The sequence below is a fragment of the Miscanthus floridulus genome, chromosome 1, assembly GCF_019320115.1.
Source record: "Miscanthus floridulus cultivar M001 chromosome 1, ASM1932011v1, whole genome shotgun sequence".
Lineage (NCBI taxonomy): Eukaryota > Viridiplantae > Streptophyta > Magnoliopsida > Poales > Poaceae > Miscanthus > Miscanthus floridulus.
In genome coordinates, this window is record NC_089580.1 from 180,603,439 (window position 1) to 180,674,106 (window position 70,668).

The 70,668-nt window shown below is 43.0% G+C and overlaps 4 protein-coding genes across 12 annotated transcripts; 2 read left to right on the forward strand and 2 right to left on the reverse strand.

Moving 5' to 3' along the window:
- The first annotated feature begins 7,169 nt into the window (after positions 1-7,169).
- LOC136550061 (protein root UVB sensitive 3-like) lies at positions 7,170-11,251 on the forward strand. Of its 4 annotated transcripts, none has more exons than XM_066541515.1 (15): positions 7,170-7,368; positions 7,471-7,528; positions 7,650-7,814; positions 7,949-7,987; positions 8,100-8,162; positions 8,510-8,566; positions 8,742-8,805; positions 9,034-9,117; positions 9,205-9,287; positions 9,376-9,505; positions 10,064-10,156; positions 10,325-10,463; positions 10,558-10,595; positions 10,673-10,860; positions 10,959-11,251. In XM_066541515.1, exons 1-15 carry the CDS (start codon positions 7,235-7,237, stop codon positions 11,055-11,057), a joined length of 1,434 nt encoding a protein of 477 aa, XP_066397612.1. In that variant the 5' UTR covers positions 7,170-7,234; the 3' UTR covers positions 11,058-11,251. The 4 variants fall into 4 exon arrangements, with proteins under 4 accessions (XP_066397612.1, XP_066397626.1, XP_066397619.1 ...); XM_066541529.1 differs by having other exon boundaries at positions 7,755-7,814; positions 10,959-11,245; XM_066541522.1 differs by lacking the exon at positions 7,949-7,987.
- LOC136550053 (uncharacterized) lies at positions 11,193-18,909 on the reverse strand. Of its 2 annotated transcripts, none has more exons than XM_066541507.1 (10): positions 18,703-18,909; positions 17,876-17,952; positions 16,025-16,970; positions 15,827-15,938; positions 15,108-15,171; positions 14,318-14,539; positions 13,929-14,053; positions 13,108-13,566; positions 12,519-13,018; positions 11,193-11,835 (listed from the first exon to the last, which is right to left on the reverse strand). In XM_066541507.1, exons 1-10 carry the CDS (start codon positions 18,838-18,840, stop codon positions 11,407-11,409), a joined length of 3,072 nt encoding a protein of 1,023 aa, XP_066397604.1. In that variant the 5' UTR covers positions 18,841-18,909; the 3' UTR covers positions 11,193-11,406. The 2 variants fall into 2 exon arrangements, with proteins under 2 accessions (XP_066397604.1, XP_066397594.1); XM_066541497.1 differs by having other exon boundaries at positions 16,025-16,976.
- A 15,993-nt stretch (positions 18,910-34,902) lies between these two features.
- On the forward strand, positions 34,903-38,984 carry LOC136550097 (protein root UVB sensitive 3-like). Of its 4 annotated transcripts, none has more exons than XM_066541569.1 (15): positions 34,903-35,101; positions 35,204-35,261; positions 35,383-35,547; positions 35,682-35,720; positions 35,833-35,895; positions 36,243-36,299; positions 36,475-36,538; positions 36,767-36,850; positions 36,938-37,020; positions 37,109-37,238; positions 37,797-37,889; positions 38,058-38,196; positions 38,291-38,328; positions 38,406-38,593; positions 38,692-38,984. In XM_066541569.1, the coding sequence occupies exons 1-15, from the start codon at positions 34,968-34,970 to the stop codon at positions 38,788-38,790; spliced, it is 1,434 nt and encodes a 477-aa protein (XP_066397666.1). In that variant the 5' UTR covers positions 34,903-34,967; the 3' UTR covers positions 38,791-38,984. The 4 variants fall into 4 exon arrangements, with proteins under 4 accessions (XP_066397666.1, XP_066397681.1, XP_066397674.1 ...); XM_066541584.1 differs by having other exon boundaries at positions 35,488-35,547; positions 38,692-38,977; XM_066541577.1 differs by lacking the exon at positions 35,682-35,720.
- LOC136550086 (uncharacterized) lies at positions 38,926-46,655 on the reverse strand. 2 transcript variants are annotated; one of them, XM_066541559.1, is made up of 10 exons: positions 46,434-46,655; positions 45,607-45,683; positions 43,756-44,701; positions 43,558-43,669; positions 42,841-42,904; positions 42,051-42,272; positions 41,662-41,786; positions 40,841-41,299; positions 40,252-40,751; positions 38,926-39,568 (listed from the first exon to the last, which is right to left on the reverse strand). In XM_066541559.1, exons 1-10 carry the CDS (start codon positions 46,569-46,571, stop codon positions 39,140-39,142), a joined length of 3,072 nt encoding a protein of 1,023 aa, XP_066397656.1. In that variant the 5' UTR covers positions 46,572-46,655; the 3' UTR covers positions 38,926-39,139. The 2 variants fall into 2 exon arrangements, with proteins under 2 accessions (XP_066397656.1, XP_066397647.1); XM_066541550.1 differs by having other exon boundaries at positions 43,756-44,707.
- Between the last annotated feature and the right edge of the window lie 24,013 nt (positions 46,656-70,668).

The window sequence follows — 70,668 nt, forward strand, 5'->3', positions numbered from 1 at the left end:
ACTTCCACAAAGTGCCTCAACTCGCTGCATCCATAGCATCCTCTCTTTCTTTGCTCATTTCTTTGATTAGTGAAAACGAGGTCTTGAATTTGGATGGGCACACCCTTGACATTGAGCCTTACGATCATCTTCTCTACCTTTTGATAAGTTTGATTGATTCTACATCAAGGTCGGAGGTGGAGGGGGAAGATTGATCATCATTACTTGATTCTTGTTCATCATCATCATCATCCTCATCTTCTTCTTCTTCACTTGAGGAGCTTGAGCTTGAGCTTGACTCAACTTTCTTGCCCTTCATCTTTTTTTTCTCGCTACAAGTGAGAGCTTTGCCTTTGCTTGATGAAGATGCTTCTCCTTGACCCATCTTACGTGACATTTTAAATGCCACTAGCTTGCCAATGACAATGCCCGGGGTTATGGTGCTCAAGTTCTCCATGTTGTGAAGGATGGTGATGATGCTTGCATATTTCTTTTGTGGTAGAACGGAGATGATCTTCCTCATGATGTCCACATCATCTAGCTTTAATAATCCTATTGAATGGAGCTCATTTATAATTAGATTCAATCGAGAATACATATCACGAACAAGCTCATCATCATTCATAGCAAAGGAATCATAATCTTGCTTAGCTAGACAATGTTTTTGCTTACAGACATTACTTGTGCTGTCATGGAGCTCTTGGAGTTTTAACCAAATTTCATGTGCTGTATTTAAAGTGAATACTTGGTTAAAAACATCCATACTAAGTGATTCAAACAAGCAATTTTTAGCTCTAGCATTGAAGTGCATTTCCTTTTCATCACTCTTTGTGGGTTTTTCGGGATTCTTGATGGGTTTCATCCCGTCACGAGTGACTCTCCATACACCTAAATCAACCGCCTCAAGGTGGCAAGCCATTATAGCCTTATAGTAGAGAAAGTTAGTGACATCAAATTATAGAGGCCTAGCGGTATCCATCCCAACCACTCTATAATAGCGTCGGCTCAACGATAGTTAAGCCAAAGGTCCAAATATGAGCCAACCGGCTCTGATACCAATTGAAGGAACCGTGATGCCTAAGAGGGGGGGGGGGGTAAATTAGGCAACTTAAAAATACTAACTCAAAACTATGGCCTCTTTTTCTAACCTTAGCAAAACCTATGCAAAAGATAAACTATCTAAATGTGCAACTACGGTTTTGCTAGTGTGTTGCTATCTCTACCGCAAAAGTAGTAAAGTAATCAATATAAATGCGAAAGCTAAAGAGCAAGGTAGAGATATGCAAACTCTCATCGACGACTCCGGTATTTTTACCGAGGTATCGAAAAGCGCGCAAGCTTCCCCCTAGTCCTCGTTGGAGCCCCTCGCAAGGGCCAAGCTCCCGGTCGGGTAACTCCGTGGATAGCCTCGGGCCTTCCCCATGCGCAAGTGGGTCTCCAATGTGCCTTCCGATAAGCCTCTCCCGGATGCTCCCCGCCGTCTTCATTATCAAGCTTCTGGCCAAAACGCCACGGGCCTTGTTCCCTCCGATACATGGTGGCGGCCACACCACAAACACGGTTGGTGTGATCTCGCAAGACTTCAAGCCCGTCCGATGTACAACACTTGTGCTCGCAAGCACGGGGTAGCAAGAGATATGCAAACCTCACTAAACACTAGGCATAAACCTAGAGCAAGCGCATAAATGGTGGTCTAATCAACCTAAGCACTTCGCAAAGCACTTATGCTAATCACCTAATAAAACACTAAGCACTGTGCATGTGAAGATCACTAAAATGGTGTATCAACACCATTGATATGTTTCTTAAGTTCCACACACCTCAAATGGCCGGTTGAGGGTTGTATTTATAAGCCCCACTGAGAAAGTAGCCGTTGAGGTCGAATTCCCGCGAAACTGCTACTGACCGGACATGTCCGGTCGTCCCGACCATTGAGCCGATAAAACACTGACCGAACGCTGGCTAGTGTCCGGTCACCTGCCACCGGACGCATCCGGTCGTAGATATGTCGCTCTAGAACCTTTCTGTACTCGATCGGACGCTGCGTTCCTACGTCTGGTTGGTTTCCGCTAGCGTCCAATCCTCGTGTCCGGTCGCTTGTCTGCCGAGCCACCGGTCCAGCGTCTGGTCGCATCTGCGAGCTCGTTTCTTCATGATCTTGCGTATGGCTTGGTTCATATCTTCATGCTTGGACTTTGCTTGATATCTTAGGTCTTTTCTTATGCTCCAAAGGTCTTGCTTAAGGTGTTGATCATCGGATCATCACGTTGCCTTTGTCCAAGTCACGTCTTGCACCCTGTTGGACTACAAAACAAACACTTGTATATTTATTAGTCTAATTTGGTTGTGTTGGTCATCAAATACCAAAATCCAAAGTAAATAGGCTTAGGGTCCATTTTCCTTACAACTTGCATGAAAATGAGAAGAAATCTCTAGCAGATGGTGCAGAATAAGTGGACTAGTTGGATAGTAAACACCAGAAAGAACAACAGTGGAGTCATAAAATAGTTCTAGGAACTCCAATATCTTTTCAGCTACATACCAATGCCTTGCAAACAATAATTGTGAGTCATAAGTGAAATTAATGAACATAGAAAAAAATATGTTTATATGGGACCAAGTATTTAAGCATAAGGTATGTAGCATTCCATCTAACATCCATATCTAAGCAAAACTTTCTAGATCTAACACCCTGAACAATACAGTAGTTATTGAACATAGCAATTCTTTGATTAGATGAATTTAAGAAGTTAATAGCAGTTCTAAAATCTTCTGTGTAAGATTTGAACCTCTTTAAACCAGATTTTACAATCAGATTAATGATATGACAAGCACAACGTTGATGCACAAGATTATACTTACGCTTAGAAGGATCTGAAGGCTTAGGTGAAGGATCAGGACCCAAATAACCAGCAAACATAGATGTCAAAGTATTCATAGCCTTAGCATTAGAAGAAGCATTGTCTAAAGTTAGAGAAAACCTTGTCAATCAGACCATACTCCTGAATCACACAAGCAATTCTTTCAGTAATATTTTCACCAGAATGTTTCACCTCAATCAACCTAAGACCAATAATATTTTTCTGTAACTCCCAGTCAGCACTCACATAATGAGCAACAACACTAATGTAGACCTCCTTAGCATTACCAGACCAAATGTCTAAAGTCAAAGCAACATAGGAAGCAGCAGATAAAACGGAATTCTTAAGCATATTACGACGTTCAGTAAACAGCTTACTAAGATCTCTAGTGGTGGTCTGTCTAGCTACCTTAATAAACCTAGGGTTATGAGCACGAACAATGTACTCCTCCCAGACCTCTGTCTTACCAATATCTAACAGCAAATCAAGCTTAGCAATCAAGCGACACAACTCAAATCTAGCAACATCAGGTTTATAGTCCTAGTTATGCACAGAACCATCAGAATTATAAACAAGCCTAGACTGAACCCTAGCAGCTTGATCAGTGTCGATGCGGGACCCACGGGATACACCGCAAGGAAGAGAGGAGATCTAGTTTGATTAGGATTCCTCCCATATAATCCTAGTAGTAATACTACCCTGTAATCCTACTAGGACTCTACATTATAAACCGACTAGGACTCTGGCCTCCTGACTATATAAAGGAGGACGGAGTTCCTAGATAGGATAACGCAACACAACACTTTACAATCAATCCAACGTAAAGGCTAACGCCGACTGGACGTAGGGCTATTACTCGATCACGGTTGATGGCCCAAACCAGGACAAATCGACTGTCTCTTGCGTTTACCGTCGAGTTCTACATACGCTGAAGCCTGAACAGACTGCCTCGGGTACCCCCGTGGTAGGCTATCGGTGGTGAAACATCGACAGCTGACGCGCCAAGTAGGGGCTTTCAGCGTAATTGCGATTAAGAGCTCGGCGAACCTAAATATCAACATCTTGTTCTCTCTGGGATCCTACGACTCGGAGTTTTCTGTTCCATGGTGGATAATCGGCTAGTCGGCGTCTCTGCTGGCGTCAAGACCAAAGCGGAGCCAAGTCCAGATTGGATCAGAAGTTGGATTTCTATCTCGGCGATTCACCTAGTCGGAACTGACGCTTAGGCCAACAGAAAGCTATTGCGGAGCCGAGGAGAATCGGTCGTACTGCCGTTGGTGGCGATGGAAAATTCATGCTGCTGCACATGTCTTGAACTGAGATCATCACCGTGCGGCTCCAATTTCCAACTCGTCTGTTGTTTGTCTTCTTAAGATCAATTTGCTGTACACGCGAATCGTGACGTCCAGACTAAATGAGCAACCAAGCAAGGGACTCGAAACGAGCAACCAAGACATCCAAGCTAATTGCGGAATCCTGCTTCGACTTGCAACGTGACTACGCGCACTCGTCTGAGTACGACTTCGCGCACCGTCCAACTGCATCAAGCCATCAAGCTGAAAGCAAGCTGTCCGACTGCATCAAACTGTCCGACTATTATTCGACTGCATCAAGCTAGAGACGAGCAGTCCGACTGCATCTAGCCATCGAGCCCAACTTCTCCACGCGGCCGTCAATCTAGGTCATGATTTAATATTTTTTCAAATATTCTTTAATCATCATATATTTCCGGATATTATCCATATGCCTCCGCAGCTCTACTACAGTTGCATCCCCGACTACTAAAGTCTTCTTTTAACGGTTGTTAATTTATCTGGGTTGTTGAGGCCTTAATCCGTGAAGCCTACTCGCTGAAAAGGTGCGAGAGGTGTTTAAACATAACAGACTACCTTCCTAGAGAAATTATATAGCCTAGTAAGAGCAAGATGCGAAAAAATTTAATATGCATTTTATAATGTCTTCTCTTAACGATTGTTAATTTATCCGGGTTGCTGAGGCCTTAATCCGTGAAGCCTACTCGTCAGAAAGGTGCGAGAGGTGTTTAAACGTAACAGGCTACCTACCTAGGGAAATTACATAGCCTAATAAGAGCAAGACGCGAAAAATTTTAATATACATTTTATAATACTAGGACATAGGGCCTGTTCGGTAGGACTGAAAAATACTGTTCCGGCTGATTGTTGTGAGAGAAAAATACTGTTCTGGCAGGACGTGAATAGTGATTTCGTGAGAGACACAACCAGCCAGCCAGATTGGAACCAGCCAGCCGAACGGCCTCATACTTTCAACTTGATATCTTGTATATCAATTATTACATAGTTTTGTATGATTACTTTACGGGGAACCATTTTCTGGACCACGTCATCAAATAAGGAGCTCACCCATCGCTGGCTGCCTTACTTGGCAAGATCCTATATATCCTCAGAAGAGATTTTTAGTTCTTTGAACAACTCAGATTCAAGACCCTCCAACTTTTTGTTCCAAATAGCAAGAGGCTCGGGGACTACACTCAGTGAGTTCACTTTTTCTTCAAAAAAGCGCACATCACTCTCAAAAAGCACACACCACCCGAAGATCTCAAGAAGCGCTATATGGTTTCACTCGAGAAAGCACTCGGGCGACGCTTGTTCCTGCTCGGCAAGACCTGGAGGAACAAGACAAGGCTTCCGGAGTTCAACCATGAAGTGCTCAGGGGCTTGTCGATGCGGGACCCACGGGATACACCGCAAGGAAGAGAGGAGATCTAGTTTGATTATGATTCCTCCCATGTAATCCTAGTAGTAATACTATCCTGTAATCATACTAGGGCTCTACATTGTAAACCGACTAGGACTCTAGCATCCTGACTATATAAAAGAGGACGGAGTTCCTAGACAGGATAATGTAACACAACACTTTACAATTAATCCAACGCAAAGGCTAACGCCGACTGGATGTAGGGCTATTACTCGATTAACAATCGAGGGTCTGAACCAGGATAAATCGACTATCTTGCGTTAACCGTCGAGTTCCGCATACGCTGAAGCCTGAACATACTGCCCCGAGTACCCCCGTGACAGGCTATCGGTGGTCAAACATCGACAATCAGTTTTTTGCCTACAAGATTTCTGGTGCCTCTTCAAGTGATCAGTGCCCACAGAAGATCTAGCAGACAATGTATGCTTACATATTTTATAGGTAGCTTTAATGCAAATCTGTCTATCATTCATAGTCTCATAGACCTCATCAAAATCAGCCCACACAGCAAATTTACGCTTATCAACAGAAGAGGTACCAACAACAAATGGAGATGAGCTGTTGGAGGCGACTGGGGTCCCAGTCGTCGTCACCCCTTCATCACCGCCGTCGCCGTTGCCGTCTAGATCAATCAGAGCAGAGCCGCTACCGACATCGTATCGAACAAAGCAACAACGTTCTCACGGGTGTCGTCGTCGTCCTCACCCTCGAGGGCCAGGCTTGGCGGCAAGACGACATCGTCTTCAGCCATGGCACCCTCGTCGTCGTCCTCTCCAGCCCCGTTCCTCAACGGTGCGCGGGGCCACCTTGGTCGCTCTATGCCACAGCTAGAGGACGACGCATCGGCTACCGACCTGCGCAAAGAGAAGAAGAAGGGTTATGGCTAGGTTAAGGTTAAGGTCAGGGTTCATACCTGCGCAACTGGAGCCCGGTGCTAGAGAAAGAGAAGACGAGAGCCACCCAGAGGAAGACGACACACCGATTAGCAACGACGGCAAGCGACAGAGAAGGGACAGACAGGGACACGAACTCACATAATCACCGAAATCTAGCGGGGAGAGAGAGAAGGAGAAGGGAGAGGCAGAGAGGGAGGGGATCAGGGTCAGGGAGGAGGAGAAGGGAGCGTCGTCGCCAGCGGCAGGTGGATCAGGGTCGGGGTCACTGGAGTCGGAGAGGACGAACGCCTGCAGAGGAGACCGCGATGCGCGAGGCGAGAGCGAGACGAGAGAGCGGCGCGACGGGTGGGGAAATGATTTAGGGTTTTAGGGTGAGGGGAGGGAGCGCCGCGGCCTCCCGCTTATATATGAGGGGAGGGGGGGTAGGCGGGGGCGCAAGGCCACGGCCGCAGGGAGCCGTTGGGGCCGGCTGGCCGGCTAGGCGACTGAGCTAGGGGATAACAGGCCGTTGCCGGGCCGACCGTTGAAGGACGGGCCGTGCCGGGCTGGCACGCCATGCCTGGGGTAAGGGCCAGGCCTGGCCTGCTACACCGGACCGTGTCAGCCCGGGCCCGTACACCACCAGGGCGGGCCGTGTTTATGTCGGGTCAAATTTGTGGGCTTCGAGTCGGGCACCGTGCCTCGGACTGTATGGACATCTTGGAGGCAGGCAACCTACCCCACCCGGTCCAGCGATCCCGGCGCCGGCAGCGCACGAGAGGAATGGACGCGTCGCACCCGGAGGGCGAGGCCGCGGCGCGGTGGGTGACGATCGAGGAGTGGAGCGGCTCGTCAGCCTCCGCGCTCTCCCGCACCGCCGTCCTCACCGCCTCCGCCTCCTCTCTCACCGCACACAGGTGGCCTCTCCCTCCCTCCCTCTGCTTCGTCCCGAGCTTCGCTCCCTTCCCCAGTCGTCTGACGTGCTCACGTGCTTGTGTTGCTCGCTTGGGCTACCGCAGGTTCGGCAGCCGGTGGGGGCAGATCGGCAGTCGCATGCTCGGCGCCTTCGTGCCTGAGGTGAGTGACTGGCACGCGCCGCCTCCCAAGCCCCACTCCAGCTGTATCAATCTACGCAACACCGTATACTACTGATAAGCACGTCGTAATTCGTTTAACTTCGTGTTGTCGTCGGCTGCAGCTGTATCTGTTCGAAATGAACTTCGCTGCTCAGTGCTCTTCTCCATTGTTTTTGCTTGGGCCGGTCACTGTGACTGATGAGCGAGCCTTTGTATTGCCGTGCCAGGGATTTCCTGGGAGCGTGACTCCGGATTATGTCCCGTTCCAGATGTGGGATACGTTGCAGGTAAGATTACCTGCACGACGTGAGCTGTCTCTGGAACCATGCTGTTGTATTCACACCTGATTACCATGGTAAAAACTAATGCTACCCTGTGCTTGGTTATCGACTGTCGGCCTGTGCGCTGTATCTTGCTCTAGGGGCTCTCCACATATATCCGTGCAATGTTGTCTACACAAGTAAAATTTTCTATTCTGTCTTTACAATCTCCTGACTCGCTCTGTATCTACACGCATATTGTTTGGTTTGTGCATTTGTAAATTTGCTGTCTTCTGGAATGAACTGCTCCAGGCTCTTCTAGGTGCAATTGGAGTGGGAGAACAGTCCGCAACTGTCATAGGTGCTACTTTTCAGGTAGATGTTGGGCAAATCCATTAAGCATTCAAATGTATGCACACTCATCTGATGGTAGGGCAGATTAGACAAACTTATTCAACACATAGTCCAATTGCATCTAATTTTTCTGATATATAGTATCCAACATGACAAGGATTATTTTTGATCTAATGCCATTTTGATATCTAGCAACCTTCCAAGGAATCATGTGTCGCTGTGGGTTACTCAGCACAAACTTGACTCTATAGATTATAAAATTCCAAATTCCCCTGGCCTTTGTGAAAGTTCTCTTCCTTTTGTTAGGCTAATGTTGTAATGTTGATTTTTTTTCCTTATTTTTCCCCTAACATATGCAATTCTGGCAGTGGTTTCTGAGGGACTTGACAGGAATGCTTGGAGGGATATTGTTCACCTTTTATCAGGTATTCAATTTTCTGATGTATTACGATAAACGCTGATCTTGTTACTGAAGCTTTGATCAGACGCCATTGCTCCTTCAAGGCATCCTTGTGAATATTCGTTCTGAACTTCTGATATACTTTGTCCAGCCAGCATATCAGACTCTGTATTCATTTTCTGTGCCTTCTTTCCCACCAGGGATCTAATCTTGATAGCAACGCTAAAATGTGGCGTCTAGTTGCAGACTTTATGAATGACCTTGGTAATGTTCAATTGAAACCACTAAATTCAGTTACTTTGCCCTTTTCATTTCACTCCCATGGCACAATTATTACATTCATGCCAAGTTAGATTGTTCTGTTTTTCTCTTAATTTAGTGTACTAATTGTTCTTGAAAGTTCAAGTTACATATAATCTGGAATATCAGGAGAACATCTCTCCCTTATTTGCTTAGTGTCAGTGAATCATTTACATTTTGTTACCTGTGCAGGAATGTTGATGGATCTCTTAAGCCCTCTGTTTCCTTCATCGTTGATAGTTATAATGTGCCTAGGCAGCCTATCTAGGTCATTCAGTAAGTTTCTTCATTCCAGAAGTCAGAACTCATGATGAGGAACTTTCTGAGTTTTTTGGGGGCTAATTTGTCATTTCTATCTTCTAGCTGGTGTTGCTAGTGGTGCAACTAGAGCAGCACTAACACAGCATTTTGCACTTGCAAAGAATGCAGCTGATATTTCTGCAAAGGTAACCTAGGATATTCTTCAGAAATTTGTAGATTCCTTTTGGTATTATTTTTTTTAATGAAGCAGCACAAGCATACTCAACTTTTCAGGAGGGCAGTCAGGAAACACTTGCTACAATGTTAGGGATGGGATTGGGGATGCTGTTAGCTCACATTACTAGAGGGCATGCCTTGAGTGTATGGACATCTTTTCTTTCTCTCACGGTGTTCCATATGTATGGTGAGTACTCTTTTATTCTTCCATATGTTTAAAACCGAAACAGATTTTGAACTTTTCCTACTTATTATCTCCTTGTCTGGCTTCTAAATTCTTGTGGCGCTGAAGCATAGCCTATTTGCTAACACAGTCTAAATCTGCCCCTACATGCAAAGGTCAGGAAAACAGACATTAGAAAGTCTTGCAGAAGCAAATGGAAAACAACCATACAATATTTTGTTTATTGCATGAATTATAGAGTGAATATGTTCGCTGGATTATTTCAATTAAAATGCAAGAAATTTCTCTTGGAGCTTGAATTTAGTTGGCATGTCGTGCTTTGGATTCTAGACCTTGACTCCTAAACACTTCCACTGGGCTGTGCTTTCATTAAATTAAATTTTAACTCCATATACAAAAAAAGAGAGTTCATCCCATGGTTATACCTGCGCCTATCCGACTATCCCATATTTCTGTGTGAATTTTTTTCCTTAGTATATCATGTTTCTTGATGCTTCAGGGATTTAGTTTTGAGAAGCATTTCTTGACATACTTCCACTTGTTTTGTTTTTGATGATCCAGCAAATTACAAGGCAGTGCAGTCACTTTCACTCACTACGCTAAACTACGAGAGAGCTTCCATCTTGCTACATTACTTCAAGGAATGTGGTGAAGGTGAGTGAGCTCCTTTCCTTGCGGTCATTATTGGTATTGTTTAGTACTTATCAAGCATGTGATGTATCTTTATGATTGTTGAATGATAATTTTTTGTGGCAATCTGTTAAAATATTCATGCAAAATGTTCCATGATTTTATTCCTTTTCTTGACTGCACTTTTCCTAGTTCTTGCACCGCAAAAGGTTTCTCAGCTGGAACATATTCTTCCTTTTTGGTCAACCTGGAGGAAATTAAACAAAATTAAACTGCCACATGAGCGTGTGCACTTAGGTGCTAAAGCCTCGATGCTTACACACAGTGACATGTGAGTTCTATGTTTTGGTAGGTTATATGTTCTTCAATAGTCAATATTTGGGGATCTAAGACAGATTTTTCACACAGTTCGTCACATTTGATAGGTTGGTGATTGCAAAAACAAGATCCCACTATGAAAACAGTAAGTTTATGCCTTGGTTAATGTAACACAGTATAGAACTTTGCTGACTCTTCTTTCTGCTTCCCGAATTTATCCAGCAAACTACCTTTTGCTGGATAAACAAGGCAGTGTTTACGTTTTCATCCACAAGCAGGCAACACCAGCTGATGTTTTAAGGTCCTTCGTACATGGGCTCGTGTTAGCAAGTTCGACACAGACCAGCAAATCCCAGCACTTAGAGGCCCGTCGATGGATGGACGAGATGTATACCAATTTTATCTCGAAGGTAAAGAGCATTGTGCATCTGAGATGTTCGAGTTCAGCATTTTTGTGAGCAAGCAGCTTTTCACACAAAGAAATCTTCGTTTTCGTTTCTTGTAACAGCTGCAGAGTGAAGGTTACTCAACAGAACGCCTTTTGTCGCATTCGATTCTTTGGAGGGCACACTGGCTTCACGGCCAGCATTATGAGAAGCTCAAGTAGGGGAACACAACAAGATTGCGTTTGCTTATTCAAGGGCAAAGTAGACAGGTATATCGCCCAAGTCACGATCAACTAGGGTGAGGGTGAGAACGTGTTAAATGTTGCTCGAGCATGACACGATGAAACAGAGATGTATGAGTTTCACCAAAACAACTAAATATCGTTAACCGTTCGAGAATGTAGCACGGACTTCACGATAGAAGTGCTGGCCTGTACGCTCAAGCTCAGCATGCTAATGGTTCACACTACGTACATCCTTACCGCGGTACCGCCTAACAGGAAATCCAAAGCAGCATTAATCACTACACACAGACCAGTCTAGTACCGTTTGTTGAAGCAATCCTAGAAATCAGTGTGCGGGGAACTCTTCACCACATACAACGCACCTACAGGAGATGCTCTCGTTATCGAGATGATCACCTGGCGATGCTGCCAACGGCCCTTTCGTAGGCATCGCCGCCCGACCTCCGATGGATGCACACACGCATCTCGCCTCACCATTCCCGTGACCTGCGCCTTTGTTCAAGTCAATTCGACCATTCACATTCGACTTTTTAATGGCGGTTTCTGCAGGAGAAGGCTCCGGAGATGCTTGACACTCTCTCATTCTCTGATGCATCTGTTTCTCGGGTGTCTGCTCCTGAAACTTGTCGGGCAAATGTGCAGACATAGGCCTGGAAATTTCAGTGCTGTCTGAAGGCCCACGGTACAGGTCTGAAAGCCACCTGATCTTTGGAAACTCTCGCTCCTCTGAATTTTCATCTTGTTCAATTTTCACCTGTACATACGAAAGGGCAATTCTGATTTAACGACGAAAACAAATGTATGATTGGGGGATTTCAGACCTCAACACTCAACAGAGCATACGCAAGCACAGAGCACCATTGAAAACTTGTATGCATAGACAGCACGCATCTCGGATACATCAAGAAATCATGTCAGCCCTGAATGTAAGTCGATGTATAGAAATGCAACCACTTAAAACACTTGCCAATTAATATAATACTAACATGAGACAAATAGAGGCCCTGTTCGCTTCTCTTATAATCCGTCTTTTTCAGCTTGTTTTTTTAGCCGGAACAGTGTTTTTCTCACAACAAATCAGCCGGAACAGTGTTTCGGCTTGTTTTTTCAGCGAAGCGAACGGAACCAGACAGTGGTTACCACAACAAATTTGAGTAAGAAGTACACAATACTATTAGCAACATTTTTTTTCTCGAACACGCAAGAGAGCTGCGTCCATTATTTTAAGAAGAGGAAACTATTAGCAACACATGTACTACATCCAATAAAAAATACTTTGACATATTTAATGCTTGTAGTGTTTAAGGCTTGACTAAATCTTGTCCTAAATGACAAGTTTTTTTGTGACTGGAGGACAAAATATTATAAGAATTCAATAAACAAAAAAAACTGGTGAAGTACAGGGTATTTGGTGAAAAACACAGGGTAAATGCGTACCTCATTGTCTGTGATTTTCATTTCATCTCCTTTCCCAGACTTTACCACTGCAGATGCAGCAGCTGCCAAAGAATATAGTGTGGGCTTATCTGTGGTCTCGTCGACAGCAGGCAGCCCAGGCTCTTTCTTCACTGCATGTAGTGGAGTAAATCCAAGTGGAACTCCCATTTTAACAGGCCTTGGGGCATTAAGAGAGAACCTAACGAAGGGCTTCTTTTGAGTTCCAGGGGTCGAAACACAAGTTGGTCCAGCAGGTGAAATTGCAGGAGGGAGTCCACGATGAGCTTCAGTAAAGCCTGGAGGTATATCTGTAGGAAATCCTGGAGGAATGTCCAAGATCAGACTGGAAGGCACATCAGCATAAGTCAGAGCAGCAGTACTGATCTGAAGCTGACAGTGAGCTTTTGTGAAGCCAGGAGGTACAAGAGAAAATTCAGGAGGTATGTCCAGAATGAGGTCTGGGCTAACCAAAGATCTGTCAGCAGGCTGACATGCGGAATCTGTAAAAAAAATGTAAAAGTCAGAAAAAGCTTAACAAGATAATGAACGTTGGTAAAAAAGAACTTAGCAACCAGTGGCATAGTGTGACCTTCTAAGATAGAAGTGCTATTTTTTGCAGAGTCATGACGGCAACATCCTTCAAGAAAAGAAGTAGCAGGAACTGAGCAACTGGATGCAGGGTTTGAATCAGGAGTTCCAAGCACTGCCATGCAGTCATTGACCCTATCAGAATCCTCGCCTCCTGTTAAATCCAATACCTTGGCAACACCCTCATAATTGTCCCTAACTGTCTCTCTATTTCCTGTGACATCAGTTGGATTGCCTCCATTTGCACCCAATGTCATGCCAATATCAGATTCAGCACTCTCTTTTTGTTTGCCTTTTGTCACATCCAATTTCATGCCTACCTCCTCATATTTATTACATGAGTCATTTGGTTGACTGGGATTGCTGATCTCCACATTTTTTATATGACTGTTTGGCTGGCATGTCTTCTTCCTGATACGCTTCCCAAAAACACCCCAAAAATATAATTTGCCATTTTTTCCTGTTATATGATAATAATAGTTCATAAGTTAGATGATAAATTTACACTTGCAGACCCCCAATTTTTCAAAGATATTAGCAACTCTTTAGTTTTTCCTAACATGTCCATGTAAACTCAATGTGCTCAAAGCTATCTGACTGTATAAGTCCACAATAGCAACAAAACCATCAAGTGAGTATTAAAAATTAAAAAAAAGGATTGGTAAAAGAGAACGTAAGCTTACAAAAAACACTAGTCTATGTCAATCACTGTGAAATTCGTAAAGCAGGTTATCCTTTTTTGTCGGGAAACAGATTATTCTTGTTAGAACAGTAAAAGGATGAGTAATAGAAACAAAACTTTGCACGGAAATGAGAACGTACTCTGATCTTGTGGTGTAAGCAACTTCGACGAAAACACTGCCAATTCAGTATCACCAATTTTGGTGAACAGGCCAAGGCCATGTGAACAAACTTTTTCAAGAAGCTGATCGAAACTCCAGTGCGGTCTGTAATAAGAAATTGTTAAGCTAACAAGAGAGTGCATGCATGGAGCAGAGATACTAATAAATAACAAGGGTTTAAATGTACACAAGCATCTGCATGATTTAAAGAACAGATGGAACGTTTTAACATTTATGTGATAGCAAGTTAGAGACATAGCAGTCAATACAAGTGTAATTGACATACATGCAACTTGGAAGTTACTTGACCAGAACCACTACAGGTGCTTCTTACAAATTTAAAAGCTACACCCATTAGAGTAAACGTACCTTTCGTGACTGCTCACAAACCATAGTCCAATATCCTCACTGTCGGGGGGTACCATCTTGAATTTTTTTGGCCACAGCTGGGAAAGAGGTACTGCCTCTAGATTTAAAATTTCAGGCATTTGGTTTGAAGCTTCATAAACTCCGACAGAAATTTCTAAAGGGAAATGGGCTTCAATTCCATCACAAGTATGTATCAGTCCTCCAGTAACATGAAAGTTGCCCCTAAAAGAAAAATGGAAGCCTGATGTTAGTGGTTAATTGAAAGGAAAGTACATGGATACTAAAATAGGAAAACTATTACAGACTACACAACATAGCATTAAAAAGTGGCACTTCCATATTACAGGAGAAGGCATCATTATATTGCTTGAACATTCTGTTTGCTTATTGCATAGATGATTTCTATGATGTACAAAATCAAGGCGTTAAGATTTAGTTTCACTGCCTAATAAAAAACAAGGTTCATGGTTTATAGCACAGTCAATCAGTAACGTTTTCGTTGAAAGGGATGGGCAGTTCATGTCATTAGCATATCAAATGTGGGAATATGTTAGTGTGATATCTATGAGATTTGGACTTGAGACCAAAATCAACTTCTGTTCAATTCGGTGGCAACAATATTCAGGGAACGGGCAAACTTTGGTGGTAGAGAAATAAAATCTGCCTGTTAGGGCGAAGCTGAGAAAAATCCTGTATATACTATCCATAAAATAGGACTGGTTATGCCCATACTGCGATACATGCATGCATACAAAAAGAAGAAAAAAATGCACTAGCCTATACTGCTTACTTCCAGCAGGCTTCTGATTGATAATGTTTCTTCTGCAGCTTCGTATGTAAGATTAATGGTGCACCTGTTTCCAGAATATACATGTTATGACGAGATTCTGTAAAGAAAAAATTAACACTAGGAAACGAAAATCATTCACTGTACTACTGTACATGCTCTATGCACTGAACTTAAATGGCCAAATACTTTCTGTTCTGTAAAATCTTCTTTTCTTATTAATACAATGGAAAAACAAGCAAGTACTATAACTCTGCATTCCATGAAGGCACAAGGAGAAAATTAAAATGAGCTATCAAACAAAAGGATAAGACTAAAAAAGAACTGTGGTGAAGGTACTTAAAAAGTATACTTATCGGATACACGCATGAATATTTCAGGCATAAAACACTAATTTGAAGGAAAACAAATGAACTAAAACAACCAATTAGCACTGTTATAACAAAACTGCAGCCTGAGTTGCAGTGTTGTCAGCTGGCTGAATGGCAGCAATATGTTTTTAGGTTTTACCTAAAATAGTAACCCACCTCGTTATAGTCACCATCACCCTCACCCCCCCCCCCCCCCCCCCTCACCCCATACACAAAAAAAAACCCTACCTACTAACATCCTATAAAGAAATTCACCAGAAAGGTCATGATTAAGTGAAAGGTAAACTTAGAATGCATGTATTTCACAAGAATTTTTCCGAGTTGCTATCACATATTAGGATCATCAAATACCTGAAGATCTGCCATGGCTAATTGATGCCCCTGAGTTTCTTTCTTGCGACGATGCACCATGTTGCAGAGAAGCAATGGACTGCGCACTGTGTTTTGAAGGAACCTTTTGGCACTGTAGCATGACCAAATTGCATTATTTTTGTTTAAAAAAACTGATCTAAGATTTGGGCTTGATCTAGTAGTAGTATTATAATATACCTCTGTGGAAGATTCACGGTGCACAGGTATTGGAGTCAGCAACACAGGCTTCACACTAGGTTCCTGTGTTATGGGAGCAGCAGTTCTTGTATCAGGATAAACCTCAACAGACCTTTCACTAAGCACAGATGTTGGGCTTAGCAATGTAGGCTCCACAATAGGAGCTTGCAAGACAGGAACTGTAGTACTTGTTGTAGTTAAATTGATGTCTCTACTGCACAACTTTCCACTCTCAGGTGTGCACACACTCTTAGAAGGTCCTGCCTTTGTAACAAGAGGATTGTCACTTGGATGTGGAGCACCAGTTTGCTTGGGACTAGGAAACATAGGATTTGTCACTACCTCTTTTGGCAAACTACCAGACATTTTTTCACTGTTCTGGCTTTGAGAATGCAAAATACTCAAACTGGAGCTCCTGGCAAGTGCTTGTGTACCGACCATTCTGTCTAGATTTCTAGGAGTAGCATCGGTATTCAAATTAGTACTCGGTTGTGAGGATTTGTAACTTGGTGATGCAAGGTTCTTTAAAGAAGAAATGCAGGGAGTGACAGAGCTACTTATGTGCCCCCCTGCACATGGGTCCCTATTTTCAGCTGTCTCAAGCCTCTTACAGGGTAAACACGAGTTATAGGATGACTCTGATGGCATAGGATTTTGAGCGAGAGATCTGGATCCCAGAAGAGATACTCTACGTGAACTTGGAGGCGGTGTGACACTTCGTCTGCAATGTCTTTTCTGTGACCCAGCTGACCCAACAGTTCTACCATATAGTTTCCGATGCTGTAAATAGGTAATGTCTTCTGCAGGAATCAGCTTCACTCTTGCATCAGGTTTTGAATATGTACCACCAGAACATCTAGCCATCTTGAGCTTATCTTGAGAGTCTGGTTCTACAATTCCCTTGGTTGTGGATGTTGCCTCATTACCGTGGTGCATTTGGTTATGTCTGGATCTAAAATAAAAAATAATGTTATCAATCGGCAAATCAAATATGGCCAGAATCAACATAAGAAACTGAGATTTGGCACAGAAATGCATTAATTTCACAGAATTCAGGTAACAATCTGCCAACAGTCTACACAGACAACAATATATGCATAATTATATGATGCAATGGTTCCCTGATTCAGTAATTATAGAGAAAATAGGAAGCATAAAAGATAGAACAAGTTAGTACACTGTATGTCAATACATCTTCCAAAATAAGGAGTCAGCTACAGCCGGAGTTTTAGAGAACACTTAACAAAAAGGAAAAAAATAGAAGCATGTAAGTGTAGTGCAACTGTTTTCTCAGAATCTCAGTATAAAAAAGCAATATCATCAAGCATATATCAATTTTGTATCTTATCATATACAGCCGTATTGAACCTTGAACATTTAAATATAGTCCATTCACAATTCCTAGTTTACTTTGGCCAAAACTGATATATGTTTGTTATTTAGGAGTAGTTCTATACAATATGTCAGTGTAACATTTATTCCACCACCACCAACACCCCAAAAAAAATTACGTTAATTGACATGATGAAAGAACAAACTTATATGAGGATTGTTATATGGGTTAATGGAGAACTGAAAATTCATTGGGTCGATCAATTTAAAGACAAAGTTGTAGGCAGTCGATATGTGCTAGCTATCCACAAAATTGTTGAAAGTTTTGCCACCAAAAAGGGCAGAGATGTTAAGAAAGCAGTATAACAGTCCTGCTAACAAGAGCAAAAACAAATCACATTGATCAACAGGATATCTTCAAGAAATTTTGCAAGCTAAAATGCAAACAAGCACAAATGAACCCATTTACATTTTTTTGTGCATAATACAAGCACGAAGTTCAGTAAGGGGGAAGTATACCTTGAGTCTTGCTTGCACTGACAGCGGGCATTATTTCCTGAACCGAAAACACATGTTGCACAAAATGTGCCCTGACCCTGAGTAGAGCAACGCAAATGAAAAACTGTTTCAAATACAGGATAGGGTACATGTATTCCAAAGCATCATAGAAGACACAAAAAACAACATAAATATTAACGGCGAACATTTGTGTAAGACGGTCAAATCTAATTCAAGAGGTCAATTTAATTTCTTCAGTTATCCGCATGCCAAAAACCAATTGATGGATAACACAGAGATGCTCTGCTGGAAGCCCGCAAGACAATCATGTACGAAAGCATGACATAAACGTGAGAGCTAAGAGCAGGATCACATCACAGACACTGTCTACCTAATGGAACAGATAACGTCGCACCAGTAAATTTCACGGTAACAAAAATAATCCGCAGAAACTACCAATATAAAAGATAAAAAAAAACAGCACAAATTCGGTGAACTAGTGGCATCAAAACCCCATCTGCAGCTACTAGTACACACAGGACATGACAGCATTACAAAGCCAGGCGGCGTTGCGCAATCTATATATAGGCGAGGGATCATGAGGAACAACAAGATAACTCCTAAAAGGTATAAAATAAAATATTTCCTCATTGTTCCCCGCACCCCGCACACGCAAGCGCGAACACAAAACCCCGCACGGAAAACAGAAAAGCAAGAGCATCTCAAGCAAAAAACATCTCATTTCACTCCACCCCAACAAAACCCCACCGAAGGGAACCGCGATCGGCAGGACGATTTGAGGAAAAGCAGCGCGGTCGCGCAGAGAGGAGGGAGTGGGGTCCGATCACCTGTGCGGCCTTCCGTGGCGTACCGGGGCGGCGAGCAGCCGGCGTCGTCGGAGGCGGGGGCGGCGCCGGTGCTGGCGCCGGGTGGGAGATGGGGGTGAGCTTACTAGGGTTCGGTGGCTGCCTCTCCACGTGACCCATTGGTGGATTCCTCCCTCGATCGCAAGTTCGCCGCGGTGAGGGGCGGAGAAAGAGGGTTTTGGTCGCGTGGTGGGTATGTGCAGAGTGCAGTGCACAAGGAGCATGAAAGCAGTTTTCAGCAGCAGACGACGGGGTGGCTCGCAACAGAGAGAATGGGGTTTCGTCGGCCTCCGGAGGGACGTGATGGGTATGTCTTTCGGCTGATTGATACATGGGTCCGCAAGGCGTGGGTCCATCTGTCAGTGAAATGTGTTCGTTGCGGAAGGCGTGCGTGCCCGCATTTCCTGATCGAGAAGCGGGCCCCACGTCCCTCGTGGGCTCGTCGGGGCATCGGGCGCTACATCTGCAGATCCACGGCTGGTGATTAGCATGCATGCGAGACAAGGGCGCTGACGGTAGTGTGACCAGCTGTCATCCGAAGTACAATGCGGGTAGAAACGCTTGCTGGCTGCTTTGATCGGAAGCGGAAGGGCCGCCGCGTGACACGCGGCAGGATTGTTGGAATGGACGATCAACGGCACACTTGCAGGTAGAACCCCTTTCGTTGATGAATTATTTAAGGCCCCATTAAACGCAGAAATTTTATAAGAATGGTACAGAAAAGTTTTATCAGTTCGTTTTCATAAGAAAGAATAGGATAGAAAAGAATTTCACGTTCCAAATGGGACCTAAGCAGGCAAAGTTTGCTGATTGTGATTGAACGATCAATGAGTAAACTGAGGTGGTAAATAGAGTGATAAAATACTGGCTATTGGGAACAGTTACTCGTGACGCGAGCCAGTTCAGGCGTTCACACCTAGTACGCTCGTGGGTACTGTGCCATCACACCGATCAAATCAAAAGAACTAGAAACCGCAAAGGTGCTATCACTCTTGAGGGTAACATGGAACAAAGGTAGGTGAAGTCTGGGTAGGAGGACAGAGAAGATGATTAAGAGTAACCGTGAGGTAGAGTAGATACGATTTCTTATGGTTTACTCCCTCCGTCCCGCAATGACCGTCGTTCTATGACCAGGCACGTTTACCAAGAACAACAGGCACTGCTGATCGATGGGGAGTGGGGAGGTGCAGGAGCAGAAAATGAGTGGAGGAAAGTGTGTCCACGCGTCTGACTCTTTTTTTTACAGGTGAGGCTGGAAGTGTGAGAGCAGAAAACGAGTGGACAGGAAGTTTGCTTCTTTTTTTATTACTGGTGACGCCAGCGTTCAACTCCCCAGCGACGGTCTTTACGGGACAAATTTTAAACTCTCCAGCGACGGTCTTTACGGGACGGAGGGAGTAGACATCAAGCATACTACTTTGTTTTTTCAGACAATGATATACTACTTTAGCCGTTAACTAAAATTATAGATTGCATGTAAAATACAATAATATTATGTTTAAAGTGCTTTAAAAACTGAATCTGGCTATGCTATTTTTACAAGCCGAATCATATATAAATATATGTTGGTGGTCAAAGTTACTTTGATATTAAGGGGCTGTTTGGTTCCTTCCCCACCTCCTAAAATTCCTGTCACATCGAATGTTTGGACACATGCATGGAGTATTAAATATAGAATAATTACGAAACTAATTGCATAACTTGCGACTAATTTGCGAGACGAATTTTTTAAGCCTAATTAGTCCATGATTTGACAATGTGGTGCTACAGTAAACATGTGCTAATGATAGATTAATTAGGCTTAAAAAATTCGCCTCGGAAATTAGCCTCCATCTATGTAATTAGTTTTATAATTAATTTATATTTAATACTCCTTATTAGCCTCTAAACATTCGATGTGACATAAATTTTAGGAGCGCCTAAAGAACCAAACACCCCCTAATACTAGTTACTAGAGTAAGTTATACCTACCACAATAAATTATATATATGGTTGTATCAATTTAATTCAACAAGTTAAAATGTGTAAATGGACTTGTTAAATGTCTGAAGTCCCGTGTGTATGTCATGGATTTTTTTTTCTTTGTGGCAGTTGACGAACGATGGACGGAAAGCACTACGATGTTAACTCAAATGACAACACAGGTTTATAAATGTTAACTCTTGTCTCCACCTTCATAATTGAGAACTTGTTGATTGAAACAATTACCTTCCATTAGGAATGTGAAAGGCACCATGTTGTCTCAGCCTCAAGGCTCTTTACTATATTGTGCTTTCATCATGGGCAATCAACTGCTACCAAGGCTTTGTTTCCACTAACAGGAAAATCAGCAACAACAAAGAAGAAAAAGGCCTCCACAAGTCTTTCTGCTCCTACATGAAGAAGAGGAAGGACTGCACCTGCAATGAACAAGAGGAAGGCCTCTAAAGATGTCAACAAGATGAAGGACATGATCAAGGAGCCCCCTTGTGTGCAAGGTGTGTTCTTTTGTCAAATTATGTTCCTTTGTAGCAGTCTCAATGTAGGCTAAAGCGATGATCTTTTGCGCTACGTAAGCATCTAGACAATATGGATGCAGTACTGTATTTTGAAATGCATCAATCTTATGGTTTGCAACATGAAAATGCTGTCACTTAATAGCTTTAAATCCTCCATGAAATACAAGTTATCTTGTTTTACCTATATATATATATATATATATATATATATATATATATATATATATATATATATATATATATATATATATATATATATATATATATATGTATGTATGTATGTATGTATGTATGTATGTGTGTGTTTGTGTGTGTGTGTGTCACTTTACATCTTTAAATCCTTTGTTATACAAGCGGTGTCCTTAACGATTTTCAAGCAATAACTCAAAAAATTAATGCACTATATCTCAAAATTTCCCAGTTCACACACGAGACAAAACAATTTTGTGCATACGTCTCAAACTTCACATCCTCATCACAGCATACACATTCCACATTACATTACACACACAAATCAGAATGAGAAACTTCAAAAGCACAATTATTTGGTTTCCAATTCCTACTAAAGCAGTGATAGGAAGATCTGGTTGAGTGTTCTTTCCTTTTTCTTGGTTTTGCTCCACCTCTGCAGTGTTTTTCTTTCCATCGTCTTTTTTCTCCTTGTTCTTAGGGTCTGCAAGCACCTCCACGTTCTCTTCTTCGCACTTCTAGAATGAGCAACCACTCCCATCACGTTGCACGACACAAATCAAACTCAAGACATCCAAATTTGAATCAAATAAAAAAGGATCTGAGTTGGTCACAACTCTTTGGAGCAAGGCAACCGTAGAAGATGCGACAATGGTTCCATTCTCATCATTCTGCACCACTAGCTCCCGGACCTCGAAGCACCCGTAGTCCGAGCACATAATGAGCACTATTACATGACAAGTTTATAGAGTAGAGACTAACATTATAGGTTTTGAGAGGCGGACAACTCCCCCATATGTAGACAAGGGTCTCTATTAATGAGGAATAATAGAGGCGATGAGCATGACCGCCTTTGTAAATCTAATTAAAATAAAAAAAATTAGCCTGTCGGGTTAGGTGTTGTTGGTCGTCATGGATGCCCTGTTGCCAAGTCTGCCATTACTGTTTTGCAACACATGTGGCTGCTGTGGGGTATGACCCCTGATACCCATAGGATAAGACATGGGCCGCACCATCAGAGGTGCCCCAGCCCACAAGATCAAGACGTGCGGCGCACGGCACTGGTCGACGTGCACTGCAAGGCTACAATAAGATATTGTAATATCAAATAAGATATTTTTCTTATAACCCTACCCCTTTAGAGTATATAAGGAGGGGCAAGGGTCCCCTAGATGACATATCTCATCTCTCATAATACAATCCACAAAGACATAAGACGTAGGGTATTACGTCAAGCTGATGGCCTGAACTTGTCTAACCGTTGTCTCTTGCGTTATGTGCCACCATCTGGTTCCCTCACGCGCACCTCCACCGATTCATCTACTATCGTGGGCATACACCTCGGTAGGCTACCAGACGTATTTTGTTGAACCAGATGGGAATTTCTTCTTCAACCGACATCACCGACACCTCGGTATTCGGCGATAACTCGACACTGGCACACAACAGATTGCTTTCCTCGGCGAACGGCTACGCGTGCTGGAGTCCGACGCCTTGCCATGCGCCTCCAATAGACACAACACACGACGACAAGATCAAGAATACGTGCAAGGCAGAGTCAAGCAATCTGAGAAAGCTAAGCCGTTTCCTAATTAAACATTGTTATACTCCCAGATATATCTATATGTCTGCATGATTTCTGTTGGCAGCAACCCGATCGGATACGCAAGATCGTTGCCACGGATCATGACGACCAGCAATCAAGAAAGGCGACCAACGATAAAGTGATGTGGAGCAGTGTTTCTACCAAAGATGCTAATCGGCCATACAAGCTAACTGGTGTAATCGAAGAGATATAGAAGCACGTATTCATTTGGATCTATGGAGCCGTGGGATCCAAGCTAATAATCAGAACAGCATGACTCCCTCGTACTCATGCACGATCTTGATTGTGCCACTATCATCGGCATCGACTCATCGGTGTCATGCGTCGACCAGCCTATCATCATCTCAGATCGGCCCACACTGATGACACCCGTCAATCCTCATTGACGCCCCCATCGACGGATCTAACCTCATTGCTATCCACAGCGACACTCGGCTCTGTTGATCCCATCGATGGTGCAGACCTCAGTTTCAACTCATCAATGACACAATCATTGGCCCTTATCCCCCGCTGGAGACAAAGCTACTTGGCACTACTACCTTTCCCGATTAGCAAAAGCAAGAAGATCTCGGACTGCGCCTCGCCTCGGTCGGACACACCCAAGGGCTTTGCCTCCCCACGTGGATTGACTCCATTAGGCTTCGACTATGCCTGTTCACCTATGACTCCGCATACTCGCCCGAGCTATTAAGCGAACCGTTCGAGCTATCAAGCGTACTCATCCGAGCTGTTAAGCAAACCGTTCAAGCTGTCAAGCGAGCCATCCAAGCTGCCAAGCGAACCGTCTGAGCTGTCAAGCGAGCCGTCCGAGCTACCAAGTGAACCGTCTGAGCTATCAAGTGAGCCATCCAAATCACATACATCTACTCAGACATCATGACTCGCTGGCTCCTCTACTCCACTCGGTGTTAATCAAGCTAAGTCATGCTTTAATATTCTTCTAAATATTCTCTAACCTTCATACGTCTCCGATGTCTCTCCATGTTGTTTTCTTCATAATTATTCTCCAAACGACTTTTTTCTCCGCGTATACCATCTCAAAGATGGCACACGCTTTTGACTCAATAAATCCCTAAATAGTCATGTTGACGCTCGGATGTCCCCAGAGATGGCCCTATCTCCGGCTTCTCCCTACACGTGTACGGGCATCTACCCTTTGTGTTACGGGTGGTCGGCAATGGCTCCTTAGCGATGCTTTATTCTTCCTACACGCACACGGGCTCCACGCTTCGCGTTGTGGTTAACGGGCTAGCTAGGGCTAGAGACTCAGCTACAAACTAACTATTCAGACATTTTATATTAAATATAAACACTTCATCCAAAAACGAACATAATGTTCATCTACAACTGATTGCCGAGCTGCATACGATATTTCATCGCTGCTGATTTTCCTCTGGATTTTATATATTTATTTTTACATCATGAACTACCTGTTCTACATATTTTTATTTTAGGGGCCTAGTTCAGTTAATGAGCTTACGCTCAGGGACTGGATCCATCAGGAAGAACAAGAGGATCATCGTCTGGGTGGTCACACTAGCTGGCACTCGGACTTCACCGCCGACCAACTGGTCAGACCGTTCGGCTTATAGACTTTATTGCCGACCAGTTGATCGAACTATTCGACGCTCACTTCCGCTTAGGCATTCACTTCACCACCGACCAGTTGGCTGGACTGCTCGGCGCTCATCACCATCCCGTTGGTCAGATTGCTCATCGCTTTGGCTTCATCATCAGCTACGCTGGGGACTCCTCGGTGCTTGGATTCTTCGTGTAAGAGTCGCCAGCTAAGCTAGGGACTCCCTTGCCATTTGGATTTTGCTATGCATCATCGTTGTGCTTTCAAGTTGCTCCACGCTATTCGGATCATGGTGCTGATCTTGGGTAGCACGTCTGGGGTCTTGATATGCACATGACAGATGACGTTGGTAAGCTTTCAAGCTTATTTTCTTTGACCCTGCTACAAGATATCTTCAAAATCTTCTAGCAGACTCAAGGACTACATGTGTACACGTTATCTCGTGATGACTGTATTTATTTCTACACTGGTTTCTAGCAACATTAGGGACTAAGCCAACACTTGAAGACTACTACTTTGGACCCTGGCACCACGTGACTACTTCACCTACTGCTAGGCTCGGGGACTAAGTGGGCACACTTTACCTTGCAGTGAATGTGCTTATTTTCAACTTAATCTTCTACAAAGTGAGTAAGTTCCTCCACGCTGACTAAGTCAAGGACATTAAGCATCTAACTTCGATGCTTGGAACCTTAGTGGGCACACTTCATCCAAGATAGAGACTTCAAAAAAATTTTATCATGAGCCCCTTATATCCTTCTAGCAAACCTCAGCTTCGAGTAAGTCTGGGCTTGCTCGTAGTTGAACTGCTCGAATGTCGTTCCCAGTACTCGGACAACAGCTCGGATGATAGTTCAACTGCTCGAACACCTGTTCAAATTTTCGAATACTCGCTTCAATAGCTCGGCTCCTAGTTAAACTGGTCGGACATCTGTTCCTGATGATCAGCAACAAGTTGGATAGCTCGGACAAATTGAAGATGGTGTTGCTCAATGGATACAAAGGTACTGGGGGTATGACCCCCAGTACCCATAGGATAAGACATGGGCCGCACCATTAGAGGTGGCCCAGCCCACAAGATCAAGGCGTGCGACGCATGGCACTGGGCGACATGCATCGCAAGGCTACAATAAGATATTGTAATACCAAATAGGATATTTTCCTTGTAACCCTACCTCTCTAGAATATATAAGGAGGGGCAGGGGTCCCCTAGACGGTAGATCTCATCTCTCATAATTGAAAGTGTAATCTAGCCCTAATTATGATTTTTGGTGATAATGACCACGTAATTAGAGAACTAATAAGATTTATCAAGATGACAAGCAGGGAATTCATGTTCGAGGATGATACACAAAATGGAGGAGCCTCCAATTACAAATATAGATAGCTTCAAACTCAAAGGAAGTTTAAATTCTTTTATATTTTGAATTTGAGTATAGGAAAAGCCATACTATAATGGGGGACACAATGCTTAAGCTAACATGTGCTACCAAGTGCTCAAACATACACATGCATTCTCAGATTCATAGCCAAGATAGCCTAAACTTCACTCCTACCCTTGCGGTCTTGACTGGTGCGGCACTGCCGCACTTAAAGAAAGGCACTGCCATGACTTAAGTGACCATTGGGGCTGAGGGGGTATTTATACCCATCCTCTTCCTCCCCAACGGCTCTCTTCTTCCTTCTGCTCATTCCAGCTCATCCAAAACAGAAAAAGGAGCTCTCTCTCCCTCCATTAGTGACTTTGAGCCCTCAAGCAAATCCATTGATTTTTCCCATCAATCTTTGAGAGAAAAGGGTCCAAAACTCGATTAGAGAGCAGCTCCATTGATTTGTCAACTCAAAAGAGCACTTGGTTCATGTTTTGGCCGGTAGTTGTATTTGTTACTCTTGGAGCTTGGCTCCTAGCCTGCTAAAGCGTTGCCCGTGAAGCTTGCCAACTTATGTGGTAGCCCCAAGAGATTTGTAACCATCTCTTGAAGCTAGTATACTCACCCCTCATCTCAAGAGTTAAGTCTCTTACTTGAGAACGAGGAAGGGTTGGAAAGCCCTAAGCCTTAGTGGCTGACCTCAACAACGTGGAGGTAGGCAAGCCTTAGTGGCGAGCTGAATCATGGGATAAATCATTGTGTCACTTGTGCTTGATTTACATTACTTGCATTTCATATTGTTGGTTGAGGGGAATTATTGGGTTTTTAGTCGATCTACTTGTGTGTGGTGTTCCTATAACTTCTAGCTCTTGATATGTGACTATCATATCTATAGTAGGCTGAGAAATTTTTCCAATCTAAGTTTCTGTTCACTAATTTTAAACTATGACTCGAAGTTGTCTACAGGTGCGGCAGTGCCGCTGTTCTGGTCCGGCAGTGTCGCCCTCTAGAGCGACAGTGCCACAGGGTGAATTTGATGAAAGTTTGAGTGTTTGTTTTGACAAGCCTATTCACCCCCCTCTAGGCCAACCAGAGATCCTACAAGTGGTATCGGAGTAGGTTACCTCGTGTGTGCTTCACCGCGTGAGGTTTAGAGCCCGAAGGAGGAACTAGTGGTGTGAAGCCGGTGGATGTCGACATCGACAGCAGTGAGTTGAGCACATCAATAGCAAGCAACACCATGCTACCACATCTTGAGGCTACCGATGCCAAAAGAGCTCTCAATGACAATGAGAGAAGAAGAAGAAGGAAGGACGAAAGAAAGCTCAAAAGAGAAGCAAGAGAGAAGAAGAAGGAGCAACAACGGTTAGAAGACAAGAAACGAAGAAAAGAAGAAAGAAAGCTCAAGAGAAAAGCAAGAAGAAAAAGGAGAGAAGCTAGGAAGAAGAAGAGAAGGCAACAAGTGCATCATCAAGTAGTTCCGAAGATGGAGATGATGGTGAGTCATACCAAGTGTCGAAGGAGGACAAGAAAGAGAAGAAAGGAAAGGGCAAGGCCGACAACAACAAATATGCCATCGTATCCTTTAACTATTCTTCTATTTCTATGACTAACCATGATCAAAGGTCTTTCATCAATGTGCCCACGGGCAAGTTACCTCATTTCAATGGGACTAACTTTGCCAAGTGGAAGCACTTGATGAGAGCCTATCTTATAGGTCTTCACCCCAGCATTTGGGAGATTGTTTGCAATGGATTTGAGCCACCGGTTGATCCTAAGAACCCAACACTAGAAGAGATGAGAATCATTCACCTCAATGGTCAAGCCACAAGTGTGTTGCTTAGTGCCTTGGATGGTGATGAGTACAATAGAGTGATTGGAGTTGATGTTGCCAAGCAAATATGGGACACTTTGCACCTAGCACATGAAGGGGTTGACAAAGTGAGAAAGGCAAGAATTGACTTGTTGATGTCAAAGCTCAACCGGTTTATAATCTTGGATGGAGAGGGGCCACAAGAGATGTTTGATAGGTTGATGAAAATGGTGGGAAAGATTAGAGGCTATGGTTGTGATGAGCTAGATGATCATAAAGTTGCCAAGATTATGTTGGAAGCTTATTCACCTAGAAATGAGACCGTAGTCACTCTAATTAGAGATAAAAAGTTTGAGTACTTCACACCAAATGATGTACTTGGGAGGATCTTGACCTTTGACATGCAAAGAGAAGAAGCAAATGAGAGGAAGAAACTTGGAGAATTGCAAGCAAAGCTAGAGGGTGTTGGGTACCATGACGCCTAAGGGGGGGGGTGAATTAGGCAACTTAAAAATCTACTTCTAAACTATGGCCTCTTTTTCTAACCTTAGCAAAACATATGCAAAGATAAACTATCTAAATGTGCAATTACGGTTTTGCTAGTGTGTTGCTATCTCTACCACAAAAGGTGTAATACAATCAATATAAATGCAGAAGCTAAAGAACAAGGTAGAGATTTGCAAACTCCTGTCGATGACTCCGGTATTTTTACCGAGGTATCGAGAAGCGCACAAGCTTCCCCGTAGTCCTCGTTGGAGCCCCTCGCAAGGAATCCCTCTCAAGGGCCAAGCTGCAACACCTCAGTGTTATGGTTGCACTAAAACACTTACATCACATGAGCATGTGCATCATCATCTCATTCATAAGAATCATACCATGATGAATGTTATCATTTCATGTGTGTTTCTATTTGAATTGCTTAGTTTTATGCTAGCATTTGTGTGTGCTCATGTGTGGTCTATGCAAATGCATGTCAAATGTCCTCTTAAACAAGTTAGCTACACTTAGAATGTCATTAGGAACAATGTTCATGTTGACCATATTACCTAATTATGCTTCCAAGTAATAGTTTGACTTGTGTTGATCCCTAGAGCTCTTTTGTTTGACTGTTTAAAAAGTATAGCTTATAGTGTTTGCATGGCTGTACACCCTTAAGTAAAGTTGTAAAAAATTTTATAAGGAACAAAAGTTATTTTATGACCATCTCATGAAAATATGCAGAATAAGCTCAAAAAGGGCCCACAAATCAGTTTTGGGGGCTAGTTGGAGACTTAGAAATTTTCTAAGTCTGGGAACTGATTTTTAGTTTCATATATTGATGTTTGGAGCCTTGTATCTCCCTAACCAGGCTGAACCAGCTCTAGCTCTAATTGGCAAAGTTGTAGTCCTCACCTAGGTCTCCAACTTTGTCAACTATGCCATGAGCTAGATCATCACGATTTAAGAGATTGGAGGTCGACAATTCTCGCTGTCAGGCTAGAATCGAGGCTCTGATGGCATGCTACAGTACTGACCGGCTTCAGGGTTCAAGTGCCGTGTGGAGGCCACGCGTTGCTGTCGGCCTAACCGTCTAGGCCATGTCGGGCTACCGTGTGCCAACTCAAGCCTCGCACTCGCCCATGACCGTTCGCGCTTGCATTTCCATTCCCTGCTTCCTCCTTCACCTCAGCGCTCACCCGCAGTCGCTCTGCTGCAGCCGTAGCAGCTTCGCCGTCGCCATTGTCGGTGCCAGCTCACGTCTTGCTATTCCTTTGCCACCACCGCAGCGTCGTCGTACTCCTACTGCACCACCATGCCTTCATTGCTCGCTAGCTACGCTTGGTAAGGTCTCCGTGTCGTGCACGGCCTCACCGGAGTATCGCCGCCGTGCCACGACGCCATGGCCGGGATGTCTCTGACCGTCTCTAGCCGTGACGGTGGGTGCGTTAGCTCCGCCATAGCATGTAGGAGCTCATCATAGCAGTAGATTGAGCTATCACGGCCAGCGCTGGCATCTCGCTATCGAGCCGCTCCGCTGTGCCGCCATCGACGCCGACGTCATCGTTGTCTCCAGTGATAGGCCTAGCTAGGTAGCTTAATAGGTTCGGGAGGACTTGGGGGATCACGGTTGTGCTGATGCCATCGTCGGAGAGTCTCGCCGCTGACAAGATTGCATCATCCCATGCCATGCTCTATTTTTTGCCATCGCTGACGTGCAGGCCCGCCTGAGGCGTGGACCCCAGCTGTCAGTGGCTTAAGGACTGAAGATAGTTCAATTATTTCTAAATTTCATGCTATTTTGTAAAATTCATAACTAGAGTTTTGTAGATCCAAATTGGGTGGTTCTAATTTTGTTAGGATCTTGGTGAAGTGTAGTATTTAGTAAAAATATAACATAAGCACTTGTAGTAAGGTTTCTGGAAGAATTAAATTATAACTTGAAATGTGTTTTTAAATGGATGCAAACTTGCTTAATCCATATCTGGAGTTCCTGTGATCGAAAAATTATGAAATTTGGATGGTAATTTCTTCTTGATGAGTAGAAGCTCTGGTAGAAATTTTAGAGTCATTGCATGAATAGTTTTTGAGTTATTAATTTCCCTTTTATCATTAGATGATCCTTGGGTGAATTTTAATAATTAATCTATGAATCCAATGCCCATGAAATTTATTGGAGGTTATTCTGGTTCCTTTAGGATACTAAGAAAAATATGAAATCTGTTGTTTGACACTTTTCAATAGGGTTTCTAATTTAGGCCAAAATCAGCCTCGCTGCCTTGTTATTTTTGTGTAGGATGTTTCTATTGGTAACTTTGGGTGAAATTTTTACAGTAAGCCTACTTGGAGCATGTAGTACCTACTTTAATTTTTGTAGATTAAATGGTATAGTTTTCATATATGTTTATTATTCCTCTTAAATAATTAAATAAAATAAAAAAGGCATTAAAAGAAATGAATTGGCAATGAGCACCTTACTTTCTGGTGTTCTTTTGATATGTGTGATGAGCTAGTAAAGTTGGTTGTGTCCATTTATATGTTTGCAACATTAGTTAATAATTATTTTCTTGCATTATTTCTTTTTGGACAGTTCTGGGAACTTTACAAAGTTCACCATGATAATTTGGTTTGCTAGGAAAGTGGTGAATACAAAGGTTGTAGATAACTTATGTATCTAGCTCCTGTTAAAATTTGATGGCATTTGGCCTAGTAATTTAGGAGTTACAGTCGTTCAAAAGTTGGATCATAGTTTTGCTTGCTCTCTGTTTTGTTTAGACCTGATTATGTGTTTATGTAAATTCGACCTGCTAAACTTTGGAATCATGCCTTGAGGTCTGAAAATGAATTTAGGTAATTTCATAAGCTTTCCAAATTGTCTTGTTGCTTGTCATTTGGAGTTGTAAATCTTCAGTTATGGTAAATTTACTATGCTGCAGTATATTTCTAGTTTTGTTGAAATATGAATGATGGTGTGAATGATTTGTAGCATCGTTCTTGTTGATTGTTTAGGTGTTAGGCTAACTTGAGAAAATGCTTAGGTGTAGGTGCTAGGTCCTTAACTGAAGATGAGCAATTGTATATTAGGTTGTCTAAACTTGGTAAGTTAAAGTGATTTGAATAGAGCTCAAGTTAGAATATGTGTACTGCAGTAAGCATGTGCATTCCCCGAGCATCCCTAACTTTGTTCATGTGCATCCATGATATTTATTTTACGCATATATGCAATAGATGTGCCAAAGGGAATGACGCTTTTGGAGTTCAAGGGAGCGAGCTAGGAGGAGGAGCCCGAGGTTCAGGCAACCGACGAAGTAGCCGCCGAAGAGGAGTTACCCGAGTGCCCTAACCACCGTCCATCCTCTTTCTTGAAAGGCAAGCCCCCAGAGCATATTAAGTCTCCTATATTTTTACAATATCTTGAGTATCTTTTATTGTTGCTGATGCATTAAGTATAGGAATTGGTTGGAACCAATTGTTGCATTATATATCTATCCTTGTCCAGATATCGCACTTGAATCCTATTTAAGTTCAGGAACGGGTGTAAATGCTTAAGCCATGCTTAGTGCGGTAGAAGTCCGGGTGATTTCCTATCACCTGCGAGCTTTAGGATGAGATGGGTCATGGTGGCTATATTTGCGAATCATGGAAAAGAACCGTGTTTAATAATGAATTAGGACCAGGAGGGGGTCTTGTGTAGGGTTGGACATAGTGACTCCGTCTGTGTCGTTTAAGGACCGCTACGCTGCACATCCTCATGTCATGTTGAACGCAGCCCTAACACTTAGCTGGTCAGATAAGTCATTCTGACCGCAAAGCCTAGTAGTTCGACTTAGGCCGGAAACCGGGGGGACGTGCACATTCTAGAGGAAGTAAGGAGGTGCTTGGGGACATTAGCATGAGTCCAAGGGGTCAGGTGTTTAAAAGTCTTGCACTTCTTGGCAGAGTGTCACCCTTGAGAATGAGGCGCTGTCTGGACCTGCTACTTTTCTTTTCTTTTTCTCCTAAGTTGTAGCCAAAGGTGACTTGATTGCGACCCGACGGAGGAAGCAAGAGTTTGTGTTAGGAATACCCCTCCAACTAGATAGGAATCGATTCGAGTCGCCGTCTCTCCCGGATAGTGAGAACTTGACTGAGCAGCGACAACATAGATTCACTTAATTTATCGATATGGTTAAATGGAGGATGATGATAATATTGCCACAGTTTATACCCTGCTATGGTTAATAATGTTTGCATCTTAATCAAGTAATTGCTATAGTACAGGTGCTAATATAGATGATAGGTTAATGGCTAAAAGTCACTGCTAGCTCCGGTTAAGAGTTGGATTCATTATTACTTATGCTTTTCCGCAAAAAGAAAGTGTCAGCCAGATCCACTAAATTAAGCTATGCATGATTCCTTGGTGTCAATTATTTTTGGTTTCCAACGGGTAAGTCTCGCTGAGTATATTCTCGTACTTAGAGTTTATTCCCTCTGTTGCAGATGACCTTCTTATTAGGGCTTCTGTAAGTACTGTCTCCACCCGGCGGGTGACGAAGACTAGACCACGGGCATGCTCTCTGTTTATCTTATCTGAATGCTTTTGTGGGATGTGATCGGCAAGCTGTTACTTGTATTTGAACTCGTGTGTGTGAGTTAAACTATTTGCTTCCGCTACTTTACAAGACTTGGTTTGTAATAACTATGACTCCGATGTATTATAATCTATCTATGAACTGTGGTGAAATATTATAAGTGTGATGTGTTATATTGAATTACTGCGATCTTGGTTATATGTAAGTTGGTTTGAAATCCTTCGTGGTTTTCAGTTGACTATCGGGTTTATATGGGCTCAAGTGCGAGAATTTAATCGTTTCGGCAATCGTTTTGTACTTGTGCTCTTATAAATTGGACAGTTCTGCTACATAAGCTCCCAGTCGGGTAACTTCGTGGATAGCCTCGGGCTTTCCCACATGCAAGTGGGTCTCTGACGTGCCTTCCAGCAAGCCTCTCCCAGATGCTCCCCACCATCTTCACTATTAAGCTTCCGGCCAAAACGCCATGGGCCTTGTTCCCTTCGTTACACGATGGCGGCCACACAAATGCGGTTGATGTGATCTCGCAAGACTACAAGCCCCTCCGATATATAATAATGGTGCGCACAAGCACCGAGTGGTAAGAGGTATGCAAACCTCACTAAACACTAGGCCTAAACCTAGAGCAAGCACATAAGTGGTGGTCTAATCAACCTAAGTACTTCGTAAAGCACCTATGCTAATCACCTAATGAATCACTAAGCACTATACAAGTAAAGATCACTAAAATGATATATCAACACCCTTGATATGTTTCCTCAGCCACACACATCATTTGGCTAGTTGGGGAGTGTATTTATGAGCCCCACTGGAAAGTAGCCATTTGGGACAAAATCAGTTTTTTGCCTACAAGATTTCTGGTGCCTCTTCAAGTGATCAGTGCCCACAGAAGATCTAGCAGACAATGTATGCTTACATATTTTATAGGTAGCTTTAATGCAAATCTGTCTATCATTCATAGTCTCATAGACCTCATCAAAATCAGCCCACACAGCAAATTTACGCTTATCAACAGAAGAGGTACCAACAACAAATGGAGATGAGCTGTTGGAGGCGACTGGGGTCCCAGTCGTCGTCACCCCTTCATCACCGCCGTCGCCGTTGCCGTCTAGATCAATCAGAGCAGAGCCGCTACCGACATCGTATCGAACAAAGCAACAACGTTCTCACGGGTGTCGTCGTCGTCCTCACCCTCGAGGGCCAGGCTTGGCGGCAAGACGACATCGTCTTCAGCCATGGCACCCTCGTCGTCGTCCTCTCCAGCCCCGTTCCTCAACGGTGCGCGGGGCCACCTTGGTCGCTCTATGCCACAGCTAGAGGACGACGCATCGGCTACCGACCTGCGCAAAGAGAAGAAGAAGGGTTATGGCTAGGTTAAGGTTAAGGTCAGGGTTCATACCTGCGCAACTGGAGCCCGGTGCTAGAGAAAGAGAAGACGAGAGCCACCCAGAGGAAGACGACACACCGATTAGCAACGACGGCAAGCGACAGAGAAGGGACAGACAGGGACACGAACTCACATAATCACCGAAATCTAGCGGGGAGAGAGAGAAGGAGAAGGGAGAGGCAGAGAGGGAGGGGATCAGGGTCAGGGAGGAGGAGAAGGGAGCGTCGTCGCCAGCGGCAGGTGGATCAGGGTCGGGGTCACTGGAGTCGGAGAGGACGAACGCCTGCAGAGGAGACCGCGATGCGCGAGGCGAGAGCGAGACGAGAGAGCGGCGCGACGGGTGGGGAAATGATTTAGGGTTTTAGGGTGAGGGGAGGGAGCGCCGCGGCCTCCCGCTTATATATGAGGGGAGGGGGGGTAGGCGGGGGCGCAAGGCCACGGCCGCAGGGAGCCGTTGGGGCCGGCTGGCCGGCTAGGCGACTGAGCTAGGGGATAACAGGCCGTTGCCGGGCCGACCGTTGAAGGACGGGCCGTGCCGGGCTGGCACGCCATGCCTGGGGTAAGGGCCAGGCCTGGCCTGCTACACCGGACCGTGTCAGCCCGGGCCCGTACACCACCAGGGCGGGCCGTGTTTATGTCGGGTCAAATTTGTGGGCTTCGAGTCGGGCACCGTGCCTCGGACTGTATGGACATCTTGGAGGCAGGCAACCTACCCCACCCGGTCCAGCGATCCCGGCGCCGGCAGCGCACGAGAGGAATGGACGCGTCGCACCCGGAGGGCGAGGCCGCGGCGCGGTGGGTGACGATCGAGGAGTGGAGCGGCTCGTCAGCCTCCGCGCTCTCCCGCACCGCCGTCCTCACCGCCTCCGCCTCCTCTCTCACCGCACACAGGTGGCCTCTCCCTCCCTCCCTCTGCTTCGTCCCGAGCTTCGCTCCCTTCCCCAGTCGTCTGACGTGCTCACGTGCTTGTGTTGCTCGCTTGGGCTACCGCAGGTTCGGCAGCCGGTGGGGGCAGATCGGCAGTCGCATGCTCGGCGCCTTCGTGCCTGAGGTGAGTGACTGGCACGCGCCGCCTCCCAAGCCCCACTCCAGCTGTATCAATCTACGCAACACCGTATACTACTGATAAGCACGTCGTAATTCGTTTAACTTCGTGTTGTCGTCGGCTGCAGCTGTATCTGTTCGAAATGAACTTCGCTGCTCAGTGCTCTTCTCCATTGTTTTTGCTTGGGCCGGTCACTGTGACTGATGAGCGAGCCTTTGTATTGCCGTGCCAGGGATTTCCTGGGAGCGTGACTCCGGATTATGTCCCGTTCCAGATGTGGGATACGTTGCAGGTAAGATTACCTGCACGACGTGAGCTGTCTCTGGAACCATGCTGTTGTATTCACACCTGATTACCATGGTAAAAACTAATGCTACCCTGTGCTTGGTTATCGACTGTCGGCCTGTGCGCTGTATCTTGCTCTAGGGGCTCTCCACATATATCCGTGCAATGTTGTCTACACAAGTAAAATTTTCTATTCTGTCTTTACAATCTCCTGACTCGCTCTGTATCTACACGCATATTGTTTGGTTTGTGCATTTGTAAATTTGCTGTCTTCTGGAATGAACTGCTCCAGGCTCTTCTAGGTGCAATTGGAGTGGGAGAACAGTCCGCAACTGTCATAGGTGCTACTTTTCAGGTAGATGTTGGGCAAATCCATTAAGCATTCAAATGTATGCACACTCATCTGATGGTAGGGCAGATTAGACAAACTTATTCAACACATAGTCCAATTGCATCTAATTTTTCTGATATATAGTATCCAACATGACAAGGATTATTTTTGATCTAATGCCATTTTGATATCTAGCAACCTTCCAAGGAATCATGTGTCGCTGTGGGTTACTCAGCACAAACTTGACTCTATAGATTATAAAATTCCAAATTCCCCTGGCCTTTGTGAAAGTTCTCTTCCTTTTGTTAGGCTAATGTTGTAATGTTGATTTTTTTTCCTTATTTTTCCCCTAACATATGCAATTCTGGCAGTGGTTTCTGAGGGACTTGACAGGAATGCTTGGAGGGATATTGTTCACCTTTTATCAGGTATTCAATTTTCTGATGTATTACGATAAACGCTGATCTTGTTACTGAAGCTTTGATCAGACGCCATTGCTCCTTCAAGGCATCCTTGTGAATATTCGTTCTGAACTTCTGATATACTTTGTCCAGCCAGCATATCAGACTCTGTATTCATTTTCTGTGCCTTCTTTCCCACCAGGGATCTAATCTTGATAGCAACGCTAAAATGTGGCGTCTAGTTGCAGACTTTATGAATGACCTTGGTAATGTTCAATTGAAACCACTAAATTCAGTTACTTTGCCCTTTTCATTTCACTCCCATGGCACAATTATTACATTCATGCCAAGTTAGATTGTTCTGTTTTTCTCTTAATTTAGTGTACTAATTGTTCTTGAAAGTTCAAGTTACATATAATCTGGAATATCAGGAGAACATCTCTCCCTTATTTGCTTAGTGTCAGTGAATCATTTACATTTTGTTACCTGTGCAGGAATGTTGATGGATCTCTTAAGCCCTCTGTTTCCTTCATCGTTGATAGTTATAATGTGCCTAGGCAGCCTATCTAGGTCATTCAGTAAGTTTCTTCATTCCAGAAGTCAGAACTCATGATGAGGAACTTTCTGAGTTTTTTGGGGGCTAATTTGTCATTTCTATCTTCTAGCTGGTGTTGCTAGTGGTGCAACTAGAGCAGCACTAACACAGCATTTTGCACTTGCAAAGAATGCAGCTGATATTTCTGCAAAGGTAACCTAGGATATTCTTCAGAAATTTGTAGATTCCTTTTGGTATTATTTTTTTTAATGAAGCAGCACAAGCATACTCAACTTTTCAGGAGGGCAGTCAGGAAACACTTGCTACAATGTTAGGGATGGGATTGGGGATGCTGTTAGCTCACATTACTAGAGGGCATGCCTTGAGTGTATGGACATCTTTTCTTTCTCTCACGGTGTTCCATATGTATGGTGAGTACTCTTTTATTCTTCCATATGTTTAAAACCGAAACAGATTTTGAACTTTTCCTACTTATTATCTCCTTGTCTGGCTTCTAAATTCTTGTGGCGCTGAAGCATAGCCTATTTGCTAACACAGTCTAAATCTGCCCCTACATGCAAAGGTCAGGAAAACAGACATTAGAAAGTCTTGCAGAAGCAAATGGAAAACAACCATACAATATTTTGTTTATTGCATGAATTATAGAGTGAATATGTTCGCTGGATTATTTCAATTAAAATGCAAGAAATTTCTCTTGGAGCTTGAATTTAGTTGGCATGTCGTGCTTTGGATTCTAGACCTTGACTCCTAAACACTTCCACTGGGCTGTGCTTTCATTAAATTAAATTTTAACTCCATATACAAAAAAAGAGAGTTCATCCCATGGTTATACCTGCGCCTATCCGACTATCCCATATTTCTGTGTGAATTTTTTTCCTTAGTATATCATGTTTCTTGATGCTTCAGGGATTTAGTTTTGAGAAGCATTTCTTGACATACTTCCACTTGTTTTGTTTTTGATGATCCAGCAAATTACAAGGCAGTGCAGTCACTTTCACTCACTACGCTAAACTACGAGAGAGCTTCCATCTTGCTACATTACTTCAAGGAATGTGGTGAAGGTGAGTGAGCTCCTTTCCTTGCGGTCATTATTGGTATTGTTTAGTACTTATCAAGCATGTGATGTATCTTTATGATTGTTGAATGATAATTTTTTGTGGCAATCTGTTAAAATATTCATGCAAAATGTTCCATGATTTTATTCCTTTTCTTGACTGCACTTTTCCTAGTTCTTGCACCGCAAAAGGTTTCTCAGCTGGAACATATTCTTCCTTTTTGGTCAACCTGGAGGAAATTAAACAAAATTAAACTGCCACATGAGCGTGTGCACTTAGGTGCTAAAGCCTCGATGCTTACACACAGTGACATGTGAGTTCTATGTTTTGGTAGGTTATATGTTCTTCAATAGTCAATATTTGGGGATCTAAGACAGATTTTTCACACAGTTCGTCACATTTGATAGGTTGGTGATTGCAAAAACAAGATCCCACTATGAAAACAGTAAGTTTATGCCTTGGTTAATGTAACACAGTATAGAACTTTGCTGACTCTTCTTTCTGCTTCCCGAATTTATCCAGCAAACTACCTTTTGCTGGATAAACAAGGCAGTGTTTACGTTTTCATCCACAAGCAGGCAACACCAGCTGATGTTTTAAGGTCCTTCGTACATGGGCTCGTGTTAGCAAGTTCGACACAGACCAGCAAATCCCAGCACTTAGAGGCCCGTCGATGGATGGACGAGATGTATACCAATTTTATCTCGAAGGTAAAGAGCATTGTGCATCTGAGATGTTCGAGTTCAGCATTTTTGTGAGCAAGCAGCTTTTCACACAAAGAAATCTTCGTTTTCGTTTCTTGTAACAGCTGCAGAGTGAAGGTTACTCAACAGAACGCCTTTTGTCGCATTCGATTCTTTGGAGGGCACACTGGCTTCACGGCCAGCATTATGAGAAGCTCAAGTAGGGGAACACAACAAGATTGCGTTTGCTTATTCAAGGGCAAAGTAGACAGGTATATCGCCCAAGTCACGATCAACTAGGGTGAGGGTGAGAACGTGTTAAATGTTGCTCGAGCATGACACGATGAAACAGAGATGTATGAGTTTCACCAAAACAACTAAATATCGTTAACCGTTCGAGAATGTAGCACGGACTTCACGATAGAAGTGCTGGCCTGTACGCTCAAGCTCAGCATGCTAATGGTTCACACTACGTACATCCTTACCGCGGTACCGCCTAACAGGAAATCCAAAGCAGCATTAATCACTACACACAGACCAGTCTAGTACCGTTTGTTGAAGCAATCCTAGAAATCAGTGTGCGGGGAACTCTTCACCACATACAACGCACCTACAGGAGATGCTCTCGTTATCGAGATGATCACCTGGCGATGCTGCCAACGGCCCTTTCGTAGGCATCGCCGCCCGACCTCCGATGGATGCACACACGCATCTCGCCTCACCATTCCCGTGACCTGCGCCTTTGTTCAAGTCAATTCGACCATTCACATTCGACTTTTTAATGGCGGTTTCTGCAGGAGAAGGCTCCGGAGATGCTTGACACTCTCTCATTCTCTGATGCATCTGTTTCTCGGGTGTCTGCTCCTGAAACTTGTCGGGCAAATGTGCAGACATAGGCCTGGAAATTTCAGTGCTGTCTGAAGGCCCACGGTACAGGTCTGAAAGCCACCTGATCTTTGGAAACTCTCGCTCCTCTGAATTTTCATCTTGTTCAATTTTCACCTGTACATACGAAAGGGCAATTCTGATTTAACGACGAAAACAAATGTATGATTGGGGGATTTCAGACCTCAACACTCAACAGAGCATACGCAAGCACAGAGCACCATTGAAAACTTGTATGCATAGACAGCACGCATCTCGGATACATCAAGAAATCATGTCAGCCCTGAATGTAAGTCGATGTATAGAAATGCAACCACTTAAAACACTTGCCAATTAATATAATACTAACATGAGACAAATAGAGGCCCTGTTCGCTTCTCTTATAATCCGTCTTTTTCAGCTTGTTTTTTTAGCCGGAACAGTGTTTTTCTCACAACAAATCAGCCGGAACAGTGTTTCGGCTTGTTTTTTCAGCGAAGCGAACGGAACCAGACAGTGGTTACCACAACAAATTTGAGTAAGAAGTACACAATACTATTAGCAACATTTTTTTTCTCGAACACGCAAGAGAGCTGCGTCCATTATTTTAAGAAGAGGAAACTATTAGCAACACATGTACTACATCCAATAAAAAATACTTTGACATATTTAATGCTTGTAGTGTTTAAGGCTTGACTAAATCTTGTCCTAAATGACAAGTTTTTTTGTGACTGGAGGACAAAATATTATAAGAATTCAATAAACAAAAAAAACTGGTGAAGTACAGGGTATTTGGTGAAAAACACAGGGTAAATGCGTACCTCATTGTCTGTGATTTTCATTTCATCTCCTTTCCCAGACTTTACCACTGCAGATGCAGCAGCTGCCAAAGAATATAGTGTGGGCTTATCTGTGGTCTCGTCGACAGCAGGCAGCCCAGGCTCTTTCTTCACTGCATGTAGTGGAGTAAATCCAAGTGGAACTCCCATTTTAACAGGCCTTGGGGCATTAAGAGAGAACCTAACGAAGGGCTTCTTTTGAGTTCCAGGGGTCGAAACACAAGTTGGTCCAGCAGGTGAAATTGCAGGAGGGAGTCCACGATGAGCTTCAGTAAAGCCTGGAGGTATATCTGTAGGAAATCCTGGAGGAATGTCCAAGATCAGACTGGAAGGCACATCAGCATAAGTCAGAGCAGCAGTACTGATCTGAAGCTGACAGTGAGCTTTTGTGAAGCCAGGAGGTACAAGAGAAAATTCAGGAGGTATGTCCAGAATGAGGTCTGGGCTAACCAAAGATCTGTCAGCAGGCTGACATGCGGAATCTGTAAAAAAAATGTAAAAGTCAGAAAAAGCTTAACAAGATAATGAACGTTGGTAAAAAAGAACTTAGCAACCAGTGGCATAGTGTGACCTTCTAAGATAGAAGTGCTATTTTTTGCAGAGTCATGACGGCAACATCCTTCAAGAAAAGAAGTAGCAGGAACTGAGCAACTGGATGCAGGGTTTGAATCAGGAGTTCCAAGCACTGCCATGCAGTCATTGACCCTATCAGAATCCTCGCCTCCTGTTAAATCCAATACCTTGGCAACACCCTCATAATTGTCCCTAACTGTCTCTCTATTTCCTGTGACATCAGTTGGATTGCCTCCATTTGCACCCAATGTCATGCCAATATCAGATTCAGCACTCTCTTTTTGTTTGCCTTTTGTCACATCCAATTTCATGCCTACCTCCTCATATTTATTACATGAGTCATTTGGTTGACTGGGATTGCTGATCTCCACATTTTTTATATGACTGTTTGGCTGGCATGTCTTCTTCCTGATACGCTTCCCAAAAACACCCCAAAAATATAATTTGCCATTTTTTCCTGTTATATGATAATAATAGTTCATAAGTTAGATGATAAATTTACACTTGCAGACCCCCAATTTTTCAAAGATATTAGCAACTCTTTAGTTTTTCCTAACATGTCCATGTAAACTCAATGTGCTCAAAGCTATCTGACTGTATAAGTCCACAATAGCAACAAAACCATCAAGTGAGTATTAAAAATTAAAAAAAAGGATTGGTAAAAGAGAACGTAAGCTTACAAAAAACACTAGTCTATGTCAATCACTGTGAAATTCGTAAAGCAGGTTATCCTTTTTTGTCGGGAAACAGATTATTCTTGTTAGAACAGTAAAAGGATGAGTAATAGAAACAAAACTTTGCACGGAAATGAGAACGTACTCTGATCTTGTGGTGTAAGCAACTTCGACGAAAACACTGCCAATTCAGTATCACCAATTTTGGTGAACAGGCCAAGGCCATGTGAACAAACTTTTTCAAGAAGCTGATCGAAACTCCAGTGCGGTCTGTAATAAGAAATTGTTAAGCTAACAAGAGAGTGCATGCATGGAGCAGAGATACTAATAAATAACAAGGGTTTAAATGTACACAAGCATCTGCATGATTTAAAGAACAGATGGAACGTTTTAACATTTATGTGATAGCAAGTTAGAGACATAGCAGTCAATACAAGTGTAATTGACATACATGCAACTTGGAAGTTACTTGACCAGAACCACTACAGGTGCTTCTTACAAATTTAAAAGCTACACCCATTAGAGTAAACGTACCTTTCGTGACTGCTCACAAACCATAGTCCAATATCCTCACTGTCGGGGGGTACCATCTTGAATTTTTTTGGCCACAGCTGGGAAAGAGGTACTGCCTCTAGATTTAAAATTTCAGGCATTTGGTTTGAAGCTTCATAAACTCCGACAGAAATTTCTAAAGGGAAATGGGCTTCAATTCCATCACAAGTATGTATCAGTCCTCCAGTAACATGAAAGTTGCCCCTAAAAGAAAAATGGAAGCCTGATGTTAGTGGTTAATTGAAAGGAAAGTACATGGATACTAAAATAGGAAAACTATTACAGACTACACAACATAGCATTAAAAAGTGGCACTTCCATATTACAGGAGAAGGCATCATTATATTGCTTGAACATTCTGTTTGCTTATTGCATAGATGATTTCTATGATGTACAAAATCAAGGCGTTAAGATTTAGTTTCACTGCCTAATAAAAAACAAGGTTCATGGTTTATAGCACAGTCAATCAGTAACGTTTTCGTTGAAAGGGATGGGCAGTTCATGTCATTAGCATATCAAATGTGGGAATATGTTAGTGTGATATCTATGAGATTTGGACTTGAGACCAAAATCAACTTCTGTTCAATTCGGTGGCAACAATATTCAGGGAACGGGCAAACTTTGGTGGTAGAGAAATAAAATCTGCCTGTTAGGGCGAAGCTGAGAAAAATCCTGTATATACTATCCATAAAATAGGACTGGTTATGCCCATACTGCGATACATGCATGCATACAAAAAGAAGAAAAAAATGCACTAGCCTATACTGCTTACTTCCAGCAGGCTTCTGATTGATAATGTTTCTTCTGCAGCTTCGTATGTAAGATTAATGGTGCACCTGTTTCCAGAATATACATGTTATGACGAGATTCTGTAAAGAAAAAATTAACACTAGGAAACGAAAATCATTCACTGTACTACTGTACATGCTCTATGCACTGAACTTAAATGGCCAAATACTTTCTGTTCTGTAAAATCTTCTTTTCTTATTAATACAATGGAAAAACAAGCAAGTACTATAACTCTGCATTCCATGAAGGCACAAGGAGAAAATTAAAATGAGCTATCAAACAAAAGGATAAGACTAAAAAAGAACTGTGGTGAAGGTACTTAAAAAGTATACTTATCGGATACACGCATGAATATTTCAGGCATAAAACACTAATTTGAAGGATAGAAAATGAACTAAAACAACCAATTAGCACTGTTATAACAAAACTGCAGCCTGAGTTGCAGTGTTGTCAGCTGGCTGAATGGCAGCAATATGTTTTTAGGTTTTACCTAAAATAGTAACCCACCTCGTTATAGTCACCCTCACCCTCACCCTCACCCTCCCCCTCCCCCCACACACACAAAAAAAAACCCTACCTACTAATAGCCTATAAAGAAATTCACCAGCAAGGTCATGATTAAGTGAAAGGTAAACTTAGAATGCATGTATTTCACAAGAATTTTTCCGAGTTGCTATCACATATTAGGATCATCAAATACCTGAAGATCTGCCATGGCTAATTGATGCCCCTGAGTTTCTTTCTTGCGACGATGCACCATGTTGCAGAGAAGCAATGGACTGCGCACTGTGTTTTGAAGGAACCTTTTGGCACTGTAGCATGACCAAATTGCATTATTTTTGTTTAAAAAAACTGATCTAAGATTTGGGCTTGATCTAGTAGTAGTATTATAATATACCTCTGTGGAAGATTCACGGTGCACAGGTATTGGAGTCAGCAACACAGGCTTCACACTAGGTTCCTGTGTTATGGGAGCAGCAGTTCTTGTATCAGGATAAACCTCAACAGACCTTTCACTAAGCACAGATGTTGGGCTTAGCAATGTAGGCTCCACAATAGGAGCTTGCAAGACAGGAACTGTAGTACTTGTTGTAGTTAAATTGATGTCTCTACTGCACAACTTTCCACTCTCAGGTGTGCACACACTCTTAGAAGGTCCTGCCTTTGTAACAAGAGGATTGTCACTTGGATGTGGAGCACCAGTTTGCTTGGGACTAGGAAACATAGGATTTGTCACTACCTCTTTTGGCAAACTACCAGACATTTTTTCACTGTTCTGGCCTTGAGAATGCAAAATACTCAAACTGGAGCTCCTGGCAAGTGCTTGTGTACCGACCATTCTGTCTAGATTTCTAGGAGTAGCATCGGTATTCAAATTAGTACTCGGTTGTGAGGATTTGTAACTTGGTGATGCAAGGTTCTTTAAAGAAGAAATGCAGGGAGTGACAGAGCTACTTATGTGCCCCCCTGCACATGGGTCCCTATTTTCAGCTGTCTCAAGCCTCTTACAGGGTAAACACGAGTTATAGGATGACTCTGATGGCATAGGATTTTGAGCGAGAGATCTGGATCCCAGAAGAGATACTCTACGTGAACTTGGAGGTGGTGTGACACTTCGTCTGCAATGTCTTTTCTGTGACCCAGCTGACCCAACAGTTCTACCATATAGTTTCCGATGCTGTAAATAGGTAATGTCTTCTGCAGGAATCAGCTTCACTCTTGCATCAGGTTTTGAATATGTACCACCAGAACATCTAGCCATCTTGAGCTTATCTTGAGAGTCTGGTTCTACAATTCCCTTGGTTGTGGATGTTGCCTCATTACCGTGGTGCATTTGGTTATGTCTGGATCTAAAATAAAAAATAATGTTATCAATCGGCAAATCAAATATGGCCAGAATCAACATAAGAAACTGAGATTTGGCACAGAAATGCATTAATTTCACAGAATTCAGGTAACAATCTGCCAACAGTCTACACAGACAACAATATATGCATAATTATATGATGCAATGGTTCCCTGATTCAGTAATTATAGAGAAAATAGGAAGCATAAAAGATAGAACAAGTTAGTACACTGTATGTCAATACATCTTCCAAAATAAGGAGTCAGCTACAGCCGGAGTTTTAGAGAACACTTAACAAAAAGGAAAAAAATAGAAGCATGTAAGTGTAGTGCAACTGTTTTCTCAGAATCTCAGTATAAAAAAGCAATATCATCAAGCATATATCAATTTTGTATCTTATCATATACAGCCGTATTGAACCTTGAACATTTAAATATAGTCCATTCACAATTCCTAGTTTACTTTGGCCAAAACTGATATATGTTTGTTATTTAGGAGTAGTTCTATACAATATGTCAGTGTAACATTTATTCCACCACCACCAACACCCCAAAAAAAATTACGTTAATTGACATGATGAAAGAACAAACTTATATGAGGATTGTTATATGGGTTAATGGAGAACTGAAAATTCATTGGGTCGATCAATTTAAAGACAAAGTTGTAGGCAGTCGATATGTGCTAGCTATCCACAAAATTGTTGAAAGTTTTGCCACCAAAAAGGGCAGAGATGTTAAGAAAGCAGTATAACAGTCCTGCTAACAAGAGCAAAAACAAATCACATTGATCAACAGGATATCTTCAAGAAATTTTGCAAGCTAAAATGCAAACAAGCACAAATGAACCCATTTACATTTTTTTGTGCATAATACAAGCACGAAGTTCAGTAAGGGGGAAGTATACCTTGAGTCTTGCTTGCACTGACAGCGGGCATTATTTCCTGAACCGAAAACACATGTTGCACAAAATGTGCCCTGACCCTGAGTAGAGCAACGCAAATGAAAAACTGTTTCAAATACAGGATAGGGTACATGTATTCCAAAGCATCATAGAAGACACAAAAAACAACATAAATATTAACGGCGAACATTTGTGTAAGACGGTCAAATCTAATTCAAGAGGTCAATTTAATTTCTTCAGTTATCCGCATGCCAAAAACCAATTGATGGATAACACAGAGATGCTCTGCTGGAAGCCCGCAAGACAATCATGTACGAAAGCATGACATAAACGTGAGAGCTAAGAGCAGGATCACATCACAGACACTGTCTACCTAATGGAACAGATAACGTCGCACCAGTAAATTTCACGGTAACAAAAATAATCCGCAGAAACTACCAATATAAAAGATAAAAAAAACAGCACAAATTCGGTGAACTAGTGGCATCAAAACCCCATCTGCAGCTACTAGTACACACAGGACATGACAGCATTACAAAGCCAGGCGGCGTTGCGCAATCTATATATAGGCGAGGGATCATGAGGAACAACAAGATAACTCCTAAAAGGTATAAAATAAAATATTTCCTCATTGTTCCCCGCACCCCGCACACGCAAGCGCGAACACAAAACCCCCGCACGGAAAACAGAAAAGCAAGAGCATCTCAAGCAAAAAACATCTCATTTCACTCCACCCCAACAAAACCCCACCGAAGGGAACCGCGATCGGCAGGACGATTTGAGGAAAAGCAGCGCGGTCGCGCAGAGAGGAGGGAGTGGGGTCCGATCACCTGTGCGGCCTTCCGTGGCGTACCGGGGCGGCGAGCAGCCGGCGTCGTCGGAGGCGGGGGCGGCGCCGGTGCTGGCGCCGGGTGGGAGATGGGGGTGAGCCTACTAGGGTTCGGTGGCTGCCTCTCCACGTGACCCATTGGTGGATTCCTCCCTCGATCGCAAGTTCGCCGCGGTGAGGGGCGGAGAAAGAGGGTTTTGCTCGCGTGGTGGGTATGTGCAGAGTGCAGTGCACAAGGAGCATGAAAGCAGTTTTCAGCAGCAGACGACGGGGTGGCTCGCAACAGAGAGAATGGGGTTTCGTCGGCCTCCGGAGGGACGTGATGGGTATGTCTTTCGGCTGATTGATACATGGGTCCGCAAGGCGTGGGTCCATCTGTCAGTGAAATGTGTTCGTTGCGGAAGGCGTGCGTGCCCGCATTTCCTGATCGAGAAGCGGGCCCCACGTCCCTCGTGGGCTCGTCGGGGCATCGGGCGCTACATCTGCAGATCCACGGCTGGTGATTAGCATGCATGCGAGACAAGGGCGCTGACGGTAGTGTGACCAGCTGTTATCCGAAGTACAATGCGGGTAGAAACGCTTGCTGGCTGCTTTGATCGGAAGCGGAAGGGCCGCCGCGTGACACGCGGCAGGATTGTTGGAATGGACGATCAACGGCACACTTGCAGGTAGAACCCCTTTCGTTGATGAATTATTTAAGGCCCCATTAAACGCAGAAATTTTATAAGAATGGTACAGAAAAGTTTTATCAGTTCGTTTTCATAAGAAAGAATAGGATAGAAAAGAATTTCACGTTCCAAATGGGACCTAAGCAGGCAAAGTTTGCTGATTGTGATTGAACGATCAATGAGTAAACTGAGGTGGTAAATAGAGTGATAAAATACTGGCTATTGGGAACAGTTACTCGTGACGCGAGCCAGTTCAGGCGTTCACACCTAGTACGCTCGTGGGTACTGTGCCATCACACCGATCAAATCAAAAGAACTAGAAACCGCAAAGGTGCTATCACTCTTGAGGGTAACATGGAACAAAGGTAGGTGAAGTCTGGGTAGGAGGACAGAGAAGATGATTAAGAGTAACCGTGAGGTAGAGTAGATACGATTTCTTATGGTTTACTCCCTCCGTCCCGCAATGACCGTCGTTCTATGACCAGGCACGTTTACCAAGAACAACAGGCACTGCTGATCGATGGGGAGTGGGGAGGTGCAGGAGCAGAAAATGAGTGGAGGAAAGTGTGTCCACGCGTCTGACTCTTTTTTTTACAGGTGAGGCTGGAAGTGTGAGAGCAGAAAACGAGTGGACAGGAAGTTTGCTTCTTTTTTTATTACTGGTGACGCCAGCGTTCAACTCCCCAGCGACGGTCTTTACGGGACAAATTTTAAACTCTCCAGCGACGGTCTTTACGGGACGGAGGGAGTAGACATCAAGCATACTACTTTGTTTTTTCAGACAATGATATACTACTTTAGCCGTTAACTAAAATTATAGATTGCATGTAAAATACAATAATATTATGTTTAAAGTGCTTTAAAAACTGAATCTGGCTATGCTATTTTTACAAGCCGAATCATATATAAATATATGTTGGTGGTCAAAGTTACTTTGATATTAAGGGGCTGTTTGGTTCCTTCCCCACCTCCTAAAATTCCTGTCACATCGAATGTTTGGACACATGCATGGAGTATTAAATATAGAATAATTACGAAACTAATTGCATAACTTGCGACTAATTTGCGAGACGAATTTTTTAAGCCTAATTAGTCCATGATTTGACAATGTGGTGCTACAGTAAACATGTGCTAATGATAGATTAATTAGGCTTAAAAAATTCGCCTCGGAAATTAGCCTCCATCTATGTAATTAGTTTTATAATTAATTTATATTTAATACTCCTTATTAGCCTCTAAACATTCGATGTGACATAAATTTTAGGAGCGCCTAAAGAACCAAACACCCCCTAATACTAGTTACTAGAGTAAGTTATACCTACCACAATAAATTATATATATGGTTGTATCAATTTAATTCAACAAGTTAAAATGTGTAAATGGACTTGTTAAATGTCTGAAGTCCCGTGTGTATGTCATGGATTTTTTTTTCTTTGTGGCAGTTGACGAACGATGGACGGAAAGCACTACGATGTTAACTCAAATGACAACACAGGTTTATAAATGTTAACTCTTGTCTCCACCTTCATAATTGAGAACTTGTTGATTGAAACAATTACCTTCCATTAGGAATGTGAAAGGCACCATGTTGTCTCAGCCTCAAGGCTCTTTACTATATTGTGCTTTCATCATGGGCAATCAACTGCTACCAAGGCTTTGTTTCCACTAACAGGAAAATCAGCAACAACAAAGAAGAAAAAGGCCTCCACAAGTCTTTCTGCTCCTACATGAAGAAGAGGAAGGACTGCACCTGCAATGAACAAGAGGAAGGCCTCTAAAGATGTCAACAAGATGAAGGACATGATCAAGGAGCCCCCTTGTGTGCAAGGTGTGTTCTTTTGTCAAATTATGTTCCTTTGTAGCAGTCTCAATGTAGGCTAAAGCAATGATCTTTTGCGCTACATAAGCATCTAGACAATATGGATGCAGTACTGTATTTTGAAATGCATCAATCTTATGGTTTGCAACATGAAAATGCTGTCACTTAATAGCTTTAAATCCTCCATGAAATACAAGTTACCTTGTTTTACCTATATATATATATACATGTCACTTTACATCTTTACATCCTTTGTTATACAAGTGGTGTCCTTAACGATTTTCATGCAATAACTCAAAAAATTAATGCACTATATCTCAAAAATGCCCGGTTCACACACGAGACAACACAATTTTGTGCATACGTCTCAAACTTCACATCCTCATCACAGCATACCCATTCCACATTACATTACACACACAAATCAGAATGAGAAACTTCAAAAGCACAATTATTTGGTTTCCAATTCCTACTAAAGCAGTGATAGGAAGATCTGGTTGAGTGTTCTTTCCTTTTTCTTGGTTTTGCTCCACCTCTGCAGTGTTTTTCTTTCCATCGTCTTTTTTCTCCTTGTTCTTAGGGTCTGCAAGCACCTCCACGTTCTCTTCTTCGCACTTCTAGAATGAGCAACCACTCCCATCACGTTGCACGACACAAATCAAACTCAAGACATCCAAATTTGAATCAAATAAAAAAGGATCTGAGTTGGTCACAACTCTTTGGAGCAAGGCAACCGTAGAAGATGCGACAATGGTTCCATTCTCATCATTCTGCACCACTAGCTCCCGGACCTCGAAGCACCCGTAGTCCGAGCACATAATGAGCACTATTACATGACAAGTTTATAGAGTAGAGACTAACATTATAGGTTTTGAGAGGCGGACAACTCCCCCATATGTAGACAAGGGTCTCTATTAATGAGGAATAATAGAGGCGATGAGCATGACCGCCTTTGTAAATCTAATTAAAATAAAAAAAATTAGCCTGTCGGGTTAGGTGTTGTTGGTCGTCATGGATGCCCTGTTGCCAAGTCTGCCATTACTGTTTTGCAACACATGTGGCTGCTGTGGGGTATGACCCCTGATACCCATAGGATAAGACATGGGCCGCACCATCAGAGGTGCCCCAGCCCACAAGATCAAGACGTGCGGCGCACGGCACTGGTCGACGTGCACTGCAAGGCTACAATAAGATATTGTAATATCAAATAAGATATTTTTCTTATAACCCTACCCCTTTAGAGTATATAAGGAGGGGCAAGGGGTCCCCTAGATGACATATCTCATCTCTCATAATACAATCCACAAAGACATAAGACGTAGGGTATTACGTCAAGCTGATGGCCTGAACTTGTCTAACCGTTGTCTCTTGCGTTATGTGCCACCATCTGGTTCCCTCACGCGCACCTCCACCGATTCATCTACTATCGTGGGCATACACCTCGGTAGGCTACCAGACGTATTTTGTTGAACCAGATGGGAATTTCTTCTTCAACCGACATCACCGACACCTCGGTATTCGGCGATAACTCGACACTGGCACACAACAGATTGCTTTCCTCGGCGAACGGCTACGCGTGCTGGAGTCCGACGCCTTGCCATGCGCCTCCAATAGACACAACACACGACGACAAGATCAAGAATACGTGCAAGGCAGAGTCAAGCAATCTGAGAAAGCTAAGCCGTTTCCTAATTAAACATTGTTATACTCCCAGATATATCTATATGTCTGCATGATTTCTGTTGGCAGCAACCCGATCGGATACGCAAGATCGTTGCCACGGATCATGACGACCAGCAATCAAGAAAGGCGACCAACGATAAAGTGATGTGGAGCAGTGTTTCTACCAAAGATGCTAATCGGCCATACAAGCTAACTGGTGTAATCGAAGAGATATAGAAGCACGTATTCATTTGGATCTATGGAGCCGTGGGATCCAAGCTAATAATCAGAACAGCATGACTCCCTCGTACTCATGCACGATCTTGATTGTGCCACTATCATCGGCATCGACTCATCGGTGTCATGCGTCGACCAGCCTATCATCATCTCAGATCGGCCCACACTGATGACACCCGTCAATCCTCATTGACGCCCCCATCGACGGATCTAACCTCATTGCTATCCACAGCGACACTCGGCTCTGTTGATCCCATCGATGGTGCAGACCTCAGTTTCAACTCATCAATGACACAATCATTGGCCCTTATCCCCCGCTGGAGACAAAGCTACTTGGCACTACTACCTTTCCCGATTAGCAAAAGCAAGAAGATCTCGGACTGCGCCTCGCCTCGGTCGGACACACCCAAGGGCTTTGCCTCCCCACGTGGATTGACTCCATTAGGCTTCGACTATGCCTGTTCACCTATGACTCCGCATACTCGCCCGAGCTATTAAGCGAACCGTTCGAGCTATCAAGCGTACTCATCCGAGCTGTTAAGCAAACCGTTCAAGCTGTCAAGCGAGCCATCCAAGCTGCCAAGCGAACCGTCTGAGCTGTCAAGCGAGCCGTCCGAGCTACCAAGTGAACCGTCTGAGCTATCAAGTGAGCCATCCAAATCACATACATCTACTCAGACATCATGACTCGCTGGCTCCTCTACTCCACTCGGTGTTAATCAAGCTAAGTCATGCTTTAATATTCTTCTAAATATTCTCTAACCTTCATACGTCTCCGATGTCTCTCCATGTTGTTTTCTTCATAATTATTCTCCAAACGACTTTTTTCTCCGCGTATACCATCTCAAAGATGGCACACGCTTTTGACTCAATAAATCCCTAAATAGTCATGTTGACGCTCGGATGTCCCCAGAGATGGCCCTATCTCCGGCTTCTCCCTACACGTGTACGGGCATCTACCCTTTGTGTTACGGGTGGTCGGCAATGGCTCCTTAGCGATGCTTTATTCTTCCTACACGCACACGGGCTCCACGCTTCGCGTTGTGGTTAACGGGCTAGCTAGGGCTAGAGACTCAGCTACAAACTAACTATTCAGACATTTTATATTAAATATAAACACTTCATCCAAAAACGAACATAATGTTCATCTACAACTGATTGCCGAGCTGCATACGATATTTCATCGCTGCTGATTTTCCTCTGGATTTTATATATTTATTTTTACATCATGAACTACCTGTTCTACATATTTTTATTTTAGGGGCCTAGTTCAGTTAATGAGCTTACGCTCAGGGACTGGATCCATCAGGAAGAACAAGAGGATCATCGTCTGGGTGGTCACACTAGCTGGCACTCGGACTTCACCGCCGACCAACTGGTCAGACCGTTCGGCTTATAGACTTTATTGCCGACCAGTTGATCGAACTATTCGACGCTCACTTCCGCTTAGGCATTCACTTCACCACCGACCAGTTGGCTGGACTGCTCGGCGCTCATCACCATCCCGTTGGTCAGATTGCTCATCGCTTTGGCTTCATCATCAGCTACGCTGGGGACTCCTCGGTGCTTGGATTCTTCGTGTAAGAGTCGCCAGCTAAGCTAGGGACTCCCTTGCCATTTGGATTTTGCTATGCATCATCGTTGTGCTTTCAAGTTGCTCCACGCTATTCGGATCATGGTGCTGATCTTGGGTAGCACGTCTGGGGTCTTGATATGCACATGACAGATGACGTTGGTAAGCTTTCAAGCTTATTTTCTTTGACCCTGCTACAAGATATCTTCAAAATCTTCTAGCAGACTCAAGGGACTACATGTGTACACGTTATCTCGTGATGACTGTATTTATTTCTACACTGGTTTCTAGCAACATTAGGGACTAAGCCAACACTTGAAGACTACTACTTTGGACCCTGGCACCACGTGACTACTTCACCTACTGCTAGGCTCGGGGACTAAGTGGGCACACTTTACCTTGCAGGTGAATGTGCTTATTTTCAACTTAATCTTCTACAAAGTGAGTAAGTTCCTCCACGCTGACTAAGTCAAGGACATTAAGCATCTAACTTCGATGCTTGGAACCTTAGTGGGCACACTTCATCCAAGATAGAGACTTCAAAAAATTTTTATCATGAGCCCCTTATATCCTTCTAGCAAACCTCAGCTTCGAGTAAGTCTGGGCTTGCTCGTAGTTGAACTGCTCGAATGTCGTTCCCAGTACTCGGACAACAGCTCGGATGATAGTTCAACTGCTCGAACACCTGTTCAAATTTTCGAATACTCGCTTCAATAGCTCGGCTCCTAGTTAAACTGGTCGGACATCTGTTCCTGATGATCAGCAACAAGTTGGATAGCTCGGACAAATTGAAGATGGTGTTGCTCAATGGATACAAAGGTACTGGGGGTATGACCCCCAGTACCCATAGGATAAGACATGGGCCGCACCATTAGAGGTGGCCCAGCCCACAAGATCAAGGCGTGCGACGCATGGCACTGGGCGACATGCATCGCAAGGCTACAATAAGATATTGTAATACCAAATAGGATATTTTCCTTGTAACCCTACCTCTCTAGAATATATAAGGAGGGGCAGGGGTCCCCTAGACGGTAGATCTCATCTCTCATAATTGAAAGTGTAATCTAGCCCTAATTATGATTTTTGGTGATAATGACCACGTAATTAGAGAACTAATAAGATTTATCAAGATGACAAGCAGGGAATTCATGTTCGAGGATGATACACAAAATGGAGGAGCCTCCAATTACAATATAGATAGCTTCAAACTCAAAGGAAGTTTAAATTCTTTTATATTTTGAATTTGAGTATAGGAAAAGCCATACTATAATGGGGGACACAATGCTTAAGCTAACATGTGCTACCAAGTGCTCAAACATACACATGCATTCTCAGATTCATAGCCAAGATAGCCTAAACTTCACTCCTACCCTTGCGGTCTTGACTGGTGCGGCACTGCCGCACTTAAAGAAAGGCACTGCCATGACTTAAGTGACCATTGGGGCTGAGGGGGTATTTATACCCATCCTCTTCCTCCCCAACGGCTCTCTTCTTCCTTCTGCTCATTCCAGCTCATCCAAAACAGAAAAAGGAGCTCTCTCTCCCTCCATTAGTGACTTTGAGCCCTCAAGCAAATCCATTGATTTTTCCCATCAATCTTTGAGAGAAAAGGGTCCAAAACTCGATTAGAGAGCAGCTCCATTGATTTGTCAACTCAAAAGAGCACTTGGTTCATGTTTTGGCCGGTAGTTGTATTTGTTACTCTTGGAGCTTGGCTCCTAGCCTGCTAAAGCGTTGCCCGTGAAGCTTGCCAACTTATGTGGTAGCCCCAAGAGATTTGTAACCATCTCTTGAAGCTAGTATACTCACCCCTCATCTCAAGAGTTAAGTCTCTTACTTGAGAACGAGGAAGGGTTGGAAAGCCCTAAGCCTTAGTGGCTGACCTCAACAACGTGGAGGTAGGCAAGCCTTAGTGGCGAGCTGAATCATGGGATAAATCATTGTGTCACTTGTGCTTGATTTACATTACTTGCATTTCATATTGTTGGTTGAGGGGAATTATTGGGTTTTTAGTCGATCTACTTGTGTGTGGTGTTCCTATAACTTCTAGCTCTTGATATGTGACTATCATATCTATAGTAGGCTGAGAAATTTTTCCAATCTAAGTTTCTGTTCACTAATTTTAAACTATGACTCGAAGTTGTCTACAGGTGCGGCAGTGCCGCTGTTCTGGTCCGGCAGTGTCGCCCTCTAGAGCGACAGTGCCACAGGGTGAATTTGATGAAAGTTTGAGTGTTTGTTTTGACAAGCCTATTCACCCCCCTCTAGGCCAACCAGAGATCCTACAAGTGGTATCGGAGTAGGTTACCTCGTGTGTGCTTCACCGCGTGAGGTTTAGAGCCCGAAGGAGGAACTAGTGGTGTGAAGCCGGTGGATGTCGACATCGACAGCAGTGAGTTGAGCACATCAATAGCAAGCAACACCATGCTACCACATCTTGAGGCTACCGATGCCAAAAGAGCTCTCAATGACAATGAGAGAAGAAGAAGAAGGAAGGACGAAAGAAAGCTCAAAAGAGAAGCAAGAGAGAAGAAGAAGGAGCAACAACGGTTAGAAGACAAGAAACGAAGAAAAGAAGAAAGAAAGCTCAAGAGAAAAGCAAGAAGAAAAAGGAGAGAAGCTAGGAAGAAGAAGAGAAGGCAACAAGTGCATCATCAAGTAGTTCCGAAGATGGAGATGATGGTGAGTCATACCAAGTGTCGAAGGAGGACAAGAAAGAGAAGAAAGGAAAGGGCAAGGCCGACAACAACAAATATGCCATCGTATCCTTTAACTATTCTTCTATTTCTATGACTAACCATGATCAAAGGTCTTTCATCAATGTGCCCACGGGCAAGTTACCTCATTTCAATGGGACTAACTTTGCCAAGTGGAAGCACTTGATGAGAGCCTATCTTATAGGTCTTCACCCCAGCATTTGGGAGATTGTTTGCAATGGATTTGAGCCACCGGTTGATCCTAAGAACCCAACACTAGAAGAGATGAGAATCATTCACCTCAATGGTCAAGCCACAAGTGTGTTGCTTAGTGCCTTGGATGGTGATGAGTACAATAGAGTGATTGGAGTTGATGTTGCCAAGCAAATATGGGACACTTTGCACCTAGCACATGAAGGAATTGACAAAGTGAGAAAGGCAATAATTGACTTGTTGATGTCAAAGCTCAACTGGTTTATAATCTTGGATGGAGAGGGGCCACAAGAGATGTTTGATAGGTTGATGAAAATGGTGGGCAAGATTAGAGGCTATGGTTGTGATGAGCTAGATGATCATAAAGTTGCCAAGATTATGTTGGAAGCTTATTCACCTAGAAATGAGACCGTAGTCACTCTAATTAGAGATAAAAAGTTTGAGTACTTCACACCAAATGATGTACTTGGGAGGATCTTGACCTTTGACATGCAAAGAGAAGAAGCAAATGAGAGGAAGAAACTTGGAGAATTGCAAGCAAAGCTAGAGGGTGTTGGGTACCATGACGCCTAAGGGGGGGGGGGTGAATTAGGCAACTTAAAAATCTACTTCTAAACTATGGGCCTCTTTTTCTAACCTTAGCAAAACATATGCAAAAGATAAACTATCTAAATGTGCAATTACGGTTTTGCTAGTGTGTTGCTATCTCTACCACAAAAGGTGTAATACAATCAATATAAATGCAGAAGCTAAAGAACAAGGTAGAGATTTGCAAACTCCTGTCGATGACTCCGGTATTTTTACCGAGGTATCGAGAAGCGCACAAGCTTCCCCGTAGTCCTCGTTGGAGCCCCTCGCAAGGAATCCCTCTCAAGGGCCAAGCTGCAACACCTCAGTGTTATGGTTGCACTAAAACACTTACATCACATGAGCATGTGCATCATCATCTCATTCATAAGAATCATACCATGATGAATGTTATCATTTCATGTGTGTTTCTATTTGAATTGCTTAGTTTTATGCTAGCATTTGTGTGTGCTCATGTGTGGTCTATGCAAATGCATGTCAAATGTCCTCTTAAACAAGTTAGCTACACTTAGAATGTCATTAGGAACAATGTTCATGTTGACCATATTACCTAATTATGCTTCCAAGTAATAGTTTGACTTGTGTTGATCCCTAGAGCTCTTTTGTTTGACTGTTTAAAAAGTATAGCTTATAGTGTTTGCATGGCTGTACACCCTTAAGTAAAGTTGTAAAAAATTTTATAAGGAACAAAAGTTATTTTATGACCATCTCATGAAAATATGCAGAATAAGCTCAAAAAGGGCCCACAAATCAGTTTTGGGGGCTAGTTGGAGACTTAGAAATTTTCTAAGTCTGGGAACTGATTTTTAGTTTCATATATTGATGTTTGGAGCCTTGTATCTCCCTAACCAGGCTGAACCAGCTCTAGCTCTAATTGGCAAAGTTGTAGTCCTCACCTAGGTCTCCAACTTTGTCAACTATGCCATGAGCTAGATCATCACGATTTAAGAGATTGGAGGTCGACAATTCTCGCTGTCAGGCTAGAATCGAGGCTCTGATGGCATGCTACAGTACTGACCGGCTTCAGGGTTCAAGTGCCGTGTGGAGGCCACGCGTTGCTGTCGGCCTAACCGTCTAGGCCATGTCGGGCTACCGTGTGCCAACTCAAGCCTCGCACTCGCCCATGACCGTTCGCGCTTGCATTTCCATTCCCTGCTTCCTCCTTCACCTCAGCGCTCACCCGCAGTCGCTCCGCTACAGCCGCAGTAGCTTCGCCATCGCCATTGTCGGCGCCAGCTCATGTCTCGCCGTTCCTTCACCACCACCGTAGCATCGTCATACTCCTACCACACCACCGTGCCTGCATTGCTTGCTAGCTATGCTTGGTAAGGTCTCCGCGTCGCGCACGGCCTCGCCGGAGTATCGCCGCCGGCCACGACGCCATGGCCGGGACGTCTCCGACCGTCTCTAGCCGTGACGGTGGGTGCGTTAGCTCCACCATAGCATGTAGGAGCTCATCGTAGCAGTAGATTGAGCTATCACGGCCAGCGCTGGCATCTCGCTATCGAGCCGCTCCGCTGTGCCGCCATCGACGCCGACGTCATCGTTGTCTCCAGTGATAGGCCTAGCTAGGTAGCTTAATAGGTTCGGGAGGACTTGGGGGATCACGGTTGTGCTGATGCCATCGTCGGAGAGTCTCGCCGCTGACAAGATTGCATCATCCCATGCCATGCTCTATTTTTTGCCATCGCTGACGTGCAGGCCCGCCTGAGGCGTGGACCCCAGCTGTCAGTGGCTTAAGGACTGAAGATAGTTCAATTATTTCTAAATTTCATGCTATTTTGTAAAATTCATAACTAGAGTTTTGTAGATCCAAATTGGGTGGTTCTAATTTTGTTAGGATCTTGGTGAAGTGTAGTATTTAGTAAAAATATAACATAAGCACTTGTAGTAAGGTTTCTGGAAGAATTAAATTATAACTTGAAATGTGTTTTTAAATGGATGCAAACTTGCTTAATCCATATCTGGAGTTCCTGTGATCGAAAAATTATGAAATTTGGATGGTAATTTCTTCTTGATGAGTAGAAGCTCTGGTAGAAATTTTAGAGTCATTGCATGAATAGTTTTTGAGTTATTAATTTCCCTTTTATCATTAGATGATCCTTGGGTGAATTTTAATAATTAATCTATGAATCCAATGCCCATGAAATTTATTGGAGGTTATTCTGGTTCCTTTAGGATACTAAGAAAAATATGAAATCTGTTGTTTGACACTTTTCAATAGGGTTTCTAATTTAGGCCAAAATCAGCCTCGCTGCCTTGTTATTTTTGTATAGGATGTTTCTATTGGTAACTTAGGGTGAAATTTTTACAGTAGCCTACTTGGAGCATGTAGTACCTACTTTAATTTTTGTAGATTAAATGGTATAGTTTTCATATATGTTTATTATTCCTCTTAAATAATTAAATAAAATAAAAAAGGCATTAAAAGAAATGAATTGGTAATGAGCACCTTACTTTCTGGTGTTCTTTTGATATGTGTGATGAGCTAGTAAAGTTGGTTGTGTCCATTTATATGTTTGCAATATAGTTAATAATTATTTTCTTGCATTATGTCTTTTTGGACAGTTCTGAGAACTTTACAAAGTTCACCATGATAATTTGGTTTGCTAGGAAAGTGGTGAATACAAAGGTTGTAGATAACTTATGTATCTAGCTCCTGTTAAAATTTGATGGCATTTGGACCTAGTAAGTTTAGGAGTTACAGTCGTTCAAAGTTGGATCATAGTTTTGCTTGCTCTCTATTTTGTTTAGACCTGGTTATGTGTTTATGTAAATTCGACATGCTAAACTTTGTAATCATGCCTTGTGGTCTAAAAATGAATTTTAGGTAATTTCATAAGCTTTCCAAATTGTCTTGTTGCTTAGTCATTTGGAGTTGTAAATCTTCAGTTATGGTAAATTTACTATGCTGCATGGTATATTTCTAGTTTTGCTGAAATATGAATGATGGTGTGAATGATTTGTAGCATCGTTCTTGTTGATTGTTTAGGTGTTAGGCTAACTTGAGAAAATGCTTAGGTGCAGGTGCTAGGTCCTTAACTGAAGATGAGCAATTGTATATTAGGTTGTCTAAACTTGGTAAGTTAAAGTGATTTGAATAGAGCTCAAGTTAGAATATGTGTACTGTAGTAAGCATGTGCATTCTCCGAGCATCCCTAACTTCGTTCATGTGCATCCACGATATTTATCTTGCGCATATATGCAATAGGTGTGCCGAAGGGAGTGACTCTTCTGGAGTTCGAGGGAGCGAGCCAGGAGGAGGAGCCCGAGGTTCAGGCAACCGAGGAAGCAGCCGCCGAAGAGGAGTTGCCCGAGTGCCCTAACCACCGCCCATCCTCTTTCTTGAAAGGCAAGCCCTAGAGCATATTAAGTCCCCCATGTTTTTACAAATATCTTGAGTATCTTTTATTGTTGCTGATGCATTAAGTATAGGAATTGGTTGTAACTAATTGTTGCATTATATATCTATCCTTGTCCAGATATCGCACTTGAATCCTATTTAAGTTTAGGAATAGGTTAAATGCTTAGCCATGCTTAGCGCGGTAGAAGTCGGGCGATTTCCTGTCATCTGCGGGCTTTAGGATGAGGTGGGTCACGGTTGGCTATATTTGCGATCGTGGAAAAGAACCATGTTAATAATGAATTAAGACCAGGCAGAGTCTTGTGTAGGGTTGGACATAGTGACTCTGTCTGTGTCGTTTAAGGACCGATACGCTGTATGTCCTCATGTCATGTTGAACGCAACCTAACACTTAGCTGGCCGGATAAGTCGTTCCGACCGCGAAGCCTAGTAGTTCGACTCAGGTCGGGAACCGGGGGGACGTGCACATTCTAGAGGAAGTAAGGAGGTGCTTGGGGACATTGGCGTGAGTCCAAGGGGTCAGGTGTTTAAAAGTCCTGCACTTCCTGGCAGAGTGTCACCCTTGAGAATACGGCGCTGTCCGGACCCATGACTTTTCTTTTTTTTCTCCTGAGTTGTACCAAAGGTGACTTGATTGCGACCCTGACGGGGGAAGCAGGGTTTGTGTTAGAAATACCCCTCCAGCTAGATAGGAATCGATTCAAGTCGCCGTCTCTCCCAAATAGTGAGAACTTGACTGAGCAGCGGCAACGTAGATTCACTTAATTTATCGATATGGTTAAATGGAGGATGATGATAATGTTGCCACAATTTATACCTACTATGGTTAATAATATTTGCATCTTAATCAAGTGATTGCTTAGTACATGTGCTAATATAGATGACATGTTAATGGCTAAAAGTCACTGCTAGCTCAGGTTAAGAGTTGATCATTATTACTTATGCTTTTCCGCAAAAAGAAAGTGTCAGCCAGATCCACTAAATTAAGCTATGCATGATCCTTGGTGTTAATTATTTTGGTTTCCGATGGGTAAGTCTCACTGAGTACATTCTCGTACTCAGGGTTTATTCCCTCTTCTTGCAGATGACCTTCTTTATTAGGGCTTCTGTAAGTACTGTCTCCACCCGGCGGGTGACGAAGACTAGATCACGGGCATGATCTCTGTTTATCTTATCCGAATGCTTTTGTGGGATGTGATCGACAAGCTGGTACTTGTATTTCAACTCGTGTGTGTGAGTTAAACTATTCGCTTCCGCTACTTTACAAGACTTGGTTTGTAATGACTATGACTCTGATGTGTTGTAATCTATCTGCGAACTGTTGGTGAAATATTGTAACATGTGATGTGTTATGTTGAATTACTATGATCTTGGTTATATGCAAGTTGGTTTGAAATCCTTCGTGGTTTTCAGTTGACTATCGGGTTTATATGGGCTCAAGTGCGAGAATTTGATCGTTTCGGCGATCGTTTTTGTGCTTGTGCTCTTATAAATTGGACGGTTCTGCTCCACAAGCTCCTGGTCAGGTAACTCCGTGGATAGCCTCGGGCTTTCCCCACGCGCAAGTGGGTCTCTGACGTGCCTTCCGGCAAGCCTCTCCTGGATGCTCCCCGCCGTCTTCACTATCAAGCTTCTGGCCAAAACGTCGCGGGCCTTGTTCCCTCCGTTACACGATGGTGGCCACACCACAAACGCGGTTGGTGTGATCTCACAAGACTACAAGCCCCTCCGATGTACAACAATGGTGCGCGCAAGCACCGAGTGGTAAGAGGTATGCAAACCTCACTAAACACTAGGCCTAAACCTAGAGCAAGCACATAAGCGGTGGTCTAATCAACCTAAGCACTTCGTAAAGCACCTATGCTAATCCCCTAATGAATCACTAAGCACTATGCAAGTGGAGATCACTAAAATGGTGTATCGACACCCTTGATATGTTTCCTCGGCTCCACACACATCATTTGGCCGGTTGGGGGTGTATTTATAAGCCCCACTGAGAAAGTAGCTATTTGGGACAAATTCCTGCTTTTCTGCTACTGACCTGACGCTGATCACGTCCTGACCAGACGTGTCCAGTCATCCCGACCGTTAGAGCTATGATCAACTGATCGGACGCTGCCAGCGTTCGGTCACATGCCACCGGACGCATCCGGTGGCAATTTCGCCGCTCTGGAACCTTTCTGTACTTGATCGAACGTTGCAGTCCTGCGTCCGGTTGATTTGTCACCAGCGTCCGGTCACGCCTACTGTTGCCGAGCCTCTTGATCGGAGCATCCGGTCGCTTTCCGCTAGCGTCCGGTCCAGCGTCCAGTCACCTCTATGAGCTCATTTCTTCACGATCTTGTGTCTGGCTTGGTTCCTATCTTCGTGCTTGGAGTTTGCTTGATATCTTGGGTCTTCTTTTGTGCTTCTAAGGTCTTGCTTATGGTGTTGATCATCGGATCATCATGTTGCCTTCGTCCAAGTCACATCTTGCACCCTATTGAACTATTAAACAATCACTTGCAAATTCATTAGCCCAATTTGGTTGTGTTGGTCATCAAACACCAAAAATCCAAAGTAAATGAGCCTAGGGTCTATTTTCCTTACAATCTCCCCCTTTTTGGTGATTGATGACAACACGCCCAAAGCAAGCAAATAATAAAAATTTGGAATTTTTAAAAACTATCTACTTGCTAGGATGCAATGCAAGGGGCAAGGTTATATGATGCTAAAAGATATTACTTGCAAAACTAAAGAATATCACATAAAAACTTATCTTGCCCTTGCAAATGTCCCCATGTGGTATTATGGATTTAAGCCTTGCTTCCTACAAATTTTCCCATTATATAGACTAATCCATAATCCACTATCCTCCCTTTCTTGGACCATTACCACTTGTAGACCATTACCACTTGCAAATTATTATGATCTAGCTTTTGGTTCTACAAAATAATGCTTGCTTTTGGTCCTCTAAATTCTCCCCCTTTGGAATCAAACACCGAAAAGGAAGACATTAGTAGCACAAGGGAGGGTCAAACTTTGTGATTCTTTGTATGTAGAGTGGAATAGGTCACAAAATTTGACTCTCACATTATATAGACTAAGCTCCCCCTAAATATATGCATACATATGGTAGAAGACAAAGCATATGCATAATTGGCAAATTATTGCTCAAGGGAATTTAATCTATATAATGCATGAAAAAACATATAAATATCAAAATGAAATCAACATGATGTTTTAGAAATTCCATATGTGGAAACCAATTTGATCTCTACCACTTGCAATAGGTGGTGGATATTTGAAGTATGATGCTTAGTTTTGGGGACTCCATTTTCCTTGCAATAAGACTACTACACACATGATAAGCTTGAAAAGGTGTTAGTCTCAAAGTATCCAACTTGTAGAGTAACCTCCCCCTAAATTTATGCACACAAGTGTGGAATACTTGTAGAAGACATGCACATTGATTTTAGAATCAATAATACCACTTGAAAGATGACATCACATGAATGTGAGAATCATTTTCGAATCTGATATTCGGAAGAAATTATCTATAATTTGGACATTGGCACATATTAGATGAATAACTGAAAGACAAGCTATGTGCCAGTGCTCCTAAACAATTTTAAACCATGTAGGTTTGCTCCAAGGGTTAGGAATGAAATCGAGCAAGCCTACCATAAGATATACCTAGTGTATGCATGTCAAAAGATATAAGCATGCAAATGCAAACCTAGGCATGAAAAGTAACTAGATGCTTAAAGATGCCATTTATAGGAAATTAAATATAATACCACTTGAAGAAAATTGAATCTAGTTACCTAACATGGGAAGGGGAATTTGGGTCCATAGTATTCACTAACCCACTTGGCAATGATTGTGTCCTATCATGATGCACCCCATGTAATGCATCCATACTTTGCAAAGTCTCCAAATTCTCCATAGTCCATCGGACTTCTCACTTCCCTTTCGGGATCCAAACCTTCTTGGTGCTCTTCATATTGGAAATAATTTCCTTTGGCACCCAAAAGCATTTGACCCCATTGTTGGCTTGCTTGTTCACCTTGATGGCCACCTACTTTATCATTTTCCTTCTTCTTTAACAAGTATGGTGTGGAGGACCTTCTTGTCCACCTTGTTGGTGTAGGTGTTGGAGAATTTGCTTGTTTGCTTTTTCTCTTTCTTCCTTGCTCCTCCCCTCATTCTTCATCCTTGCACTCATAGGACTTGTGACCTTCCTTGTGGCATATGTAGCAAACCACTTGTTTGTCCTTCATCAAGCTTCTTCACTCACTTGATGGTGTTATCTTGATGAAGTTGGGCTTGCTTCAGCCTTGCCTTTCACTTGAGTCAAGTCCTTGGTGAGGCGAGCTACTTCTTGCTTGAGTTGCTCATTCTCCTTTGCAACCTCTTGTGTGCATGTATCTACAACAACTTTCTCAACACAAACTTGGTTGCACAAGGATGAGTCTAAACATAAATTATTACAAGAAGTAGAGGCATCCTTTTTAGACATGTTAAAGATAGAACTTTTCTTTTTAGATGTCTTGGTGGGGGTTGTACTAACGACTTCAAGATTAGCAACTTTATTAGTTAGCTCATCACAATGTTTGCACATGGTTTCCAACTTAGCAAGCAAACTTTTATAAGCATCTTGTGAGCTAGCTAACTTTTCTTTTAATTTTTATTTTTCTTTACAAGTTGCTCATCATTAATTGTGCATGCATTTGTTGTTGCACTAGCCTCAAGTTGCTCAATTTTAGTAGATAGTTCAACATTGAGATTAGCAAAGTTCTCATATTGTTCAAGCAAAGTTTTGTATGCTTCTTGTGAACTATCTAGCTTTTCTTTTAATTTTTTGAGCTTCTTCTATTGACTAGTGCAAACTTTAGCATAATTAAGATTTTATTGCACAATTTCATTATAAGAAGGCATTTCATCATCATTATAAATCTTACTAGAGGATGAGCTTTTGTTACCTTGTGCCATAAGGCACACACAAGAGGAGCTTGATAATGAGTGCTTGTGGCCTCGCCTCTTGTGATGGTGTTCTTCTTCACTTGAAGAATCATCCCATTACCTTATTGATATGAGGGCTTGGTTCTTTCACACCTTCTTCTTTGTCTTAGGTGTGGGCTTGTTTGGACAAACTTCCACAAAGTGCCTCAACTCGCCGCATCCATAGCATCTTCTCTTTCTTTGCTCATTTCTTTGGTTGGTGAAAATGAGATCTTAGATTTGGATGGGCATATTTTGACATTGAGCCTTTGGATCATCTTCTCCACCTTATTGATTAGTTTGATTGATTCTTCATCAAGGTCGAAGGTGGAGGAAAAAGATTGATCATCTTCACTTGAATCTTCATCATCATCATCATCATCATCCTTATCTTCTTCTTCATCTTCACTTAAGGAGCTTGAGCTTGAGTTTGTCTCAACTTGCTTGCCCTTCATCTTCTTTTTCTCACTACATGCTAGAGCTTTGCCTTTGCTTAATGAAGAGGCTTCTTCTTGACCCATCTTATGTGACATTTCAAATGCCACTATCTTACCAATGACTATACCCAGGGTCATGGTGCTCAAGTCCTCCATGTTGTGAAGGATGGTGATGATACTTGCATATTTCTTTTGTGGTGGCACGAAGATGATCTTCCTCATGATGTCCGCATCATCTAGCTTTGTTAATCCTATTAAATGGAGCTCATTGATAATTATATTCAAACGAGAATACATATTACGAACAAGCTCATCATCATTCATTGTAAAGGAATCAATATTTTGTTTAGCTAGACAATGTTTTTGCTCATGGACATTAGATGTGTCGTCATGGAGCTCTTGAAGTTTTAACCAAATTTCATATGCCGTATTTAAAGTGAACATTTGGTTAAACACATCCATGCTAAATAATTCAAACAAGCAATTTTTAGCTCTAGCATTGAAATGCATTTCTTTTTCTTCACTCTTTGTGGGTTTACCGAGATTCTTAATGGGTTTCATCCCATCATGAGTGACTCTCCAAACACCCAAATCAACTGCCTCAAGGTGGCAAGCCATTCTAGCTTTATAATAGGGGAAGTTAGTGCCGTCAAAGTGCAGAGGCCTAGAGGTATCCATCCCAATCACTTTAAATAGCGTCAGCTCAACGGCGGTTAAGCCAAAGGTCCAAATTGAGCCAACCTAGTTCTGATACCACTTGTTGGGGACCGTGATACCTAAGAGGGGGGGTGAATTAGGCAACTTAAAAATCTACTTCTAAACTATCGCCTCTTTTTCTAACCTTAACAAAACCTATGCAAAAGATAAACTATCTAAATGTGCAATTATAGTTTTGCTAGTGTGTTGCTATCTCTACCACAAAAGGTGTAATACAATCAATGTAAATGCGGAAGCTAAAGAGCAAGGTAGAGATATGCAAACTCTCGTCGATGACTCTGGTATTTTTACTGAGGTATCAAGAAGCGCGCAAGCTTCTCCCTAGTCCTTGTTGGAGCCTCTCGTAAGGGCCAAGCTCCCGGTCAGGTAACTCTGTGGAAAGCCTCGGGCTTTCTCCATGCATAAGTGGGTCTTCGACATGCCTTTCGACAAGCCTCTCCCGGATGCTCTCCGCTGTCTTCACTATCAAGCTTCTAGCCAAAACACCGTGGGCTTTGTTCTCTCCGGTACATGGTGGCGACCACACCACAAACACGGTTTGTGTGATCTCGTAAGACTACAAGCCCCTCTGATGTACAACAATGGTGCGCGCAAGCACCGAGTGGTAAGAGGTATGCAAACCTCACTAAACACTAGGCCTAAACCTAGAGCAAGCACATAAGCGGTGGTCTAATCAACCTAAGCACTTCGTAAAGCACCTATGCTAATCACCTAATGAATCACTAAGCACTATGCAAGTGGAGATCACTAAAATAGTGTATCGACACCCTTGATATGTTTCCTTATCTCCACACACATCATTTGGCTAGTTAGGGGGTGTATTTATAACCCCACTGAGAAAGTAGCTATTGGGGACAAAATCTTGCTTTTCTGCTACTGACCGGACGCTGATCATGTCCTGACCGGACACATCCGATCGTCCCGACCCTTAGAGCTGCGATCAACTGATCGAACATGGCCTATGTCCGGTCACATGCCACCGGACACGTCCGATTGCAATTTCATTACTCTGGAACCTTTCTGTACTTGATCAGACGCTGCAGTCCTATGTCTGGTCAATTTGTCGCTAGCGTCTGGTCATACCTACTGTTGCCGAGCCTCTTGATCAGAGCATCTGGTTGCTTTTCGCTAGCATCCGATCCAGCATCTGGTCACCTCTGTGAACTCGTTTCTTCGTGATCTTGCGTCTAGCTTGGTTCCCATCTTTGTGCTTGGACTTTACTTGATATCTTGGGTCTTCTCTTGTGCTTCTAAGGTCTTGCTTATGGTGTTGATCATCAAATCATCATGTCACCTTCGTCCAAGTCACGTCTTGTACCCTATTGAAATACAAAACAACCACTTGCAAATTCATTAGTCTAATTTGGTTGTGTTGGTCATCAAACACCAAAATCCAAAGTAAATGGGCCTATGGTCCATTTTCCTTACAGAGGGTATCAAGATTAAAGATGTAGCTCTCAAGGCCAACAAATCAAGCAAGCAGGGCTCTACAAGCAAGTCCAAGATCAACCAACAAGCTTCAGCTAGCAAGCCTAAAGCAAGCAAGCAAGTTCAAGAAAGAGTAGAGACTACATCATCTTCAAGTGAAAGTGAAAATGATGATGATCAATATGAGAAGATTGATGATGTTGCTCTCTTTATAAAGAGGTTTCACAAGGGGCTAAAGAAGCAAGTCTACAAGGTAGTGAAGAGAAGCTTTCCAAATAAGAAAAAAAGAACATGCTATAATTGTGGAAGCATCGATCACTTCATTGCCAAGTGTCCATATGAGATCAAGGACAACAAATACAAGAAGAACAAAAAAGAGGACAAGGCTAAACATAGGAAAAGCAAGAAGAACATGGGAGAGGCTCACATTGGGCATGAATGGGACTCAACTAAAGAGAGCACAAGTGAAGAGGATGAGAAGGTTGCAACTATTGCTATTCACAAGTCATCCCCTACACCAAGGCTCTTCAACGACATGTCCGATGATGACTACTACTCCCCTCACATTTATCTCATGGCAAAGAGTGAGAAGGTAAAATCCAAATCGAAGGCTAAATCTCCTCCACCTCCTAGTGATATCTCTAATAGTGATATTAGTGATAGCTCTAGTGATGATGAATCTAGTGATGAAGAAATAAATATGATAACTAAAAATTTAGATGGAAAAACCAAATTATTCATCACTAAGCTAATGGAGGATTTAGAGAGTGTCCAAGCCAAGCTAGAATCTAGAGAAGAGACTCTTATCCTATAAGAGGATCTCTATATTGCTAGCAAAGAAGCTCTTGCATTAGAGAGAAGTGAGGTGGAATCCTTGCATAAGGCTTTGGCCAAAGAGCAAGGGGACCATGCTATTACAAAGAAAGCAAATAAAGCTCTCAAGAAAAAGTATTGTGACTTAGATGAAAAGCACAAAGAACTTGAGATGCAATATAACATTCTTTGGGATAACAACTCACATCTCACTAAGGCAAAAGAAACCTCTACTCCCTCCACTAGTCAAGGTTGTGGAAAATGTTTTAATCTTGATTTGAATGCCTATTCCACTAACCTTGCAAACATAGAAGCTATGAGAAAGAAGATTGCTAGGCTCAATGAAGTCATTGGAAAAGGGTGGATAAGTGTGACCCAATCCAATAACAAGAAGGTTGATGAATCAAAAGGGCCACAATTCAAGCAAGGAAGGCATCCCTCAATTAAGCATGGGCTTGGACACATAAAAGGAGTCAAGACAAATGGAAGACGGATAGTGAATGGCTATGAGTGTGTGCAGTTTGAGAGGAAGGATAAAATTAGTATAGATCAGCCTGCACAGACCATGATAGTGCAGCATCCCAGAGCAGCAGTGTCGCACAGCGGCAGTGCCATAGTGAAGGGCAGCAGTGCTGCGCCCCACAAAAATGAGAAGGCTACCAATTCTGCTCCTAATCAAACTAAGCCCAAGAAGAAGGTATACAAGTAGAAACATGTTTTCTAGAAGCCTAACGAATCATTTGGGCCACCAAGAACAAGTATGCCTATCAACCAAAGACTTATGCAATTCGACAAAGCTTGACATCTTGCTTTATTTTGAAGAACAACAGCAGTGGGAAAGTGGTTGTAAAATATGTTGGGAAGGAGACCAACATATATAGGAATACTTCTATTTGGGTTCTTAAGATTCTTGTGACTAACATGCAAGGCCCCAAGTCAAATTGGAGACCTAAATCTAGCAACTAAACTTGTTTTGTAGGCATACTCCTTTGGTGGATCAAGTTGGGTGCTTGATAGTGGATGTACAAATCATATGACCGGAGAAAAGAGTATGTTCTCATCATATTCACCGATGACACACTCAAATGAAAATATTATCTTTGGAGACAATTCAAAGGGGGATGTGATTGGTCTCGATAAAGTTGCTATAACTCTTGAGCATCCAATTATAAATGTATTACATGTTGATTCATTGAGTTATAATTTATTGTCCATTTCTCAATTATGTGAGATGGGCTACAATTGTCTCTTTACAAATAGGGCATGGAAGTCTTTAGAAGGGAGGATTCCTCTATTGTCTTTATGGGTCAATTAAAGAACAAGCTTTACTTAGTTGATTTCAACAAAAGTAAAGCTACGCTTGAGACTTGTTTAGTGGTAAAATCTAGCATGGGTTGGCTTTGACATCGCCGACTAGCCCATGTTGGGATGAGAAACTTGGCCAAACTTCTAAAAGATGAACACATCCTTGGACTAACAAATGTTCACTTTGAGAAAGATAGGATATGTAGCACTTATTAAGCCAGAAAGCAAGTGGCGTACCTCACCCTCCAAAGAGCATCATGACCACCAAGCAACCATTTGAGCTAATACATATGGATCTCTTTGGACCGGTCGCCTACCTAAGTATCGGTGTTAACAAATATGTTCTTGTTATTGTTGATGACTATTTCTATTTCACTTGGATATTTTTCTTGCATGACAAGTGCCAAGTTCAAGAGAAGGTGAAGATATTTGTTAGAAGAGCTCAAAAGTAGTTTGATCTTTCCATCAAGAAAGTGAGAAGCGACAATGGGACTGAATTCAAGAATACTCTAGTTGAGGAGTTTCTTGATGAAGAGGGCGTCAAGCATGAGTTTTCAACTCCATACACCCCTCAACAAAATGGTATAGTAGAGAGGAAGAATCGTACACTCATTGACATGACAAGGACAATGCTAGATGAGTACAAGATGCTGGACATTTTTTAGTGTGAGGCCGTCAACACCACTTGACATGCCATCAACCGCCTCTACCTACACAAGAAGTTGAAGAAAACTTCATGAGCTTCCAACCTGTAACAAACCTAAGGTGTCTGACTTTAGAGTGTTTGGGTGCAAGTGTTTCATACATAACAAGAAACCCAAAACCTCTAAGTTTGCACCTAAAGTTGATGAAGGTTTTCTTCTTGGTTATGGATCAAATGAACATGCCTACCATGTCTTCAACAAAACCTTTAGGAGAGTTGAGATTACAGTAGATGTGACATTTGATGAATCTAATGGTTCTTAAGTGGAGCAAGCTGATTCAAGTGTTGTAGGAAAGGAGGATCCACCATGTGAAGTAATCAAGCAATTGGCTATTGGTGATATTAGACCACAAGAAGAGGAAGTCACTGAAGTGGTGGTTCCTCAAGTTGCTACTACACCTATTTCCACTGACATGCCTGATGCTACACTACAGCAAACACCTGCTACAACTCCTGCATGCGGTAGTGCCGCACTTGAGGGCGGTAGTGTCGTACCTACATAGTCAGCAACAACTGATTTGACTCCAGCTCGTGGACAAAACCTACAACCCATATTTGAGCAAGATGATAATGAAGATCCAGAAGATGAACAAGAGACCATCGAGCATCCAAGGCTAAGGCAAACAATACAACGGGGTCATCCCGTTGATAACATCCTTGGGAGTCTTTGAAAGGGGGTAACAACTCGTTCACATTTAGCAAACTTTTGTCAATATTACTTGTTTGTTTCCTCTTTGGAGCCTCTTAAGGTAGAACAAGCACTTGGAGACCTAGATTGGGTGATGGCCATGCAAGAAGAGCTAAATAACTTCGAAAGAAACCAAGTGTGGACTTTGGTGGAACGATCCAATACCAGTGTCATTGGCACCAAGTGGGTCTTCCGCAACAAGCAAGATGAGAATGGAGTGGTGACAAGGAACAATGTAAGGTTTCACTCAAGTAGAGGGCTTGGACTTTGAAGAAACATATGCACCAGTGGCAAGACTTAAAGCAATTCGAATGCTTCTAACCTATGTTGCTCATCAGGACT

Excerpts from the sequence above, each read along its gene's own strand:
- LOC136550053 (XM_066541497.1), bottom strand. The coding sequence starts at position 18,840 with ATGGGTCACGTGGAGAGGCAGCCACCGAACCCTAGTAAGCTCACCCCC. Across the intron at positions 17,953-18,702 it reads CGCCACGGAAGGCCGCACAG|GGTCAGGGCACATTTTGTGC; the intron begins GTGATCGGACCC and ends TGCTCTACTCAG. Across the intron at positions 14,540-15,107 it reads CAATCAGAAGCCTGCTGGAA|GGGCAACTTTCATGTTACTG; the intron begins GTAAGCAGTATA and ends TTTTTCTTTTAG.
- LOC136550061 (XM_066541515.1), top strand. The coding sequence starts at position 7,235 with ATGGACGCGTCGCACCCGGAGGGCGAGGCCGCGGCGCGGTGGGTGACG. Across the intron at positions 7,815-7,948 it reads AGATGTGGGATACGTTGCAG|GGGCTCTCCACATATATCCG; the intron begins GTAAGATTACCT and ends ATCTTGCTCTAG. Across the intron at positions 8,567-8,741 it reads TATTGTTCACCTTTTATCAG|GGATCTAATCTTGATAGCAA; the intron begins GTATTCAATTTT and ends CTTTCCCACCAG.
- LOC136550097 (XM_066541569.1), top strand. The coding sequence starts at position 34,968 with ATGGACGCGTCGCACCCGGAGGGCGAGGCCGCGGCGCGGTGGGTGACG. Across the intron at positions 36,539-36,766 it reads AGACTTTATGAATGACCTTG|GAATGTTGATGGATCTCTTA; the intron begins GTAATGTTCAAT and ends TTACCTGTGCAG. Across the intron at positions 37,021-37,108 it reads CAGCTGATATTTCTGCAAAG|GAGGGCAGTCAGGAAACACT; the intron begins GTAACCTAGGAT and ends TCAACTTTTCAG.
- LOC136550086 (XM_066541550.1), bottom strand. The coding sequence starts at position 46,571 with ATGGGTCACGTGGAGAGGCAGCCACCGAACCCTAGTAGGCTCACCCCC. Across the intron at positions 44,708-45,606 it reads CAGTGCAAGCAAGACTCAAG|ATCCAGACATAACCAAATGC; the intron begins GTATACTTCCCC and ends TTTTTATTTTAG. Across the intron at positions 39,569-40,251 it reads TGAAAATCACAGACAATGAG|GTGAAAATTGAACAAGATGA; the intron begins GTACGCATTTAC and ends TCGTATGTACAG.